The sequence below is a fragment of the Neomonachus schauinslandi genome, chromosome 10, assembly GCF_002201575.2.
Source record: "Neomonachus schauinslandi chromosome 10, ASM220157v2, whole genome shotgun sequence".
In the NCBI taxonomy this organism is placed as follows: Eukaryota; Metazoa; Chordata; class Mammalia; order Carnivora; family Phocidae; genus Neomonachus; species Neomonachus schauinslandi.
The window spans coordinates 135,673,882-135,745,970 of NC_058412.1; positions in this window are offsets into that span (position 1 = coordinate 135,673,882).

Consider the following 72,089-nt stretch of genomic DNA (forward strand, 5'->3'; position numbering starts at 1 on the left):
ATCATGCAGACGCCTTGAAGAAGCCCCACGTCGGGAAAGAACCCCGACCTTCCTTGGCCCTGTTGTTCAAAGACTGTCAAGGGTTGCAGATTGAATCACTCCCGTGGCTCTTGTCCATCGCTGGACAGTCCTGGAACCCACATCAGTCCTCTATTCTTGGCGGGAGCACACAAGGGAGCCAGTTTCCTCTTGCCTTCAGCGTCTCACTCATCATGAGCACATTATAAGTGCTTCTTGGCTCCTTGGAACTCACTTTCTTTATCAATCCTGATGATAAAGAGCATTGCTAAAGGGTAAGACGTTCTGGTTTAATTTTTCATGAGGGCAAACATAAAAAATTCAAGCTAATACAACCCAAAGTGAGCATTCAAGATGCCGACAAGCCCTGACACCTGCCTCTCAAAACAAACTCCGCAGCTTCCCGAGTCTTCCCCCGAAAGCCGCTTCAGCCCTAATTGGAGCCGAGACTGCTCGCCAGCTGACCCCGGGACATCGGGGCGAGGCACCGCCTGAGTGGGGGCTGGTAGGTGCAGGTGTTTGTTTACCAGGAGGTCACGCCGAATAGTTGAAATTTAAATTTTTTATGTCTTTCCTCATGAAAAATTTAAACACTTTGTACTAGGGGTCACATTAAAGAAATTCAGATTAAAGAACAGCCCCGTCCTGTCTTGAGAAACCAGACGTCATTGGCAGATGAGAGGAGACGCCCCACTCCCTTGCACCCTGGGAGGCATCCTGCCCACGGGCTTGACCATCAGCCCCCGACCCTCCCCAACTCTGCGGGCAGGTACGTGTGGGCTGTCCTGCATGCTCCCTGAACAGAGATTCCCAGACGGAGAGATTTCTGATCTCACTCCCAGAAAGCCTCTGTCTGTCTGTGCTCTCTCAACCCCTCAGTAACTGGGCTGGCAGAACCTTGCTCGATGGACAGATGGAGTCTTGCTGGGGACCCTCACCTGGGAGTTGGTGGCCCTTGACATCCCAAGGCCAGTCAACCTGTTGGTTCCACATGAGGAGGTTAACCTGACAACAAACCAGTAGGGTTTTCACGGATGGTATTTGAGATGCATTCTTGGAGACCGGGGAGCAGCCCACGGTACCCCAGGTGAGGAAGCCCAGCACAAGCCTTCAGAATAACACTCATCAGGCTATGGACGGCGGTTGGGAGCCTGGGGCAGGGCTGAAGCCACGGAATTTAAGTACAGCTCATCCCATGGCTGACAGACTCATAGACACTGCATTCTCTGAACAAACACATTCACTGGACAAATAACCTCTGGCCAGTACTTTGGGTCGTGTGCTCTGTGCCAGGCTCTGGGAACACAACCGCAGAAGGACACGGTCATGCTGTCAAGGCTCTGCATCCATCGGGCAAGGATTTGGAACCCTGTGCCCAAAGTGATGGCGGGACTCGTGTAGAACCTCCTGGCTCAGTCGTGGCGGCTCCCGTGAAAGGCAGCTTCCCGGAGGTGACGACTGAGCAGAGGCCTGAGGCCAGATAGGAGACAGCCGAAGAGAGAGCACACGGCAGACAGTTCCAGGCATGGGAAAGTCTGTGCAAACACCAAGATAGAAAGCTGACATGCGTGGTCTGGGACTCCCTGCCCTTGCAGGGACAAGACGCAAGGGAAGTGGATAGCAGGGCAGGGACAGGGTCATGGTGCTGTGTAGGCATGTTAAAGAATCTGGTTCTAGTCTAAGAGGAATACAATAAAATCACCCATTTTAATTGTGCATTTCACTAAGTTCTGACACATGGGCACACCCATGTAACCACCCCTACAAGCAGTACACAAGACATTTCCATTGCCCCCAGAAGTCCCCTTGTGTCCCATCCCTCTGATCTTAGCCCTTTGCCATCCAGGCAACCACTGATCTGCTTCTGTCTCTACAGATCAGATTTGTTTTTTTCTAGAACTTCAAACACGGAATTTATGCACGCTTCTGCAGCAAGCTGCTTTCCCTCAATGTAGTAATTCAGATGCATCACATCATGGTGGCCGTTCATTTCTTTCCATTGCTGAGCAGGATCCACATGAGGTCATGCCATGGCTTTCCATCCGTTCTCTCATTTGTGGACATATGGATTTCTCCTATTTGGGGGCTACAGCAAATAAGGCTGCTAGGCACATGTGTGTACAAGTCTTTGTATGGACACGTGTTTTTATTTCTGTTGGGTGAGGACCCAGGAGTGGAAAGCCTTGATCATTTGGGAGATGCATGTTTAACTTCATGAGAAACTAACATCCTGCCTGGAGGCAGCTACGCTGGGGCATGAGATGACATTTCTGTAGTCTTCCTGGCCACAGTGCATGGAAAGTGTTGGTGGGGAGAGAACACGGAGGCAGACGATGCAGTGGGGAGATTACAACATGCCATCAAGGAGAAATGGTGAGGATCTGGCAAAGGGACGGTGGTGGATGTCAGAGTGGCCCATGGAAGACCTAGGAAGAGCCAGAGTTCCCAGCACGTGGTGACTGACAGAAGGTACAGCTTGGAGGGATGGAATAAGGGTGTTTCTGACTGGTTAGTTCGTGGAGGGTTGGCCATCTACTGATTTGGAGAGGGCAGGATGAATGTGCTTGGAAAGACCATACATTTAGCTTTGGGCATGGTAATGACCACAGGAAGCCCAAGAACAACCACATGTACCCACGGGGACTCTGGACGGGATGGACACATGTCTGGGACACCAGCATTTCACTGGTGCTAAAGCTCCTTGTAGAATAACCGTGTGGGACTCCCAGGAGAGAGAAGAGCAGGATTTAGCAAATCTGCAATGAATTTCCATCTCCAGGGATGTGACGGGAACATGGTTAGAATTCAAGAATGACCCTCAGAAGTAAGTTAATTGGTGTACAATTATCAATTAGAGAAGAGAGACCGCTTGCATGCACTGATGTGTGATGGAATTAATTTAAACACCATACATAACCCAAATGCTGCTCCAATTTTCCTCATTACCAGCTACTGACAGTTGCTGGGGGGTTGACGCTAATGAACTGCTGGCTATGAAGAAGAGTGTGCCCTACCTCTCAGGAACGGAGAATACCACACACACTCCACAGGGTCAGTTTCTGGGAACTAGCTTTGCTTTGTTCTTGGCATTGAGGTTCAACTCCAAGAATGCCCATCTCTTTCTGTGTTACTTACCCAAGTTCCTGAGGGAGGAAGTGATCTGCCCGAGTGCCAACAGTCTCCCCCACCAAACAATGGAGCCACAAGTCCCCCTAAGCCCTGGAGGAAGGGAGTCCCCTGGGTGGGACAATCTCTGTTCAGAGAAAGAAGTAAACAAAATCTATTTATGCTACAATATCTGGGAAAGCACACAGCTGAGATGAAAGAGAAGCAAGACCCACACATGCTTCCAAGTGGGAAACTTCCAGGGCCAAGGATGGGAAACGGAGAGTCCACAGGGACAGGGACTGTATATGTGTCCACGGTGAGAGACAGTGCATGAGAAAGGGAGTGAGGGCCACACAGAGTTAGACGTCACTGTGAACACATCATCAAGTGTTGAAGACACAGCAAGAGTGTGAAGAAGGATACAGCAAATACCTCTGCATAAACACCCAACTCGCACTTAGAACTGCATACAGGGCCTTTGCAGACACCCTCTGTTGCAGTGTTTGCAATAATGTTAAGAAGTTAAGTGATATGGAATAGATGGTATATTTGGAATTTGTCCTCAACTCTTCCTCCTACCACAGGGTTTTTCTTTATAGAGCTCATCTCCCTACTTCTCTAGACCTGGCTGGATCATGGGTGTAAAGCCTAGGCAGTCCCACTGCACTCTGGGTTTGATCTAACTCTTTGTTGTCAATCTCTTGGAATTCTTTTTTTTTTTAATTTTTTTAATTTTTTTTTTTTTTTTTTTTACAGAGAGACAGCGAGAGAGGGAACACAAGCAGGGGGAGTGGGAGAGAGGGAGCAGGGAGCCTGATGTGGGGCTCGACCCCAGGACCCTAGGATCACGACCCGAGCCGATGACAGATGCCCAATGACTGAGTCACCCAGGCGCCCCAATCTCTTGAAATTCTTGATGAGTTTTAGATAAGGGCTCCCATTTTCATCTTGCAGCAAGCTCCATAAATTATGTAGCTTGTCCTTTCGAGACCCATATCTAAATGTCTCCCTCACCAGTGACTGCCAAGGATGCTGTCTGGGATGGGTTGAATTGTGTCCCCTCAAAATCATAATTCTGATGCAGCTCTACATGGATACTGAAGGTGAACCATTAAGTAAATGGATGGTGGATGGTGGGAACCAATTTCCTCATGGTTGGAGCAGAAGGTTACAGAAAAGCAAGGAGAGGTGTGTAGCATGATCCACATGGTGATGGACTCGAGTTGGAGATATCAGTATAAACTCATGTTTAGGATAATATGAATAAAAATGGTTCCATACAGGGGCACCTGGGTGGCTTAGTGGGTCAAGCCACAATAAAATCTTTTAAAAAAATGGTTCATACAAAAATAGTTACAGATATGTGTATATACAGGATTAGCATACACACTTGGTCCACCAAGTGAGAAGGCCCAGAAGCAGTAATACCCAGTAGCAACGAACAAGCCTAGTACTAAGACCTTGTTTCTAATACCATTCTCCAATAAAAAGATTGAAGGGGGGGTGCCTGGGTGGCTCAGTCAGTGAAGCGTCTGCCTTCGGCTCGGGTCATGATCTCAGGGTCCTGGGATCGAGCCCTGTGGGCTCCCTGCTCAGCGGGGAGTCTGCTTCTCCCTCTCCCTCCCTCTCTCAAACAAATAAATAAAATCTTTAAAAAAAATAAAAAGATTTCTTCCTTCCAGAGAGTGCAGAATATACAGAAGGAAAAGCATAACCTTACTACGCAGAAACCCAACGCACACGACCTCAGTCAGTGCTCAAGATCATCACCAACAAGTCACGTTGATAGTGTACCCTTGACAGATTAACACAAGATGTCACGCAATTGCACTTCACCTGTGTGATCTTCCTCCCCAAACCCATGACGCCAGTCTAGTCATGACAAAACGTCGGACAAATCCCAACTGAGGGACAGTCTATAAATAACTGGGCCCATGCTCCCCAAAACTGTCAAGGTCTCCAAAACCAAGGAAAGACCACGGCATTCCTATGGCGAGGAAGAGCCTCAGGAGATAGGACATTTGCTGTGGATTGAATCAGGTTCCTGCCGAGCCGCACGTTGAAGCCCAGCGTCCAGGGTGCCTGGGCTGGAGACCAGGCCTTCTTGGAAGTAATTAAGTTTAAATGAGATTGGAAGTGGTGGGCCCCGACCCCAGACAGCTCGCTCTCTTTCTCTCTCTGACAGGTGAGGATGTAGCGAGAAGGCTGCTGTCTGCAAACCGGGAAGAGAACCTTCACCAGAAACCAACCCTGCTGGACCCCCAACTTTGGACCTCCAGCTCCAGAACCGTGAGCATAAATGTCTATTGCTCAAGGGCCCAACTGGTGGCATTCTGTTATAACATCTCAGGCTGATAAACATAACATCTACAAGTAACATGTCCTGGGAGAGGAAACAGAACATTAAGTAAGAACTAAGGAAATGTGAGAAAGTATGGACTTTAATTAATCATCTGTCAGTATTGATTATTGATTGTGACAAGGGGACTGTGTATCATACAGCATGTTCATGATGCGGGAGCCTGCTTCAAGTGTACGGGAACTCTCTGCACGGTCGTCATAATTTTTCTGTAAATTTAAAACTGTCCTAAGATTAAAATGTTCATTAAAACATAGATCTGTTGCTGAGATAGCAATAAGGACTTGGGAGTCGCATTCTGCCCGTGGGTTTCGATAGAGCTAAAAGAAACCTGAGACGACCCCATGGGGGTGAGTCCGCCCCCGTTTGGCACATGTAGTTACACGCTCTTCTCTAATGAGACAAAGCTAGTGCTGTGAGAGCCCCCATCTCCCTGTGTCCGGGAGCATCTGCAGCAGGACTCACAGGAGCGGCCCCCAGGGAAGGCTTTGTCTTGGGCCGTTCCCCATGGGAGAGGCAGAGAGCTGATGCGGCATTTGCCAGAAATCCCTAGAAGCCTTCATCTTCTCTGTGTGGATGCCAGTCAGAAATAGACGTTTTGGCACTCTGCAGCTTCTCGCTAAGATTTCCAGTTCTCGCCTTCATAACGCTCTCCCCAGCTTTCTACAAGGGTTGTTCTTTATGCCTTGAGGGACCTCTTCAAATGTTAGATTCTCAGGCCACAATTTTCTAGAACGCACAATCTGTTTCATGTGTATCCTTTCTTTTATACTTTATTCCAGGGCTCCTGCCCCAAGCCCTCCTAGATTTCAATAAGAATATGATTTTATCTAATGTGATGCAGGCACTTCGCTCATTAGAGACCTAAGATCAGCAAGGAAACATGCTGCCCTCAAGGACGTCACGGTCAGGCTGGGCAAACACATGGGCACAAAATTAACCGTCATGAAATCAGATACGTGGCAAAGCTGGGATTTCACAAAGTGCTACAGGAATGTGGAAAATGGAGAAATTAGCCTCAAAGAGCGGGAAGCCTCTAATTGTTCTGCTAGGGGAATGTCTCTTGCTGGCTTCATGGAATTCCTCTGAGGCCCTGCCCCTTCCACTGTGAGGGTCAACACAGCCCCCACAGCAACCAGTCAGAGCCACCCTCCCCTGTCAGACACAGTGACTGGTCCAGGGATGGACACATGATAACCAGGGTCGATCCTGTTAACAAGCTCAGGTCTGGTTGGGAGACTGATATGGATCCTGGGAAGGGAAACGTCACCACTTCCAGCACCATCAGTGCTAAGCTGAAAAAAATCCAGAGCAGCCAGGGCCCATCTCTGCTTCCATTTGGAAACAGTCTATTGGAGAATGAAGCCAACAGAGAAGGAAGCAACCAAGACAGGGAGAGACCAATGCCTGACAGTATTGAACTTCTGGATCCAGCCATGCCTGAAGTAGGCTCTGGTTTTAGCATTCACTATCAAATTGATCAATCAATGAACCTCCTTTGCTTAAGCAACGCAATGAAACAAAAGTATGGGCCAGCCCTTCTAGCCTATAGAAAAGACTTCTGGCTGGCCAGTGTTCTCTTAGTTCATTTTACTGTATGAAGTTACTGAATAATTATATAATACATTAATTTAAAGAAACACTCAAGTTCTTGTCACACACACAAAAAAAATCAGAAAATTTTTAAAGCTACTGAGTAAAATATAACCTCCTTAGCCTGATGGGTTTCTAGGAGCTAATCAAACCTGCTTTCACGTGGTTTTCATCCCACAGAAATGGAAATACCCTTTATTTACAGCTGCCCCTGTGTTCAACTACACCACTCCCGTCTACCCCTGCGGAGCACACGCCGCCCCAGCGCCCCAGCAAGGCGCGTCCCGCATCCACAAGTGCTTCTCTCCACGTCTTAGGCACACCCCCGCCCCCCCTTGTGCATAAATGTTCAGGCGGATGCTTTTTTCCTCCCCACTGAAGAGTGACCTTCTCAAGAACAGGATTTCAATGCAATCTTGAATCATTTATCCTCAGAAAATCTGGAATCCTGCTTTCTTTGTCATGAACCTTGATAAATGCCTGGTGGACGGAGGGGCCAGTAAATGAAAGAGCAATTGTTTTTGGTGCAGATTAATGGTATTAATTGGCCTGATAAGATTGAGGATTAGAAACAATTTCTGCTGGCTCCTCCTCTGTCTGCTGTCCAACACCAGAATAACCATACAGAGCAAGAGGGCGTTCTCTGCTTCTTTCTCTCTCTCTCTCTCTCTTTTTTTTTTTTTTTTTTTTTTGAGAATTGAAGTTGTTAAATCTTCAGTGGCAAATTTCAGCTCAGGCTGCCAGGGGAAAGGCAACATAATCTGTCCAGCGTGGTCAAAGACACAGCTGGCTGATCCTGTAGTTTACCCCGAAATCAAACGTCTATGTGATGCTTGGTGATTATTTTGTGATTTGGATCCAAACTTTATTCAGCGATGATGGAGCTTGGTGTGGGTTGGGGGGCCCGGCTGGTGATTGCAAGCCCACGACAAGATCGGGGCCTTTGCCATGAACATTTCCCTGGGGTTTCAAAGGTTACTTTAAAAACTGGCCACTCTGGATGCTCACTTTTGTTGTGATTTTCGCTGTCAGGCTCTGGCCACTCACTGAGTGTCCTGGACCCTTAGTCTCCTCACGTGTGAAGTGCAGCTAGGACAGCAAATGTAACCACCACAGAGCGTTCTCGAGAATGGGAAGAGTTGACTCTCATGAAGACTTAGAACAGTGGCTAACGGTTACTAAGGGCACAGAACCGTCGGCTACGATGATGTCCATGTCGCTGACGCGTGAATGAGGACACTGGGCATCGATCCTAGTGGGCACTCAATACCTATTTGTTGGGGAGAGGACGTTTGCTGAATGGAGGGAGTGAGCTCTGCAGAGCGTGAGGTATGAGCGATGGCCACGCTGGTGGTGGACTGGTGGCACCGAGGGAGGGCACGGAAGGCAGGGGACATGACTCCATGGTCACATTTCTGCCTTTGAAGCGGTCTGACCACAGCTTCCTGGCAGCCCGCCTCCTTCCGAGACTCTGAACCAAGACCAGGCAGACAGTTGGCTGAGTGGAAGAGCCACCAGGGAACCCTTGTGGCCCTCCGTGGGCTCATGCCGCCTTCATCCGTGCCTCTTTGCAGGACATCAGCCAGTGAACCTGCTTTGGGAGATGGCCCCCAACTCTTTAGCTGTGGGCTTGGTGGTTGCTGATTCCGAGCCCCAAAGCAGAGACGGTTTCTTTACGAGGCAGAGTATGGAGCTCCTTGAAGAACAGAGCCAATTGCAGGAGCATAAAGAGGGATCAACTCTGAGGACCTGGCACGCCTCATGAGTCCCAGGTGCCTCCAAACAGCAGAGCAAGGCCTCTGGAAAGCCAAGACCAGCGCCGGGAGGACCTTCCCCATCCCTGCTTCTCTCTGCAGAGAAGCTTCTCTCTTCTCCTGGACATTGGTTCTGGCTACTACCTCATGACGTCCTTCCAGGCTCAAAGACAGCTCCTTATCTCCCACTCCACCCTCCAGCCTCCTGAAGGGCAGGAATGTGATTCGCCAGGTTGAGGTTAGGTAGCTTCACGGATCCAACCCACTGCAGCTTCTGAGGGTCCGTCCCGTGAGCCAGGAAGGAGCAGGGGTCATTTTGCCAAAGAGCAACTCCCCCACAGCGGGTTTCCCCATCAGTAGAGGGCATGGCACTGACAACTGGAGATTGTGTAGGACCTCTGAGCTCTGCTTGTCCCCGAGCTTCAGCTGCGCACGCCCAGCCGCATCTGGGAGTTGTCAGGCAGAGGGACACCCACCCCACCCGAGTCAGGGCAAACAGCTGAAGACAAATGGTTCCCGGGGACGGGAGCACGTTCCGGCGGCAAATTTATGTGACACCTGGAGGAGAAACGGGCGGGCAGAAGGTGAAGCTCCGAGCTCTACTTCTCCCTCCGCTAAGGCTGATCGCAGCAGACAGCCCTGTCTGGGAGAATCTTTCGTTTTGCACCCTCGGACCTGAAACTTTGTTTTGTTCTTGAAAGTCTGGACCCCACTGTCACATCGCAAAACTCTCCCCCTGAAATCTCGAATGTCAACAGGATTTAATTAAAAAAATGGCACCATCTCCCTCCCTTTGGCATTTTCACCCCACTCCAAGGACAGTGCTGGATCTTAAGATTTGGAAGTGGGTTCATACAGATTTGGCCACAGTCTCCTTTTGGGGTCCTGCAGTGTGAGGTAGAGGGTCAGGGTCAAGCCTGAAGCCTTAGAATTACCTAATTTTAATCGACTGAGACTACACACGCATTTTTGGTGCTTCTCCAACATCAGGTAACATGGTATCATGGGAGGGGGTGCCCAGGAAATTAGTGGAATATAAACAATGGGAATTTGTAGCTCTATATGACTCTGGGGTGAGTCGTCATATATTTTGGAAAATAAGCACCACGTCTGTTCTCTCCACCAAGTACCACCTAGACTCCATCCCTGGCTGGCTGAGCTGCCCACACACCTCACGGCGCTGAGCTGAGTCAAAGCTCCATGCGGGAGGGGGTCGCGTGCAGACAGGCTGGTCAGGATGGGCTTTTCTTTTGTAGATTTCTAGGGGTAAAACAAATTGCATTGCCATAGAAACTTCATTTTCTATATATTTTTCAAGAAGTTTCTCGGCAGATTTAGAAACCGTACAAGGATAGGATCAGACACAGTAGCACAATCTAAACCGAGTTAAATAGAGTCTGATTTATAATCCTGATCCCATAGACTAGAGCATGTATTAATAAACCATCTCTGGGGGGAACCTAAGTTAACATTCCAAAACTTATCCCAGGTTGAATCATCCACCATAGATCATTGGACATTAAAATTCCCCACAGCACTTGGAACTGCAAATTTGCTTTGCAGAAAGTCGGATAATATCAAGTCTGCTGGCTCATTTCTCAGTGGGCGAAGCTGCAGACACCACAAGACGCCTCTGGGCTGAGAAAGCAGTGAGACAGGCTGCTGGTCTCCATGCTGGGGTCAGCGTGGGAGGTGGCAGGGGTGCACTCGCCTGTCCCCCCACAGCCACCAGCCACAGTGGCACTAAAGAGTGGTCACCACTTACGAAGCACGACAATTCGCTGGGGCGCGCGGCTTCAAGCAGCCGTCTCCCACGGACCCAGTTGTGATGACCTCGTACACAGCAATTTCTGTAATTGTCCCAAACTCTCACGCCCAGGTATTTAGTCTAGTTTTTATTTGCTCAGTACAATGGGGCGTGAGGAACAATGCTCGATTCCACACAGCCATGCAAGTGGAATATCCACTCCCATACTCTCCATACTGCCCATGCTCCCATGCTCCCCATGCTCCCCATACTACTTTATTTTGTTGTTCGAATTGCTCTAGCTTTGGCCACTAGGTGATCTTTCAGTTGGCTCCTGTATGTCTCTGACATACCCCCATCACTGAAGAGTTATTTCCTGTTTGGTTGATTTTTTTTTTTTTTTTTTTAGTACTTTCTCACTTTCTGGCCTTATAAGAAACTCCAGGCTCATCGTGGATATTTCTGCCCCAGTCCCAGATTCAGTCACTTCTCTCCAAGGAGCCTCGGAGAACGATGGTGGAAATTATTAGAGAATGGTGATCAAATCCAAGCTGTGCTTTCTCTCCGGGGAAACTTTCACTTCCAACCTTCAGCCCACATAACATTTTGGTTAATTCCCACTCCAAGTTTCAGGAGGAGGCAGGCACTTTCGTTAGCCCCAGGCACAGATGAAACCCATCAAGGGGGTCTGGTTGAGACCCAGTGGAGGCAGGAGCAAGATCTAGATTTATGGCACTTGGGAACCCAGACCCCCATCACCCTCACCCATCCCCACCCCGTGATGACTCCAAGTCCTCTCCACAACGTTCCACTTTGTAATTTCTCATGCGGTCCCTCTGGGACGTGGATGTTTGGGCGAGTGTCCAGAGTCCCCGTGGCCGTTGGTGCTGCCAGATGTTTTGGTGTGCACGTTGTCACGAAGGTTGGCGGTCACTGTCCTGCCCGGTTGTCTCGTCACGGTGAATGCACACATACCGTGGCATGCCTTCCACATTCGACATGCCCTGTGAAGACACTGTCACTGACTGAGCTCTCACAGCCGAAAGGGTCCAGTCTGTCTTCCTACACGCCCGTGTCCACACTCACAGCTCCTGGGGGAATGGCTCACACACAAACCTCACTTGGATTCGACCTTTCCCCCCATGTTTGGTTAAATTAATTCCGCTAATCACAGGGGTTGGCGCCTCATACTCCGGGGAGGTTGGATTAGAGTCATTTCCATTAGCCCTAAATGAGGCCCTAAAGAAACATTTAATTCACATCCCCAAACACTGTTATGCTCTGAACTCAGAGGCGTGATTCAAGAGAAAGGTGAGATGCAGTGGTTTAAAAATAAGTCCATTTACTTCCGAGATAAGAGACAGGTCTTAGCCTTTCAATTTCAAGACATTCTAACAACACCTTTGTATTGAAGTCATTGTTTCAACTTAAAAAAAAAAAAATACAGGGTTTAAAAATAATCCCTGAAGCCCTGATATTTATATTTCGGCTCCCACTTTCCCTGACTCCTTACTTGGAAGTGCAGAAATACATCCTCCACTCAGGCAGACTTTCGTGCCTGGGACGCATGGCCTCTTGCTGACTCAGAACTACTTGGTTTGGGTGCTTTGCCATAAACAGACATCACAGGGGGCTGGGCAAGTGCCCCCACCACGCAGAGTTAACGAAAGCCTGAGAGAGAAGCTGCAAATGGCATGCTGCCGGGAAAATAGCTGCAATGTGCTTTGGAATATCTACTTTATTATGAAATGGAGCTTTTCCTCTCTCTTTTGCTTCTGCTGAAATAAGCGTGGCTGAGAGAAGTGAAGAGCAAACAGTAAGTTCACTTCCTGTGATTTTTTTAAAGATTTTATTTATTTGACAGAGAGAGGGAGAAAGAGAACACAAGCAGGGGGAGTGGGAGAGGGAGAGGGAGAAGCAGGCTTCCCGCAGAGGAGGGAGCCCGATGCGGGGCTCGATCCCAGGACCCCGGGGTCATGACCTGAGCCGAAGGCAGATGCTTAACCAACTGAGCCACCCAGGCACCCCACTATTTGAGATTTTTAAGACAACAAAGGGTAGCTCACCATTGTTGTTCTGTTGTTTGCTCATTTTGAAACGAACGTTTAGAATTGAGAAAGGACACTAGCAAGACAAACAGAAAGAAGATGTGACCAAAAATGAAGAAGAAAGAGAGAAAGTACACCAAAACCATTCTGTACGGTTGACTCAAGTTAGTGTGGCACTTGCGTCAGCTTTGAGGTGAGAAGAGTCAACCAGGAGTGAGAAGCCTCAGAAGCTGGAAGACCAACAACACAGAATCAGGCAAACTTCTGGCACATGGTAATAATGAGTTTCTACTTATTAATCGAACTATATCAAAGGGCAGAGAAGGTAGAATTGATCTTTGGCCAACAGAAAAAGCCTAAGCAGGCAGGTCCTTCACCAGTGTCTGAACATTCCGTTCTTCTTAGGCTTGGTTCCTGCCATGTGGATTTCCCAGTGGATGGCTTAACAGGCCCCCTATCAGGAGAACCCCAGAGCTGAGACCTTTCTGCCACAGCTGGGATGCCAGGTTTCCACCAGGAGACTCAAGTCCTGAGCCGGTTGAGGCAGGGATAAGTTTCTGTCCTGCTGGGATAAAAACATCTTCATTGCCCTCACGCAGCCCCAGAGAGAAAGTGAGCACTCTGCATGAGCCATCCGTGGTGCGTGGCCGAGGGCCAGCAACACTTAACCCAACGCTCACTCATTAGCGCAGCTTCCGTGGCCCAGCAGTTCGAGTGCAGCTTAGCTGGATCTTCTGTTCAGGGTCTCGTCTGCCCAAAATCGAGATGTTTTGGGGCTGGGTTCTCACCTGAGGCTCGGGGTCCACCTCTATGCTCAGGTGACGGCTGGTAGAATTCACTCTCTTCCGGCTCTAGACGCCACTGTGGCTTGCTTCTCCGAGGGCAGTGGGAGGGCATCTCTGGCGCTTCGAATCTCTTTGATTTCTTCCATCTCTGACCTCTGGACCCTATTTTTAAAAAGTTCATCTAACTATATCAGACCTCCCCCCAGTTAAGCTGCTTTTTATTAACTCGAAGTCACTCGATTAGGATTGGTGGTCACTTGATTCCATCACCTGCAAAATTCCTTCACCTTTGCCAGGTGACATAACCTAATCATGAGAGTGACATCCCATCCTATTAAACAGGTCCCTCCCCGCTCAGAAGTAGGGGATTTCACAGGGCACATGCACCAGGGGTGGAATCTTTTGAGTCCTCTTATAATTCCCCCACCACGGCCGCCTAAACACCACCAGCATGTAGGATTATTGCTAAAAGCATAAATATTCATTTCCTGAAAGAAATTACCAGCAGCACAGCGATCGTCCAAGGCCCAGGACCGCAGTGATTTGCGCACTGGTTTAGCCAACAGGGCCTTCATCATAACCCTATTTTCCTCCTCGAGAAAACCCCCACTTGCTAATGGGCTGAAGTGCACTTGGGAAGGTGAGGACGGCTCTTTGGGACCAAGAGGAAAAATCATGGTCGTGTTCTTTCCAGGTTCTTTGGCTCCTGGAATTCCCTTTGTATTTTTTGTCGTTCTTTTTTAAACACAGAATATATAGTAGAAGCCCTTGACCGTTTTCAGATGTTCTGGTGCAAGTCTAGAAGGAGGTCTTACTGGGATTCTATTTTCGCCTGTTTGTGCTAGTAAGCAGAGAAAGCAAAGTAAGGGTACCCTGGAGAGGTTTGTGCAGCTGCCCGGCAGTGAAATGGAGAAGACACCTGCAATCCAGCATCGGCCAGAACTTGGAGGCTTCTGAGCCCAGAGCCAGGCAGTGTGGACACTGAAGTTCGTGGCAACCTGGAACTCAATCTACAAGAATCCCATTTAAAGTGTTTCTCCCATGTACCCCACAGGCAGGGAGATTCTGGTAATCGGGGATTGTAGACACTCAAGTGTCAGAATCAGTGGCAGAAACGGCTCTCACTGTGGAAGGTCTCTTATACGTCATCGCTGGAATGTAGAATCTCAGAAGTGGAGTGCCTCCCCTGAAGCCTGGAGAAGAGATGCAGCAGTCTACGTTACTATGTTTAACACTTCACATTTCATGAGCACTAGTCATCCATCTGTAGATAAAGGAGAACATTTCTAGATGTGAAAAGAAAGTCACCTGCACATGTAATGTGCACATGTAACCACACTTAAACACTTGGGGTCTCTGCCATCGAGGCCCTTCCCTGTGTTTACGCCTGCATGTGTGTGTCATCCATGTGCACATGTGTGCACATCTGTGTGTACATGCACGCGTGTGTACCCATGTGCGTGAATGTGTGTGTGCATCTGTGCGTTCATGCATGTGGCTGCACCCATGTGCACGTGCGTGTGTACATCCATGTGTCCACGCATGTGCACACCCATGCACATGCATGTGTGTGCGTGCGTCCATGTGTGCATCCGTCGTGCATGTGTGTGCATCTATGCGTGCATGCGCGTGTATCTGTGATTGCACGTGTGTGCACATCCATGTATGTGCACATGTGTGCATCTATGCGTGCATGCGTGTGTGTGTGCGTGCATAGAAAGAGAGGGCATGTTTTTTACAACAATGAGATAATAAGTTGCACTTTGTTTTGTAATCTGCTTTTACTCCTTCAGGAACTTTTCAGAAACTTCCCCCTGTGTTTCCAGGACAAAACATCGCTGGCGTGTAGCAATCCCTCAGTAATATCCGTGGGATAAGCTTGTCCCTATCAATTAACTACAGCATTGTGTCAGTGACTGCAAAGTGACACATGAAGGTGCCTAATTCAGTATCTCCCCAAATGGGATATTTTAACTGCTGGTAATTTCCCAGGGAATCTTGGTAGTATATGGATAAAGACGTTTTTATTTTAATCATTATATATTTTAATTTGGCTTGAGAAATTATAGAAATAGCATATCAAGCCAATAATTTCATAGAATAATTTTTTAGGATTAGATCTAATCACCATATAAGTTAAAATAAAAAGGTTTAAAGAAAAAAATCCTAAATAAGTAACTTGGGAGGCTTTCAGATTCCACAAAAATGATTGAAACAAAAGAGTGCCTCAAATGACAGAAGTTTAAAATACAGAAACATAACTTCGATAACCATCTCCCTGTCTTGACTCTCAATTGTTTCCTGTGATTTCTGTTCTGAAAACCCTGCAGGAATGCCTTCCTGCCTATCCCTTTATATACCTGCTTGGTTATCTTCCAGGGAAATATTGCTAGAAAGGGAAATGCTGTGTCCAACGGTTGGAATGTTTTAAGAGCTGTGGGTTTATAATGCCCCAAATCCTCCCTGGACCCTGAGCACCTACCCGCGCACCCCCAGCCATGTGCAGGGGGCGGCTTGTGGGTTTGGAAGGTCACCAGAATGTGCAAGTGAGACATTCTCACACTCATGCTCAGGAACGAATGGACCATGCATCGGAGTCTGTGTCCCCGGCCCCAAGCCCCTCCCAGGGCTCCATCTGTCCCCATGTATTTCTCCCTCTCTCTGGCCCCTGCCTTGTGCTGGGACCTCGCGCTCCCTCTCTCCCTCCCTTCCTTTCTACCCCCTCAGAGAATGTGTGTAAATTTTGAATTTAGAAAACAACACAGTGTTTGACGTTTGGATATTTATCATTCAAATTAAAAGAAATGTGAGCTGATATTTATATTACTAATGAGGCATTTCAGACGGTTTACTTTTAGTGTAGAAACTGCCACTAAGCAGTAAGTGGCTCCCTACACCTGGACGCATGGCCCTGGGCGAACATTCTCACCAGGAAACCCCACGGCTTTCCCTCGGCATGTGACGTGCATTCTTCCCACACCTCTGCTCTGCGGCAGGAGACAGCGCTGAGCCGGCATCTCCGCCTGGCCCTGTGTCCCCCGGGGGCCTCCTTGGATACGGAGACAAGTGGGGGAGGGCCTCCACGTCCGGCATGTGCTCATCACCCCCACAAGCCATGTCATCATTTAATACGGAACTCTTTCTAATCAAATCACCTGTATCACTTGTAAAATTTGTTTTAAAACTGCATATACCCACTCTAAATTAAAATCATGATCATTTGTAATAACAAGATAACCATAGAAATAAGAACAACAAAATGTTCGTAGTCGTGTTAGGATGATGATATTGGGATCATTATACTCTTTCTAAAAATTATAATTTTAATATTAATTATATAATATTAGTAAAAAACGGATTTTGCTAAAACTGTGAGTGATAGTGGTAGAACGGTGACTGTTCTCATTATTATGTAACGCTAGCAGCTCTTATGACTAACTCAATTTTCTGAGTTTGGAACCCGATTTATTAATTACTGTGTTTTTCATGTGAATAAAAACAAAATACAAGAACCAAAAAAAAAAAAAGAAGAAGAAGAAATAAAAACAAGGACCACAAAGTGATGTTCTTAGAGTCTCCCTTGATGCTAAAGCCGGTGGAAGACCCCACGCTTGCAGCCTTGGGTCTGCTCCAAGGAGCGTAGCAGGGAGACCATGGGCAGGTGAACCCACGCATCACAGCTCCCAGCCTCCAGCCACCAACCCGCCCCAACCTGGTGGCAGCGCTCGTCTGCTTCTCCCACGAGTCTCTAGGGTCTGTCATCCCCACTCCACTGCAGAGCCCCAGCTCAGGCTTCTCCAGCCCAATTTCTACCCACCATCAACCTCCCCTGACCCCCAGCCTGTTCCACACGTGGCCCAATGCCAGGCTCAGGGCCAATGCCAGTTTAGACACTAAATAAATGAGTAACTGAACACAAATTCGTCAATTTGGGTGTATGGTGACTGTATATAGACCTTGTCAGCAAGGGAAACTAACACTGGGGATCTTTCTGAATCTTCTTCCTAGGGCCGAAGATAAGACCAAGAGAGGGAAACACCCAGGTTCAAGCAAATCGGTACGACTCCCGCGGTAATGCTGATTTGGGCTATACTCAGCATCACACGATGTCCTAGGCAGTCCAAACCCTCCCAGCATTTACTGGGATCCTCTGACACCCACGAGACTCTTATCTCCTCACATGGAGAGCGTGTGGGCTCCCCCAGACAGCGGCTGCTACTTGAACAACGGAATCATCAGACAGAGCGTGGAGTAAGAGACTGGGTATATTTCTGCCCATATATCATGGCTCAAACAAGAGAAAGATAAACTCATTTTTAATCTACCTCAGGGCGTGCAATCAAGTACAGAGGCACCCAGGTTCATCCTTCAGGGCATGATTAAGAAAATCAAATTCTGGCTTATTCATGTCATTTTTCCTTAAAGTTTGCAGGGAAGAAGCACAGTGGCCCCCAGTGACCAAATTATCTGATCTTGTGGCTCTTCGGCTGTATTAAAATGTTCTGTTCCATCAGCTCCTTTAGCTCCAGAGAGCGGTCCATGTAGGAGAGAATCCCCTGGAAACAAAGAAATCCCCTGCAGCCAGTGAGAACATGGGAACGTTTTAAAAAGAAACGATCTATTTATTTTAAACATGGATATGTGTGTGTGTTGTTCCAACATGTGCCGTTTTCCTTCATATGTGAAGCCGTCGTTTCATGGGGAGGGGGTGGCCTGGAAAACCGAAAACAAAACAAAACTGTGGCATCATTTCCACTCTCCTTGCATCTTTGTGGATATAAAATTCTCCTCTTGATCAGGAGAAAAATAGTTAGACAAGGTCTCCGGAGACCTGAGTCCTGGGCCTGGCTCTGTCTTAAATAGCTGTTCAGCCTGAAGCAAGTGGCTTCATTGTTCTGAGTTTTTGTTAAGTACAGAACAATTTTTAATATATGGACCAAAAGAGACTCGATACTGTTTCACTTAGAATGAAAATATGCTTATGGATTTATTATGTTCTCAGATTAACCGCATTCATAATACAAATATTAATAAGAAAATCAGTACTACTCTGTGGACCCCAAAATGTTAACCTTTAGTCCACATTAGGGTAACAGCACAAAGGATTTCTTTTTTTTTAATTTTTTTAATTTTTTTTAATTTTTTAAAGATTTTATTTATTTATTTGAGAGAGAGAGAATGAGAGAGCGAGAACACATGAGAGGGGATAGGGTCAGAGGGCGAAGCAGACTCCCCACCGAGTGGGGAGCCCGATGCAGGACTCAATCCAGGGACCCCAGGATCATGACCTGAGCCGAAGGCAGTCGCTTAACCAACTGAGCCACCCAGGCGCCCAGCACAAAGGATTTCTAATATCTATTCCTGAAAATGGACTTGGGGCCTCAGTGTCGCCTGGAGGCCCAGGGTCCTGATGATCTTAGAGCCCCTCCCGTCTCATCTTACCTGTGTCTGGTTGATCGCATATGCATCTGTGTGCGAATGGGACCATCTGTTTCATTGCGAAGTTTTAGAAATAGTCTTGCTGTCAACAGTGCTTGTCAGCTTCAATTTACCTGCACTTAAATTCGGAATCTGATTCTGGATAATAATGGATCTGAAATTGACAGCAGAGAAGTGAAAGCATTATTAATGTGCAATCTTCACTACACACACACACACACACACACACACACACAGGGCAGATAAAGGATCCAAACCCCCTCCCACTTTCCAAACAGAAGCCACTGTCTTATTCCTCTGTGATCATGAGACTTTTCACTTATTCATGACCAAACATCAGGTAAGGGAGTCTCTCTCCCAAACAATTGCTTGTTTTCAAGAATTGCTAGATCCCGCGATGCACACCACTGGGCGTTCGCTGGCCATGGCAGTGAGCCGAAATGAAAGCAAGAGAAAGGAAGACGCGTGATCTTGCTGGAATATTTATATTGTTAGAGATAACCTCAGGACTCTTGAAAACCCTAGGATGTGACCCACCTTCCGTCCCCTCCACAGAAAAGGAAAGCAATAGGCACCCTTCGGGGAGGGGGCCCCGTGATTAGTGCTCCCTGCATGGATCAATTCTACAAAGGAGCTTTCTTTTCCTACTTCTACTTAAGGCAACACATCCCTCCCCTCCCACCCCCTGCCTCCCTCCCAGCTGAAGCTTTAACATTGAAAATTCTGTTTTGTGTTTGATTCCAGGAGAACAGAGCAAAACCTGCAGGACCTCACTGGCGTTCCCCAGGTTCTTCACAATTTTACAAGATACAAAGGAGTGCATGCAACATCACCATAACTATAATTTCCACTTGTGAGAGGAACAAAAATAAACATACTGCAAAATCACTCTTAAGCTATCTCTGCCCTTTATTTATTTATTTTCTATCTCCTCCTTTTAAAAAAAAATACGTTCACAGAAAAAATATTTACTCAGCTCCCTATCTGCTTGTTAATCTGAAGGGACGTCAGTGTTCTCATGTCCCCTGGAATATCAACCTGCTATTTATTATTTTTAGAGCAAGTCGTGAACATTTCCCATATGTTTCTAGGCATAGTTGCTCCCCAAGGGAAAGTACATGGTAGAAGTGGGTGGTCACTCTAGGTGGCTGATTATGTCCTCCCCAGGCTGTTCTGGCCCAGGAAGCGTGTGGCCGGCAAGACGGGAGGGACTGTAGCTGCGCCCGGTGACCTGAGCCATCCCTCTTTTGGAACCTGAGTGGTGTCACCTGGGCTCATACGGTCAGACAGACAAAGAAGCCTCTTGCGTCCATCCAGCAGCCGTCTCTCGGCCAAGCTCTGACTTCGACTCCAACCGTTTTCTGCTCCTTGTTCTGTTTGCTTGGCGTTTACACCAGGGTGTCTCCTGTGCAGGCACTCTGAGAGAGGCCCTGGAGAGCCAGGGATGGATAACACAGAGACCCTCCGCTCCCGAGACTCAGGATACGGAAGGACACAGGTGGATACGGAAGACACAGGAGTAAACAGACCGAAGCACGGAGCCTTGGGGTTGCAGCCGTGACAACGACCATGATAACAAGCAGCATGCCTGAGCGTCTCTTCCACGCCGCGCCCGGGCCCGAGAGCCTTACCCATGTCAGCCCACCTGGAGCACGACCACCCTAGAGGCGGGACTGTGTCTGCCCCTCATAGAGAAGAGAACAGCGAGGCAGGTGGCTTTAGAGGCTTTTCCAGGGCCACCCAATCACCAGGTACGAAAGCCAATTCTTGAAACCTGATCTGCCGAATTTGAGAGCCCACCTCCTTCCCTCACTCGACCTTCTTCCCTGGATCCTGTGCTGCATCAGGAGGACACTTAGAAACAGGGGTTTTGACCATTCCGTTTATGTTTTCATCTCTGTTAGCTGCGTGGTTTGGGTACATGGCTATAAATGTGCACACACTTCCACATGCCTGTGGTATGATGGCTCCAAAGGGAAGAAGACCCCAAAGGTGTCCCAACACCATGTTCACTAAAGTGCAGAAGACACGGTAAATATTGAGCTACACTTTATATTTTTAGCTTGAGAAATTAACCGTTTCTGGGAACATGCGGAAAGAGTAATTCTGTGGTCTGGACCAACGGCTTTCAATCAATAGGGTCAACTTTGCCCCCAGGAGATATTCGCCAATGTCTGCAGACATTTCTGGTTGCCGTGATGGGTTGAGGGAGAGTCGGACATGTGGTTAAACATCCTACAGTGCCCTGAGAATCTCCCACGCGATAGAGAATTATCCAGCCCAAAGTCAATCGTGTTAAGGTTGAAACACGCTGTAGACCTACATAGACCAGCTAGGAACTTAGCTGTTGGCTTATTTTTGGATGGAGGTCATCAGATATTGCCACAGCATAATGGAATCAAGTTGTAAATATACCCCTGCGCTGTGTGTAAGTCACACTGTCCAGACTTACTTGGTCTTTCCAGGTTTGCATAAGATTTCTTGCTCATCAAACTGAAGATCAGATGAGCAAATAGGCTGCTTATGCCCTCACATTCTAAAGTTGAGATTCGCACCTTCCCATTCCTCCAGTGCCCTTACCAGAGTCCTGCTTCCTTCCCAGCCCTTAAGCCCTGGGTCCCCTGTCCATCGACCCAGAGCTAAACAGGTACATTCTCCAATATGCACAATTAAAGAGATTGATGGCCCATTAATAGAGGCACCTAGTATCAGCTCATCTGAAATTAAGTGGGAGATAGTGTGTTAGGGCTGTGTTTTGTTAAGCAAGCAAAATGTAAAGCCTTCGCATCTTTACTGATTGATTAATGACCTTTTAAAGGACCCTGCTAAATGGAACAATTGAAGAATGTGGGAGCAATTAGGAGGCTTTGCAAGGCAGTTCACTTATCAAAATGACTGGACAAGATTTCAGCTGGATCATGGCCCCTTATACCTTAACTACTGTCAAATGGCAGCCAACAGCCCCAAGAAGACTATTTTAGGCACATCAGCAAAATGTCACCCTGAACTTTTAGCAGCAATTACAGGCATTACAGATATCGGCCACATCGAGGTTTGGACCGCACCTCCCCTCCAGGAGCTTCGATCTGCACACCCCGGCGGCCCGGCAGATCCTTTCCCCGCCACGCATTACAGGCCCTTGCTCTTCCATTAGCTTTTTCCAGATAAAAGTCACTTTCTGGAAAGGGTAAAAGCGAGGCCAGCTCGAGCGATGCGGCCCTTTGTTCCAGTAAGATTTCCTGTGAAACGGCAATTACGAACGTGCACCAGGTAATTCAGGGAAACCAAGCTAAAAACAACCACAGCACTTTGAACAGAAATCTCGTCCCGAGGATTTCCTTTGCCTTTCCTTTTTCCTCCTCCGGCTTTTCCGTTTGATAAAAACATGCCTGTTCCTTCTGAGGCTGCCCAGAACTTTCTGCTGTTGATGGAGAAAGGCCCTTCTCAGCGCAAAACGTCGGGCACGTGTGCTGAGTGGCGTCCGAGCAGCCCAGGGGTCCCGTGCTCAGGCTCTCCATGGACAGAACGATGCTCTCCGTTTCTGGACCAGCCCGGCTCCCTGGCCCACAGCAGGAGATGGGAGATTAAATGCTCCCTCAAATGTATTTGCCATACAGGTCTGTTTTTAAAAGCACCACATGCCAAGGACATCACCAAATTTGATCGCTCCCCTCGGTATGATAAAAGTGAGTGAACTCACTTCTGACGGCTTGTGATGGCAAGATTTTCATTTTTTAAATTCATGGATCGCTTGGGAGGGTTGCGAATCAGGCCGTATTCAGCATTCATCTTCGCTGATGGCCTCTGAGTCTGTCCCAGGCAGACAGGTACCGTAGATGAAGTCCCCCGCTCCTGCCTCCGGCCCAGGGCCATCCTCCACTCCAGATTAAGCAGATGGAATTCTATGTTGGCTCACCAACAGAGGCTTCAAGAGCCAATGCCAATGGGGCTCAGAGCATGCGTGGTTTCTGTAGGCTGTCTGACGCTTCCCCACTCCTCCCTCCAGAGCTTGCTGCTTCTGAGAGCCCTCTCCCCCACATCGTGCGGTTTGCCACGTCCTCTGGATGCCTGGGATCTTTAAAAAGTGAGGAGAAACGCTTCATCATGACATTGGTCTTGGCAACAATTTCACGGATATGATACCAATCATAATTGCTCGTAAGCCACAAAAGCAAAATATAAAGTGTGACTGCATCAAACTAAAAAGCTTCTGCATGGAACAGGAAGTAATCCGCAGAGCGAAGAGGCAGCCTACGGAATGCAAGAACGTATTTGCCAACCATGTCCCAGAAAAGGCCTTTATTTCCAAAATATATAAGGCATTTCTACAACACAATAGCAATACTACTACTACTAATAATAAATCGACTACAGTTTTGAATAGAGATTTTCTCCAAAGAAGGCATCCAACTGGAGACCTAGTGCATGAAAAGATCATCAACGTCACTCATCTTCAGGGAAATGCAAATCAAAACCACAGGGAGGTATGGCCGCATACCTGTTAGGATGGCTACTATCAAAAAAACAAAAGGCAACACATATTGGTGAGGATGTACAGGAGTGGGAACCCTCCTACACTGTTGGTGCGAATGCAAGCTGGTGCAGCCACTCTGGAAAACAGTATGGAGGTTCCTCAAAATTTAAAAATAGGGCTACCCTACGATCCAGCAATCGCACTACTGGGTATTTACCCTAGAGAGGTGAAATCAGGATCTCAAAGAGACATCTGCACTCCCATGTTCATCTCAGCCTTGTTCACGATAGCCAACATGCGGGAACAACCTCAATGCCCATCAGCGGGGAATGGATCAAAACCATGTGCTGTGTACATAGCATAGAATATCATTCAGCCTCGACTGTCCTCTACCAATCTCCCTGCTATTGGTTCCTTTTCAGAATCCTCAGATAGCTGTTATTTTTCTAGAGTTTTAAGTGAAGGCAGTGGGAGACGGGGGCTGTATTGGGTTCACTCTGTGACTCCTTCCTTCCTAACTTGGGTCTTTTAAAATAGAACACAGAGTTATTTTAACACCCCCACGATCGACACCATTAATAGGCCAGTGACCCGCTTCCAGTGTTAAAAGTGATAAAGAAAATTTGATAAATGCTCTTGAGTGAGAGCTGCGTTCTTTTTTAAAATTGAAAACAGTGTAGAAGGGCCATAAGCTGAATCACTCTTTCCTGAGCAAGGCTAACATCCAGATCATGTCTGCTTGGGAAAGCAGAGGAAAATACCCATCCCCACGTTTGTCTTCAGGGCTGATCTTTGGTCCCTAGACATTCCAGCCAGCTAGCAACATAACATGTGTTAAAGAGAGGATACATACTTAATATGTGAGACACAGCTCGTACGCTGCCAAAATGGCACTCAATCTAAAATATGTTTTCAAAGTGACAAAATCGCCCTGAGCACATGTACAAGCTGATAGAAACACATCAGAAAACATAATAAATCTGGAAGGGCAAAGAAGGTTGTTGGGCTCTGGACTAGAAAAATAGATGCTCCCAATCCCCAAATTTAGGATGCTTAATTTTTGGCAACAGATCAATTACTGCTAGATATAGCTGCACACGCACGCATACACGCGCATGCACACACGCACACGCACACTCACGCACATGCATGCACACACACGCACTCACACACACGCACATGCACGCGCACACACACGCACGCACATGCACACACAATCACTCCTAAAATCCATTCAATACAAAACGTTTTAAAATAAAATGTCAATAAAAAGCAGAATTTGGTGGATTGTGCACATAATTATTCCACTCAACAGATAATAAAAAGCAATTCAATTAATTAACAGAGGCGAATAAGCCAATGAACAAAGGGACTTGCCTCGTGGCCTTTGTTTCAAAGCAAAGGTTGGAAGGAGGGGCTGGAAAAACACAACAGTCCTCCACAAATCTAGAACCACAAGACACGAGCTTCTGCTCCTTTGGGTTCTCCATCCATCGCAGGTGCAGGCTCCCTAAGCCCAGGGAAAGCCAGCGACATGGCTGTGCTCTGGAGGCCAAAGGACTAATGAATTTAAATGTCTTCCTGGGACATTAGAACAATACAAACACACACACACACACACACACACACACCCCACACACAGTTTTAAATCATTATTGCACAGCAAACATTAAAAATAAGCTGCCCGTTAGTAAGAAATAAATATCTCATTTTCCTCTTCCTGAGATTTTAAACGTGTATTTCTCAAATTGTTTTATTTTAAATAAGGCACATGATCAAGAATTTTAGATGGGTTTTAAGGAAATAGACCCTAATATCTGAAAGGGACACTTGCCTCCTCTCCTCATCTAGATGTTGGAAAACTTCGGGGGAGAAAAGTACTTTTCTGGGCTAGCTCAGGGGGTCCACTAACAAGCTTGCCCTTGAAAGGTACTAATGAGGGTCAAGGACTGACCTATGAGTTGAAACCCACAGAGTCATGTTAGCTCTATGGTTTCAACTCTCTGACCTTTTAAAGCCTTTTACTTACACTGCTCAAAAGAAGAAAAATGATCCAGTTCTCATTTTTTCTTTATTCAAACAGCTCATTATTTCAGCAATAAAATTTATAAATTGCATATTAGGTGTCTGGCACAGGGATCCCATAACATCAGAGAATTTCTGGGCTCGGGGATCTAATAGGAGAGACAGATATTAAAAAATAATTAGGCAGTACTTAACCTAATTATAGTAGTGAGAGGTCACTAGCAAAAGAATACATCATGGGAAAAGGAGACATAATCAGGAGCTTAACCTAGTTCAGAGGTCATAGGTCAAGGAAGTCTTGCTTGAAGAAGTGAGTGCCTCCCAGGACTAGTGGGGGTGTGGACATTATCCAGCTCCAGGGGTAGAGAGACCATTCCAAGTACAGATTATTGCTCATGGTGGGGAAGGCAGCATGCATGAGCACACAGAGTAAAGCCAAAGGCTAGAAACGCTCGGAGGACCGTATGGGGACTTCAAGGACAGATCCATCAGAAAACTACTTACTTTTCTCATTCATCGATATTAATTAATGTTTTCAAACGTTTCAAATGCTATTTTCCAGCCATTATTCTGGATTCTATCCTATAGCAGTCCACAGGCTGCCATGGTCCCGCTATTAGGAAGTTCACATTCTCATTTCAAGCTTGCCAGTAGGTTCCTTAGCCAAGTGGGATCTTAAAAGTAAGAGAAAACTTCTCAACATATTTGTGTGAAGAGTCTCAGCTCAGTCAGCATGGGTGTGTTGCTGCTCAGACCTTTCCCCATTTCTCACTCCAACCCCCCGGCCGCGTTCATGCAGACTCTGCCTTGTGACTCTGTCCCTTCTCCCTCTTGGTCATACCCGGCTCGGCACTACGTTTGCAGGTCTGTCCATGTAACAAGCTGTGCCTCAAATCTTGAACGAGGTGTAGTCCTCCACAGTGTGCACCTGCCACATCCTACCTTCCATCCCCGTGTCTGGTTATGAGCCATGTGAGGACTTTGCTGGTGCACGTGGCCATGAGTAGGATTGCCAGTTCTAAGCATCTTCACGCCATCGGCTTGACGGAGTCACGGTTGCCTGCTCATTGGGTCTTTGGGTCAGCAGTTCCTAACTGCTGTGTGGTCCCCACATCCTTGCTGGCAGGGATGACTGGGACCAGCAACTCAACATCTCCCTTCCTCATACAGAGCTACCCCACTTTATTTCCCATTTCTCGGATTGCTAAGTGCTTGGGAGACTGGGACTTCTCTTTTGTAAGTCCAAACCTTTGTCCTTTTTTCTAACGGAGTTGCTTTTTAGTTCATGCTGTTTTGCCAGAGTTTCTTTCCGTTCTCCGTCAAAATGTCTCATTACAACATTGCGATATCTGCTGTCACTTTTCTTTCATGTGGGGTCTTTCGTCCACAGACAAGCCCCTTTTTTCTTCTATTTTATGCCATAAACCTCATCTCTTTGTTTGTCTTACAGGTTGCAGTTTTCAATTTGGTTTAAAAAGTGCTTTCTCCCCCTAAAGCCAACATTCTTTCGATAACTTTATAGCTTATTTTTCACACTTTGGACTTTAATCCATCTGGCGTCAACCTTTTAATATGATGTGACATAGGGATCTTTTTTTTTTTTCTTAGTGTTCTTCATAATGTGAGCTACTTTTCTCAACAGCATCTACTAAATAAAGCATTCCCCACTGATTCATGCTGTCATCTTCATTGGGTATTAAGTTTCCGTGCGCACACGGGCCTGTCTCTGAGCTCTAGGCTTGCTTCTGAATATTAAAGACACATTCTGTGAAGCTTCCTTTTCCAGATGTTCGGCTGCTATTCAGAAACCACCTTTGGTGCTGGGACCTCAGGACATGAGGAATGGCCTTTGGTCCCATCCCTTGGACAGTCACTGTGGGAGTGGGCATGGTGGGAGACCTGGAAGTCACTCCCTCCCACCTTGGAGCTCCAGCAATAACTTCACTCCACCCAGAAGTGGCTTCATCGTAGAACTTTATTCCACTAAACTCTAGCTGCATTTGTTCCCAAGTCAACCTTCCTGAAGCTGGATTCCCCAGATGGCCCATGACCCTGCTCAAATATCACCAAAAAGATGGGAAGTATGACCGAGCAAAGTCAGAACAGGAAGAAACTGGAGCCTTAACTAATTATGGTTAAAATATCTTCCTTTTGGAAACTTCACAAAAATGGGTGAAACTTCATTACGGTCGCTTCCAAAGCCCTGGAAAGAACGCAGGCCCCCAGTGTCTGACCACATACCCACCTGTCTCTGACTCACCTCCAAGCTCACTCCCTCCTTGTCCACACCCTATAACGTAAGTCCCCTGAGTACAGATCAGTATGCTCTATCCCATCAGCACCGCCAGCCATGCCCAGCACAGGTGGACAGGAGTCGGTCTTTGTGAAATGAGTGGGAAATACATGTGTATCTGTCACGTGGTGAGTGCTCAATCGATGCTTCTTAATATTATTACTTTTATATCCCCATCATCACTGGTGAGAAGGAGATTTGAAAAGAGAATGGAGAGAGTACCTCTGTCTCTGTAGGCGGCTGCCTCCCTCCCTCCCTCGCCCCCACATACCATGGAAATGATATGTTATTAATAACCACTGTGCATTTTCCACCAAGTAGATTCAGGTGGGCGATGCTAAAAGAAAATCTTGAACTAAAGGCTCCATGGGTGTCAAGCTCCAGTTCCTTAGCAGGCTACTGACTAAATAATATGTTGGCCCTTAGGCAGATATTCAAACTAAAAATCCTTCAGCCGGGCGCCCTTGTGTTTCCAATCTCATCTTACCTCCAAAGAAGGAATGTTACAATTAGCAATTCAGAAACTCCTTTACATCTTAGTAACCATGCATAAAAATTAATTCAAGCAAAACCTAATTTAGAATAATAATAACACAGTTTCCTAATGTTTCCTACATTAATTATGGTTAAGACAGTTACTATAGCAGCACTGTTGGAATTTATTGAAAATAATGTAATTCACTATAGTGCAAGTTCTCTTCTGAGAATGCTACTATTTGTTTAAGCAAGAGAGAAAAAAACAGGAAAGTACCCTCTGTTTCCTTTGAACTAATTTAAGGTTCAATGGCAGACACACACAAAAGTAATAAAGTGTTGTTTGCTCTGAGGGGAGGTGGTGGTGACCTCTGTTTTTCATGATTAGATTAGTTTAAAATCTGCTCTCTCTGCCCCATCTTTTTGCTTATACTCAGGGAATAAATATATATGGGCTTGACAGGGGAAGGGAATACTGTATCTTGTGGGCAAGCTCCTCCCTCCTGGGGACCAGAATGACATCAAGCTCGCTCTGTCCCTCGAGGTTTCCCAAAGAGCAGAAGCCAGATCACAGCAAGCTGCCAATGGGGGGGGGGGGGGGGGGGGGGGAGGTGGTGAAGTCTGGAAAAATGTGAAGGGCAGGGGATCCCGCACAAGCTTCTTCATGCACTCACCTCTAAGCCCTTGCATTGTGGTGCACGTGGCCCCTTTGGACCCGCAGCTCTGATACCCCAGCGCTGTGCAGGGCCGGCCAGGTTGCTGATGCTATGAGTCCCCCATGGCAGAACGCAGCGAGAGAGCAGCAGGACAGACCTGGGTTCAAATCCGTGCTCTGCTGAGGACTCGCTGGCTCACCTCTGGAGATAAGGTGACTTCCCAGCAGCTGTTTCTTCTACTGTGACATGGTGTCTCTGTTCTGGCAGTAGCGACTTTGGGGGCTGGGTCACTCCCTGCCCTGGGGCTGCCCTGTGCATGGTGGGCTGTTAGCAGCATTCCTGGCCTCTAGCCACCAGATACTAGGAGCACCTGTCAAGTCAGGACAACCAGAAATGTCCCCAGCTGTCACCACGTGTCCCCAGGAGGACAGATGCACTCATAGTCTGGAAGCACAGGACTGTGAAACAGAGACGGTCAGAGCAGCTCCCATTACAGAAGGGAAATGAGGGGCACCAGCCCCGGACAGGGCCCCCGTGAGGGCAGGCTGCTCCTGCAGTCCACGTGTGTGTGCTGAGTGCATTTAGGGAAAGCCCTTGGGCGTGGAGGAGCTCCTCTAACATGGTTATGACAATTCCTCCTTGACTGATTAGAGAAACCGAACTTCTCCCCCCCAATACTTAAACACCCAGATGTCTTAGTTAATAAAACGGAGAAGCTTTGTCTCCACACACTCACCACCATTTCCACATAATTGAGAGAACTTTGGTCCAGGCGATACGAGCCGTGTTTCAAGTGAGACGTTCTCCAGGTGAACAGGACAAGTGAGGCTGATTATTCCTGGCAGATGCATCCGGGCCAACCACTCAAAACAACTCTTTCTGTAAGGTATTTTCCCTTTTGCTTTTGTGCTCACTTGGTAGATGGCCCTTTCTCCTTTCCTGAACCTCTTTCTTTTTTCCCTTTTAGGTCACCAGACAATTAAAAAAATTTTTTTTAATTAAAAGAAAAAAAAAACAGTATTTGCATTTTCTAGTTCCCTGGAGACATACTTTAGCCCTGCTGGGAGTGCACATCTCAAATATTGGCTGGTCCCACATACAAACCAAGTTCTATCTCTTCTTGGATTCTCTCACTAAAAATTCTGCCTACACTTCATACGAGGTTGGGGTTCAGACATGATTTTTAAAACCCATTTAAAAACCCACTATATCAGTGATTTTTTTAAACAAACTTAAATGTTCTATTTTGACACGATGGTGGATTCACACCAGGGTATAGCAAATAATACGAGATCCCCTGTGTTCTCTGCCCACTTTCCCTCAATGGTGGCATCTTGTTGAACTGCCGTGAATCTCACACCTGAGATGCTGACGTGTACTAAGGATGCAGAGTGTTTCCATGGCGGCGAGATTCCCTCATGTCGTCCTTGATAGCTGCACCATCTGCCCACCTACCCCTGACCCCTCCTCAGCCCCTGGCAACCACTAACCCTGTCTCCATTTCTGTGACTTTTTGTCATTTCAAGAAGCTTCTATGGTGGAGTAGTGTAGCATGTAACCTCGGGGGGTTCTTACTCAGCACGGTTCTCTGGAGATTCATCTATGTTTTTAAGTTTCAATAGTTCATTATTTTATTTTTATCACCGAATGGTATTCCACAGTCTTGTTAAAAAGAAAACCACAGGCCCCAAATGGAGTCACTTAGTCCAACTCGCCAAACGGGGCCTAATACCTAACCTGACTACAGCTCCAACCTCCCCCCGAAATGCAGGTCTGTCAGGAATTTTCTGGTCCACACCGCTGAGGCCACCTGTCCCAGGCGCTCCTCCTCCAAAGGAAAATGAGGTCACCCACATGGTAAGACCCCCTGCTCTTCTCCCTAAGGGAGGATGACTTTGCCTGAAACAAGGCTTTCCTCCCTTTTGCCAACCGACCCATCCTGTCCCATCCTGTTTCTGCCTGTGAAATCCTTCCGTTTTGTCCAGCTCTGGGGAGCCCCCTCGACTCGCGAGGTGGGATGCTGCCTGATTCATGAATCGCTTAATAAAGCCAATTAGATCTTCAAATTTTCTCAGTTGAATTCTGTTTTTCAACAGTCCAGATGAGCCAAAGTTTGTTTGACCCTCACCCATGAGAGCGCATGTGGGGGGTTTTCCCTCAGTTTTTGGCTATTATGAACCAAGCTGCCATGCACATCCATACACAGGATTTGTGTGAACAGAGGTTTCTATTTCTCTGGGATAAGTGCCCACGAGAGCCATTGCCGGGTAATATGGTAACTGCATGTTTCGTTTTATAAAAACAAAACAAAACAAAAACAAAAACAAACCTGCCCAGCTCTTCCAAGAGCATCTGGCCCATCTTAGATCCCCAGCAGCAACGTTGGGGGGTCCAGCGTCTCTGCACTGCTGTTGCCACTTCTCAGAGCTTAGCGGTTCTAATAGGTGTGTGGTGATGTCTCCTTGTGCTGATCTCATGGTGGCTTCAAAGTGCATTTTCCTAATGGCTTGTGACGGGAAGAACTATGTCCCACGCTGCGTGTTCTCTTGGCTTAGATGTCCCTGCGTGCCTTTCATTTTCTAGTGGGATTATTTACAGCTGAGTTTGGACAGTTCTTTCTATATTCTGGATACTCGTCCTTCGTCAGAGATGTTTTCTGAAAATGGGCGCCCCCACTCAGAACTTTTCATTCTCTTTAAAGGGCCTTTTCAGAGCAAAAGTTGTTTTTTGTTTTTTCTTTTTATTCTTTTTTTGGAGGAAGTCTAGCTGTCTTTAAATGACTTTTGCATTCATGTCAAGAATGAGTTGGGCAAATTCATGACACTATTTCTGAGTTCTCTGTTCTGTTGATCTTTAGCTTTACAATACATCTTGAAATCAGGTAGGCTGACGCCTCCAACTTTTTTTTTTTTTTCAAAATCGTTTTAATTATTTTATTCCCTTTGCCTCTCCATATGCATTTTGGAATAATCTGGTCTATATCTACAAAAATCTTGCTATGATTTAATGGGAATTATGTTAGACCTGCCTATCAGTTAGGGAAGAAGGGACCTTGTCACAAGGCGAGTCTTCCTGTCCATGAACATGGTATGTCTCTCATTTATTTTGATCTTTGATTTATCTCCACAGTGTCTATACTTTCCAGCAGACAAGTCTTATTCATACATTGTTGCATTCCTACGTATGTGTTTTAGCAGTTGCAAGTAGTATTGTAGTTTAATTTTGATGTCCACATGTGTGTCATTAGCATTGTGTTCTGTATTATGTATAGAAATAAAATTGATTTTTGGATGTTTATCACATATGCTGCAACCTCAACAAGCTCACTTATTAGTTTTAGGAGATGTTTTGTAGATTCCTTTGGGATTTGCTAAGTGAACGATCATGTCCTCTGCAAAGAGAGCAAGTGGAGGGGTTCCTGGGTGGCTCAGATGGTTAAGCATCTGCCTTTGGCTCAGGTCATGATCCTGGGGTCTTGGGATCAAGCCCCACGTTGGGCTCCCTGTTCAGTGGAAAGTGTGCTTCTCCCTCTCCCTTTGCCTCTCCCCCTGCTTGTGTGCTCTCTGTCTCTCTCAAATGAATAAATAAAAAAAATATTTAAAAAAGAGAGGCAGTTTAATTTTTTTGTTTCTTATCTGTATGTATTTTATTTTATTGCATTATTGCATTGGGTGCTACTGCTAGCAATATGTTGAATGAAAGTGGTGAGAGCAGATATGTTTCCCTCACTCTAAATATTAGGTAAAAAACATTCAGTCTTTCACCATCAAGTACAAGGTTTGCCATAGGGTTTTGTTTTGTTTTGTTTTTTTCTGTACATTATTTTTTTCATGTTGAAAAATCCCCCTCTACCCCTGTTTTCAGGGGTTTCTTATTTTTCTCCCCATGATTAGGTGTTGAGCTTTGCCAAATGCTTTTTCTTTTGAATTGTTATCATTGTGTGGTTTTCTCCCGAAGGCTGTCAATGAGGCGGGTCACATTGAATGATTTTCAGACTGTGAACCAGTCTTGGGGTGCATTACAGCCTATGGGCCTCTCTGCACCTTTGCTGGCATTCATGAGGAACTGCTAAAGGTTTTCTGTGGTCTGCAGAAGAGCCCTTGCTTCCTAAGTGTTCTGTCCTCTGCTTTCCTGCTCCTCTGGTCAGAGAGAGCAGACATTGATGGGAGTGGTTTCATTTGCACTTGTTAGTGCTTCCAGGATGCTGGCTTCTCAAGCACTCAGTCTGGGATACATGAGGCCCAGAAAAGACCCAGAGAATCATTTCTGACCCTGCTGTTCCTGGAGGTGGCTTGGTGGTCTGCCTCAGCTCTCCATCTTGCAGAGCTTTCTTGTGTTTGAGACACGTATATATCAGGGTTTTTACTAATTGGAGCAGGAGGAATGGGGGCAGAATACAACTACTCCATTCCCCAGAAGCAGAAGTGTGATGATACCACATCACATTCAGTGAGAAAATGCAGCCAGATATACCCAACCCGAAGACTAGCTGTGCCGTGAGCTGCCAGACACCTAACTTGCTCTCAACCTCAGTTCCCACATCTGTAAAGGGGACACTCCTAGAGCTTCCACGGGGACAAGCACCAGGTACCAAGACTCAGGTCCATCCTGTTGGCCGTGATCCACCATGACCAACGTCCTCTCAAAACTAGGGCGCATCTCCTCTCTGCAGAGCATGTTGTTTCCCAAAGCACTGCCCAGCAGGAACGTAATAAGTACGGGAGTGAGGGGTGCTGTCCACCAGGAGGCCCACATTGCTCTCAGTATAAGCACAATTGGGTCAGCAGACTCAGGGACACAGCAGGATAGCAGAAGTACAGGAACTCGGCATGGAGGGAGGCACCCCAGGCCTGCTGCATGGGGCTCTGCAGTTGGACAAGCCCCCCCACAGGGTCTGCACGTGCACACTGGAAGCTGAAGTGTGTTGGGTGTAGAATTTGTAAGAGACTTTGGAGATGAGCAGGATGGGAGCTTCTGGGTCTTCATGGCAGCCTCAGTCCTCCCTCAAAGCAGAGAGCCACTGGCCAGTGCAACTTGGTCTCTGGCCACTGGGGAGATAGGACAGCAAAGGCAGGGGCCAAGGCAAACAGCCAGGAGAAGAGGTAGGAGAGGTTCATGTCAAGACTCAGAGGTGGAGGGGGCGCCTGGGGGGCTCAGTCAGTTGAGCATCTGCCTTCCGCTCAGGTCATGGTCCCAGGGTCCTGGGATCGAGTCCTGCGTTGGGCTCTCTGCTCCGCAGGGAGTCTGCTTCTCCCTCTCCCTGTACCCCTCCCCCTGCTTGTGCTCTCTCTCTTACTCGCTCACTCTCTCTCTCAAATAAATAAATAAGAACTTAAAAAAAAAAAAAAAGACTCCGAGTCGGGGAAAGGAGGGCAAAGGCCCAAGCGCCTCGCTGGAGCAGGTGTGGGACGGGCCCCTCCCGCCCCGCCCCACAGGCTGTGTCTCCTCTGCCCTCCCCCTGGACTCCCCGTTCCTTGGACTCAAGGACACATTTGAATTCACTCTCTTTTCTACCCACTGCCTACTGTGGGTTTGTTTGGCAATTAGTTCAGATTCATTTTCCATGGTGGGAGCTCATGAGTGACCTTTAGGCTCACCCCACATTTGCTTGTGGCTTGGATGTGAACGCGAAGTGAGTGAGTATGCACAAGGAGCTGCCCCACTGGGGAAGCAGGAGCCTCCCTCTGGACAACACAGTTGTGGGGGGTCACGTCATTTGCAAACCCCAAAGAATGCAGGTGGATCACCCATCAGTCTGGCTCACCTTGAAAACAGAGATGGGAAAACAATCAAGGAGGGAGACAATCCTCCCTGGCGAAGCATCTCACATAGCGAAACAGAGTCCCCTGCCCTCTGCCCGGCTCCGGAGCACGGAGGCCCGCAGCCTCGCTCAGAGAGCCACGCTGGCTCCGGGAGGGAGGCACTCCCGCTCTTTGTACAGAGAAGAAGGCTGAGGCCACCCAATGGAGAGGAAGTACTCCTTCCTTCTTCATGGGAGGAGGTGTGAGGCTCACAGACTGGAGAACAGCAACCTCTGCGTGGCTGCAGTCAGAGCATCCCGGAACCGGGCTGATCTCCCGGGGATGCGGACAGCAGTGGCCGGGGGGAACCGCGTCCGAAGCGAACTTGCACCCTCTGGCCCGGCTTGAAACCGGCCACCTGTGCAAAGAGCAGAATGGAGCGACCGGGACACATGCCAGCTTACTTGTGCAAAGCAGCTTTCCTTTTTTGTCAGGAACGTGAAGACCCTGTCTACAAAATAGGAAAATAAGACATGAAAGCAAGAGCATGGGTCGAAGACAGGTCTTGTAACTAAATAATTTAGTGTTTAAACCCAGGAATTCCCCCCAGAATTTTTCCTTCCAGTTATTCCCTGGGCATCGTCTCTAACGAGTTTGTTAGACCAAAGGCACCAGCAACTGATAGTTACCACCTGTGGTGTGGGACCCAGGGCCTTGTTCCTTTGATGTCCTTGAGCTTCACAGAATCAGGTGTCCAGGGGGTGTCCTCTGGTTTGCAAATTCAGCTCACCCAGTGAAGCTGCATTAGACTTCAACCATTTGGAAGTTGGAACTGCAAGTGAAATTGTCGATTCATTATTCATAAGACAGAAAGTTAATATTCAGAGAACATAAATCAGCACAGAGTGCAGTGACGAAGGGGGATTCCCTGAGTCAGTCTGTCCCACGGCCGCAGTCTGTGGTGGCCCTTTCAAGCCTCCAGGTTCTAAAAGAAACAAAGAAGAGAGGAAAGAAGACATTTGAACTGGACAGGAAATCTAGGAGGAACAAGAGGGAACACACCCCCTCCTTGGCCCGTGTCCTGCCTTCGTTTTCCCAGTTGCCTCCAATTTGTAGTCTGTGTGTGTTTCTGAATTCATGGGTAAACACAACTATGGCACACACGCTTCCCATTATTGTCCGCATTCGATTCATGAGAAGAAACACCTCCTGTGACGGGCCTCTGTTCAGCGCTCCTCTGTGTCCTTCCCTCTGGCAGTCACATCGGGAACCATTCTTCACGACGCCGGGTTTGTGAACAGGAGAGCAGTTTATCCAGCATCTCTGGAAATGGCTTCCCTGCTCCCTGTGACTCGGCAATCTCTCCACCTCCTACCTCTCCACAAGATCGCTGTGTAGTCAGAGCGTTAAAAAGAGATGACAAGAGCATTCTAGAATTTTCTGTGGCAAAAAAAAAAGGATATTTAGCCAAGAGAAAGGAAAACCTATAGGACTATCCCCAAGCCAGAAGGAAGACTGACAGCCCCAAATGATAGAGCCCGACATGCAGGAGAGGTAAGCCCACTCCTCGACAGCCCTGGTAAGCCAGCCTTGGTCCCCCACGCTCTGAAGTGCTGGGATTGGCACAGGGATTTCGATCTGAAAGCAAAGCTTTCACGTGAGCTCTCCCTCCAGGACACCGCACACATGATTAGAAGCTCCAGCTTCTGCGGATGCTCTGGCGGTGCTGGGAATAGCTCTCTGCACCTCAGCCTTATCTGAGTTATGGCCAAATAAAATAAACACAAACCCCCTCAAGAAGCCCAACGCACACCTCACACCCACTAGGGATGGCCACTTTCCAGAAATAGAAAACAAGTTTTAATGAGGATGGGGAGAAATTAGAATCCTGTGTGCTGTTGGTGGGAAGGCCAACTGGGCCACCATTGTGGAAAACAGGATGGATGTTCCTCAAAAAATTAAAAAGAGAGCTACCCTACGATTCAGTGATTCCATTTCTAGGTATATAACCCAAAAAAGAGAAAGCAGGCTTTCAAAGAGATACCTGCACACTCATGTTCACAGAAACATTATTGTATCAGCCAAGAGGTTGAAGCAATCCAAACGTCCGTAGACAGATGAATGGATAAAGAAAACGTGGTCTATCCATACAATGGAATATTACACAACCTTTAAAAAGAAGGAAATCCTGACACTCACTAAATCATGGATGAGCCTCAAGGACCTTATACTCAGTAAAATAAGCCAGACACGAAAAGACAAACACTGTCTTATTCTACTTATATGAAGTATCTAAAGTAGGCAAAAATTATAGGGACAAAAAGAAGAATGGTGGGTGTCAAGGGCTAGGGGCAAGGTGGCAGATTAGTGTTTAATGGGGACAGAGTTTCAGTGTTGCAAGATGGAAAGTTCTACAGATCTATTGCACAATAATGGGAAGCTAGTTAACACCACTGAGCTATATACTTGAACATGGTTAAGATGGCAAATTTATTCAGCCATCAAAAAGAATGAAATCTTGCCATTTACAATGATGTGAATGGAACTAGAGGGTATTACGCTATAAGCAAAATAATTCAATGAGAGAAAGACAAATACCATATGATTTCACTCCGATGTGGAATTTAAGAAACAAAACAGATGAACAGACGGGAAGGGAAGGAAAAATAAAATAAGACAAAAAGAGAGAGGGAGGCAAATCATAAGAGACTCTTAACTCTAGGGAACAAATTGAGGGTTGCTGGAGGGGAGGTGGGTGGGGGGTGGGACCCCTGGGGGATGGGCATTAAGGAGGGCACGTGATGGAATGAGCACTGGGTGTTACATGCAACTGATGAATCACTAAATTCTACCTCTGAAACTAAAAAAAAAAAAAGATGGTAAATTTAATGTTATGTGTTTTTAAACACAATTAAAAAAAAAAAGTATGCTGCCAGTTTTACCACAAGGTCTTTGGCAAGGCTCAGATACACCCAGGTCCTAGTTCTGCCTCCTAATTGTATAAATGTATGTAAATATGGGTAAGTCACCCTTTATAAACCCACTGGTTTTAGTTCGCCTAGGGTCCTGCCCCTCTTCCTCTGATAAAAACACATGCTTCTGGTTAGGGGACTACTGTCCCAATTCCACATGGTCCTACTTGGCTAACGATCAAGATTCTGAGCCACCGCCTCCAGGCTTAAGGCCAAGTGCATGTTCCAGGCTGGTGGTGGGACAGACACTTGGATTCAGGAGCAGGCATGTCAAATCATCACCTTCCCCAACAGTACACTGGAATCTGGGAAGAGAAGTCCTGTCCCCTTCTCTGGAATCCGAGCAGATTGGACAGTGTGAGCATGGAGCTCTCTGCAGTATGAAGTCAACAAAGGTGGACTGAGTCAAGGACAATGGGAGACACAGCTCAGGTGATGGACACGCCCCAAGGACCTAAACCAGCCCTGCTCTCCTTGCATTTTTGTTCTTGTCGATGCTGTTGTTTCATTTTTAATTTGTGAATGATTCTATCCTTTGTAATCAAGAGATTCCTCCCTAATAAGATAAGGCTTTGGTGAGAATTCAATGGGAAAATGCAGGAGAAACTCTCAGCACTGCTTGGATATTCTTGTTTTTGCTTTGTCATTCGAGCTCAATTGTGTGAGAAAAAGAGGTTACCTGGGAAATGAGAAACAGGGAAGAGGAGAAGGTGGTTTTGTACTGCAGAATTAAATAACCAGGGAGAGAGAGGAACTATTAAAATCCCGGCTATGGTAGAAAAGAGGTTCTCAAGTCTGGGCAAGGGGCAGGCAAGCGGGACCCATGCTTCCAGCTGGGTCGGGCTCCGTTCTGGTAGGTGCACCTGTGGGCTGCAAAGACAGAAAAGCAGTCCTGACCTTCACCCTGATCACTGTTAATGTTTGCCTGAGCAGGGAAAAGCAGCCCTCCCTGAAACACCCACCACTTCCGTCCATCTGATGCCTCTTCTCCCTGGCACACCGGCCCTCCACAGGCTCCACGGCCCCTAGGGATGGTCTGCAGCTACCGCCAATCAGAATAGGGAAAGTGGTAAGGAGCCCTTCTCCTGCGTTTATCGGAAATTGTCTTTCTCCTGACACAGGTTTTATATTTACACTGTACGGATATGCATCCTTATGGACTATATAGGATTGTTCAGCATGCCTCTAAATTGTGTACAGATGATTGCACACCTCCTATTCTGCTGTTGCTTGCGTTCGTCACTCATCATGATCTGTGTTGCTCTATGTGGATTAAGTCTCTGTTCATTTTAATTTCTCCTTAGTATTTCATTACATGAGCACACACTGCAATGTAGTCTCCATCCTCTGGCTGAGGGACTTTCCCTTCCCGATACTTTGTGATCACAAACAATGCACAATAAACACTCTGTTACTGTCTACCTTGTGGATGTGGGCCGTTCCTGTTGGGTGGGGAGTCCAGGAGCAGAGCTGCTAAGGGACAGGTGTGTGGGAGCTTGCCTTCGGTGGACGCGACAACCAGCCGTCCAAGCTGTGGGCACGCGCTTTGACTCCACGCCGGAGCAGAGGGGTGTCCTTGCCCTTTAATCTCACCAGTATCTGGCATCATCAGACCCAGTAACTTTCTGTATCAATCTGGAGAATATGAAATGTGATCTATTTATTATTTTAAATAAACAATTAAATTGATTGCTAGGGAGTCTGAGCATCTTTTTACACTTCTATTGGCCTTTTTTTGGGAATTCATAGCTTTGATCTACTTCATATCAGGGTGTTTTATATATTCTGGGTATTAACCATTTTTTAGTATGTTCATTGAAATGACCTTTCAGTTTTGGCTTGCCTATTATTTTCCTTATTATTGTTATTATTATTTTGCTCTTTTTGCACACAAGTTTTATTTTATTTTATTTTTTTAAAGATTTTATTTTTTTTATTTATTCATGAGAGACAGAGAGAGAGACAGAGGCAGAGGGAGAAGCAGGCTCCCCGCAGAGCAGGGAGCCCGATGCGGGACTCGATCCCAGGACCCTGGGATCATGACCTGAGCCGAAGGCAGATGCTTAACCGACTGAGCCACCCAGGCGTCCCGCACAAGTTTTATTTTAATTTATCCAACTTTTAGCTACAGAATCTGATTTTTTTCATATTGTTTAAGGATAGGTCAAAAAGCTACTTCGCTATATTTTCCTCTAATACTTAGGGCTTCTTCCCCAGAGTTAGGTCTTCAGTCGCCTGAAGCTGATTTTTGCGAGGGACATGAGGCCAGGAGCTGCTGACTCAGCCTCTGCCCCAGCACACACGACCAGCTGCCCCGACCCCTGCTGGGCGGTCTCCTTCCCGGTGACCTGTTGTCACCACTTCTGCCGTTTCGCACATTCTGTAAATAAAAGTGTCAGTTTCCAGACGATTGATTTATGTTTTTAATCCAGCTCAGGCCTGATTGGAAGGACTTTGTTTTCTTAAGCAGGAGATGAAATGGGAGGCATTTGCTGATGATCCCAGATGGGGGCCTAAGTTGAAGAGGCAGGAAGGAAGCACGTAGTTATGGAAACGTCATTTTTAAGTAACGAAGAGGGTAGAGGTGCCCACGTGGGGGTTTACGTAGCTAGACATCGCGTGGCAGGCCAGCAGTGGGGATAAATCACTTCTCCTCTGCCCATTTCCACTTTTCCCTTGGAGGACCAGCAAGGTCATCGACTCTGAGCCCAGGGGCGCGTTGGAAGTTGGAAGACAGAATGGTCAGGAGGGGCGCGTTACTCTGGGTTGTTGCTGAGGGTTCACCTGAGAGTTGTAAGCCTTCCATTTCCGTACCTGCTGGCTTTTACTTCCAGGTCACGCACCCGTGACCCTTTGTCCAGCCCCATTCATGGGGTCCCTTGAGATTCACTATCTCACCATCTGTTTTACTTTCTCTCAAAAAAGAGGCAGGGTTTGTGAATGGTGATGGCTTTCTGACATCTCAGCCCGTAGCTGCCCTTTTCTCAGAAATACAAAAAATAAATACAGATCTTCCTGGACGCGCGATGGGGTTACATCCCGATAAACCCATCCTAAATTGAAAATATTGTAAGTCAAAAATGCACTAGTGCACCTCACCTACCACACATCACCGGCTAGCCCGGCCAGCCGTGGACGCGCTGGGAACACTCCTGTGAACCTACAGCAGCGCATCATCTCACACAAAGCCTCTCTGCTAAGAGTATTGACTGTCTCACTGTCTCAGGTAATTATTGAACACTGTCCTGAAAGTGAGAGACAGAATGGCTGTTTGGGTGCAGGGCTGTGGTCCGAGTACCCACTGTCTTCGCTCGTGGTGGCGTGGCAGGCAGGGAGCGATTGTGGCCCAGCATCACGAGAGAGGATCAGACCACACATCACTAACCCGGGAAGAGATCCAAATTCCAAATTCAAAGTACAGTGTCTACTGAATGAATAATGCTTTTGTACCATCATAAAGTCAAAAGATCGTAAGTCAAACCCTCATAAGTCAAGGACCGTTTGTTTCGACCCAATCCCTGGGCCCCTTCGGGGATCACATGGTCTGCTTTCTCTTACCAGAACAGGAAAAACAAGCCAAACTCTGCTCGTGTCCAGCAAATCAGAAATCCTGATGGGTCACTAGGGGCTCCTATCTCTGTATTTATAAAGCAAGGACAGTGTTCCTGGTCCCACCTTCCCTCGTGGCTGTCTCTGGGCCGTGCCTGTGGGGTCCTGCGTTGGGTGAACAGAAGACCCTGCGTCTCTCCTAGAACTAAGAGCCACCCTGGCTCAGAATCGCACTTTGGTGGACAGCCAGCCAGCAAGTAGGGGGGGGATACCGAGTGCGGTTGCCCACGGATACCAAAGAAGGGCTTACAGATCTCTGGTTGGTCTTTGTCTCTGAATGTCCCTTTCATTCGCATCAAAGGAGCCAACATATGGCTTAGCCCAGAATGCTATTGTGCTTAACTGGGGTTTGTCCTAAGAGAACCAAATAATTCTAATGACCCTGTGGATTTCAACCCAGTGATGTTCAGTGCTGGGTGAAACCCAGAGAGGGTGAGTTCTGCTCCTTCTCTAGGTGCCACTTCCATAGCCCTGTCCCTTCCGTGGAGCCTAAAGCAGAGTCATTGGCGACTTCATTGGTGGGCACATGTCGGCCTCAAATACCCCTTGGCTCTCACAGTAAGAGTTGGCACTGACTATACCCAAAAGTTGTGGCTCGCGGTAACCAGGACTCTTGTGGGATCAAGGGCTGCCTGTTTCACGTTTCCAGCAAATGCTCTGTTAAAGGTGACACGTTTGTTATCACACTTTTATGTACATGCTAAAGAAATATTTTGCTACTCTTTGGTTTACAGAATAACTGCCTTTCAAATGTTGCTGAGGAGGTGAATAATCTGAGATTTATTTTGAGCATGATATGCAATAATTTTAAGTTGTGTGCCAAATCGTCTCTTCCTATTGACAAACTATAATCAGCCTTCAAAATAAATAAGGGCACACACCTGGACAGTGAAGTGAGATGCAAAGCCTTAATTTCCCACAGCTAGTGAGGAATGGAATCTTGCTTAGATATGAATAGGGAAACAGCAGGGCCATTAAATCTATATATTTAGCTCAGAGGAACATGGAAAAAATTGCCACACAAGATAACCGCCCTTCTCACTTCCCACCTGCATTTGTGAGTCCCTTTTCCATTAATGGGGAAGAAAAAACATTAACAAATATGTTTCTGCAAGCTGTACACAAAGTTCTGAAGTCTTCAAAATTCACTTATAGCGCACACTATCAGAGAAATGTGAGCGTGGAAAGTAATGGAATGACATCGTGCTATCAGATGGAAATGCGGCAGTAGATGGGGGCAGGAGGGGAGTGTGCGGCCCAGGGAGCAGGCATCCTGGGGGAGGGGAATCTCCTGGGGAAAGCTGTTGCTGGGCTCCACCCAGCCGGGAGTTAAGCTGAAGGCAGGACCTATGAGGAACGCCTGGCTGCTAATTTCCATCTTTCCCTCTTCCTTTGGATCACTCCGATTAAGACAAAATCCTCTCTAAGAAAGCTTGTCCCCCAGGACCTGCCATTCCCCCAGAGGAATTAATCAGGGCTTGCAAACTCTTTGCAAACAATCATCATTCAAAAAGACTAATGGTCAATCAGGGAGCCCTGCAGTCAGAACATCCTCTCCCTTCTATCCCTCTGTGGTGCTGGTCGGGAAAGTGGGGATGTTGTGTAACCTTGTTGGAAAATTCAAGACCGTATTCACTTAGTACATCACCTTGGGGTTGAATTAAGAAATGCACAAAGAAATTCCCTCACCGGGTTTCTGGCACAGCTGTCACGCCCAGTGTGACCCCCCCCCCCCCCCCCCGCCCCGCAACCACCTCTCCGTGTGCAAGGGCCCATCCTGGATTTGGAAGGATTTATCTCCCCGGGAAACACTGCCTTTTATTCCAAAGCAAGCCCTCAAAACGAGATACATCATTGTCACGCTCGCCAAAGTGACCGTCCCTGTCCCCTTCATGCATTTATTCCTTAACATACACAAGTTTTGTCTCCGATAAAGGAAAGGTCACTAGCACATAAACAGTTTATGTACAGCGAGTAATGGAATGAGAGATAAGGCCAAGAGGGAGATGGGCTTTTTGCTGCCACTTCCTGCAAGGTAACGAGACACATTAAAAATGCATTTAGCCCTGATAGGTTGAATTCATTTTCACTGGCATAAATAGAACAGATGAGCTATTCACATGTCTGAAGACCACCATATAGTGAAATATTGATCATCTTCTAATGGCTCCAGCAGGAGGGACCCATCATTTGTTTTCTCAGAGCAGTGGTGTTTGGTGGCACCAATAATGAATTATACATTACAGGCTCATATTCTGGACCCGGTTGTATTTACCTATCCAGGCCAAAGTCTTCTTTATCGAAGTTTAGAGGGGGAAAGAATATAGCTTTAAATTCATCATCTTTAGTAAACTCTGCACCAATGATGTGTATATTCTTTGGGTACTGGTGATTAGAACCCATGTTTGAGTCTTCTAGGATTACCAATCATAAATAATGTTTATTTGTGGTAATTTTTGTTTTTTAAAAGCAGGGATATATGGAAGTGGGCCACTCTTATTGTTTACCTTTGAAGTAGACTGTGGAGTGTTCAGCCCAGCCTCGGCTGCTGCGGGACTGGGTGGGGGGGTCCCCCGCCTAGCGGAAATTCAGCGAGCGCCCCTTCCTGGGCAGACGCACACCTATTGGTGTGGATTTCACTTCCTGGAGTTCCTTCAGAAACCCAAATTCAGAAGATTTTTCTTTTACTTCAAACCAGAGAAAATGCATCTTCAGATGAAGGATGATCCCAATCACCAAAATGTGACGTGCGGATGTGTCTGGACTTTGTGGTCTTCCACTCCAGAGAACTCTGAAGCTCTTTCTTGGACGCTCCAGATTTTCAGTGCACATAAAAGCGACCCCCCAGGGAAGGGGTCGAAGCCTCAGCCGAGGCACCACGATCTCTGCCCCTCTGCTGACTCCTCTCCACAGCCACGTCTCCCCTAATTCTTTGGGTGCCACTCCGAGGCTCCCCCCCACTGCCGTGGTCCTGTTTCCCTCAACCGTGTGATTTTTACCCTCTCGAACGTTCCCTCCTTTCCTGTCCCCTGTTGCTGCTGTGGGGCCGGCACCCCCGGACAACTGCCTCCCAAATCTCCACACTTGAACAGCGTCAATCTGATGACGGCATCGTCCTAAAGCTCCCCTCAGTGACTTCCAGAGTTGAAAGTCCTCCCCATGGCACACAGTCTGCCTGTCCGCCGGTCTGTCCAGGCTCATGGGACACTTCTTCCGGTTCCTCCAATAAGCATGAATGCATCCCTCCCACCACACCTGTTCCCCTGAGGCTCCCATCGTTCCTGCTAAACCTTGGGATCCCAGCATCACCCTCACCTCCTTGAGGAGGGAGGCGAGTCTTCTCCAGAGCACTTACCATGCCCTGACCTACGCTCTAGAGGGCCCGAACCCCCAATGGTATTTCCATACACCTGTGCCCTGGCAGCTCCATACTGAGGGACAGTGTCCGCCCGTTCAAAGCTGAGCTGTCCCCACACCCAGTGAAGCACCAGGTATATGCTCAGGGCACTGCTGCCAAGTGTAATAAACATGCTAACTTTACACTGACCTCTGCCTGTCCCGTCCTCAAAAGAATCTAAATGAGCATAGACACCTTATTAGACGTCTGCTAAAATTCCATTTTTGGCCCAAATACATGTCCAAAATAATCTAAAATCTACCAGGAATGATTTCTCTCCCAAGAGCTATATAAACAAGTCATCAGTTGAAGAAAGAGTGGGCACATAGTAAAGAGAAGAATAAACGATGTTTTCTTACCCAGAGATATTTAAAGAAACGTGCTAATTTACAAACAAGACGCGCCCGGGGGTAGTTGAACTGCCGCTAAGACCCCTCCCATCTGCTCTCAACCATTACGTTAGCATCCCTCCGAAGTCTTCCTGTGAAACCGTTCTAAGCATTTTTCATTCAACTTGCTGACACCTTTCAAGTCTTCAGCCTGAAAATGCTCCCAAGCTCCTCCTTCACACAGGAGTGCAGATTTTGACTCATGATTTTATAGCTCATTGTTTACCTGCGTGCTTTCTGTTTTGATAGCAAGTGCAAGAGAGATTCTATCGTCTCTGTTCCAGCATCTATGGCTTGCCCCATCATCCGATGCTTAGGGGCCAATGCTAAGAGTCAACAGGGAACATTCCAGGCAAATGGTTTGATGTGTAAGGCAGTGAAGACTTTTGGAGGAACAGAAACACACAAAGGGAAGATACCACAGAGATTCCCCTGGGAGATGCACCCAGAGATGCAGACAAGGACCACAGCCCCAAGGGCCCTGGGGCCATAGAAACACTGTGGGTCTTATCCTGATGTCAGCGGGGCCCATGAAGAGTGTGAGCAAAAAGAGTAACACGATCATATATGTATTTCAAAAAGATGATTACGGTTGGGGCGCCTGGGTGACTCAGTCGGTTAGGCATCCAACGCTTAACCTGATTCAGGTCTCCATCTCACTGTTATGAGTTCAAACCCCCTCTTGGGCCCATGCTGGGCATGGAGCCTACTTAAGAAGAAAAAAAAGATGATTGGGGTCAAAATATGCAGAAAGGACTTTGAGAAATAAGGATAAATGTATGAAAACCAGTGCAGTAACCCTTGCATTCAGTCATAAAATGTTAGGATGTTAGTCTCTCTCTCTCTCAAATGAATAAGTAAAAAATCTTTAAAAAATTTTAAATTTAAAAGGGGCACCTGGATGGCTCAGTTGGTTAAGCGTCTGCAGTTTGGATCATGATCCCGGGGCCTTGGGGTCAAGCCCTGCATTGGACTCCTTGCTCAGAGGGGAGCCTGTTTCTCCCTCTGCCTGCCACTCCCCCTGCACATGCTCTCTCCCAAATAAATAAATAAATAAATAATCTTTAAAAACAAATTTTAAAAAATGTTAGGATGTTAGGATGCCGGATGGGAGCGGTATGGAGATGGAGATGTAGGGAAATGGCCCAAGCACAGGGGACAGGGAGAGTAAAATCATCATCACCATCATCACCCGTAGCTAATACTTCCAGAGCACTCACTCAGAGCCAGGCACTATTTATATCAAGACCATTTCCAGATTTCCGGCTTCTGCGTAAGTGCGTAGCAATGCTGGGACTGTGCGGGGAGGGAAAAATCTGGGGCTGTAGGCTATAGGCTTGGCTGGGGAACACTAAGTTTGAGACACGTTGAGCCTTGTCAACAAGTGAACATTCTAGTAAAGATTTCAGAGTTGTTGGTATACAGAGGGAGGTTGAACCCATGAAAGCGGGTGACGTGGAGGTGATGAGCCAGGAACATCAGGGATGCACCCCGGGTCCTGGCGAGGAGCCACGTGGCATCAAAGGAGGTGGCACGGTGGCCTTGGATGTGCAGGAAGTGGGAGTCAAACCACCCTTGGCTCAAACCCCAGCCCTCCTTCTAATTTTGTTATGTGACATCAGAGAGGTTACCTTCCCTTTTCTGAAACAAAGACATTTTTATCTGTGAAATGGGAGCGATATTATCATGAGCGTTACCATCTATGGAGCACAGGGTCTCCCAGGACTCTCTACACAGAGCTATTTCAATCCCTCACTACTCTGAGCGTAAGTATTCCTGTCCCCAATACACAGATGAGGAAATCAAGGCTCGAGATTGGACTGGAGCCAAAACTTAATCTGAGCCTCTTGCTACTTGAAGTCCCCGCTCTTAGCTTCCACGCTGTCTCAGTGACTTAACCAAAGGAAAGTAGGATCCAACAACTCTCGCAGAACAATGTAATACCCAGTTGCCTTAGCTAAAACATTGGTTTTGTAGGGTTGCTGAGAGGTTTAGAAACACAATGTTGAGCAGAGTGGCTAGCATACTGTAAGTGTCCAATAACTGAAGGTCATCACCATTGCCAAAAGACGAACCATGAGAGACAATGGACTCCGAAAAACAAACTGAGGGTTCTAGAGGGGAGGGGGGTGGGAGGATGGGTTAGCCTGGTGGTGGGTATTGAGGAGGGCACATTCTGCATGGAGCACTGGGTGTTATGCACAAACAATGAATCATGGAACACTACATCAAAAACTAATGATGTAATGTATGGTGACTAACATAACATAATAAAATTAAATTAAATTTAAATAAAATGAAATGAAATAAACACAAGCTCGGTAAAATGCAGTGATTTCATTGAGAAGGTAGGGTCAGGACAGGAATTCATCATTTCCTAATACGGGCAGGAAAAGCCAAGACGGAATAAGCTTTTCTTGGAGCTGGGTCTTTCCGAGCGTAGGAACTGAGAAGTGAGAAGTGAGGCCACCATCCCATTCTTGCGGTCTCAGCCCAGTCCAGACGCCCAGAAAGGGAGCATGAGCCGGGGTGACCGCGGAGACCAGCCCGCATGGGCTAGACTCGCTGGGTGTCCACACTGAGAAGGTTCTGCAGATGGTCATGAATGTGGACATTCAGGACTTCATAGAAGAAGGACATTCCGGGCCTAGAAAAGATGCCGGCAAAAACAAAACAGATAAAATCAACCCATGCCCTGGGGAGGGATGGCTTATTACTCAGAAGTGCAAGTTTGGTGTTTTCTTCTATTTGTGGAACCAAACCCAGCTGGGTTTTCCATAATGAGCAGGGCAGACTCGGTGTCTAGCCGCATGATGCTCAGGCAGAATAGAAGTGACCCAATTCCTCCTGCAGGGCACTTGAATCCCTGTGGGTGGGGATGCTGTGGTCAGGTGTCCGCAGCTCTCGATGCAGAAACAGCTGGGTCTGCTTGTTGGCCCGCAGGGAGCATGTTCTCTGGGCTCAGCTAGCCTGGCCTCCATGCCAGATTGGGTGGAAGAGAGTTTTAGCTCTTCTTTCTTTTCTCCTGGATGGGATGGTGACATCAGAAGCCACATGTGGGTCAGAAAGCCCAGGCTTTTTCCCTAACGATGATTCATTAAATTAAAAGTAAGAAGTCAAATTACCTACTGAGAAGCTCCCAAGTTAGTAATTACAACGTATTTTTTTTTTTACCGTTTTACTTGGGCAATGTGAGAGACGAAAGTTGGTGAAAGACTGTTTGATATTTTAATAGAAGGACTGAACACACATCTCAATACGCCATGTCATTTTTATCTTGCTTGTGTAAACTCTAAGTGCACAACCATTAATAAAACATGTAACGAATGAATGGCTCATAAAGAATAGAGTTTGTTTGTTGTAAGGCTAGAGGCGAATTCCCACTTTCACTTAAACCAGCTCCCTGAAAGAATCTCCCATCTCCTCTCTTTTATAGTTTTCCTCTGGTGGGGGAGGGGCGTGCAGATGGAAAGTGCGTCCCATCCCGTTCTCGGACTGATGGTTGAGAATTAGTTCTCCGAGGGAGGAAGATTCATGATGGCTCCTCTGGGAGGGGCCCTGTCCTTGCCCACTGCCGGTCCTTCCCTTGTCAACCTGGCAGTGGTACCTGTCCCCTAAGTGGGCTTTCCAGAACATTCCCAAGCAAAAGGGCAAACTTCAACCAGAGTCCCAGCAGATGGCACTGTTCCCTCTGGCTCGCACCAGCCCAGAAGAGGGGCCTGGGTGGGAGGGCAGCTGACTCCCGCGGGTCCACCTGGGGCGTAGTGGCCCTGGGCTCAGCCAGCAGAGGAAGGAGGTATGCATACCGCAGCAGGGTAAAGAGCTCGGGGATATGGTATGCTCGCTGGCCTGACTCTAGCAGGCTCAACAACTCTGTGGGTCTCGATTATATTGCCAATAAAGATGAGAAATTTTGCCCAAGGGCAAAAAGAAATTTCAGCAAAGGCTTCATTTGCATCCACAATTTTCTGGAAGATCATCCAGATGAAGTGAGAGAGTTTAAGTTAAGTCTTCTTACTTCCCAGGAAAACTCGGATGGTGGCCCCCTGATCTAACACGTCACCGCTCTTGCCACTGTTATGACTGTGGTTATTATATTCCTTCACGCAAATGCTACTTGGCTTGCTACAGGGGCCAGACTCTGGAACAGGCACGGGAAATCACAGATATTTATGACACGATCTCTAACTTCAGGAAATATACAAACGATTTTTCTTTTTTGGAAAAATAAAAGTAAATATAACAAAAACATCAAAATGGCACAAAGAGGGTATGAATAAATACCAAACGAAGGATGCAGGCAATATTCCTCCAGAGCTGAGGGGCAGAGATGCTGGTGAGTCAGAACAACTAAATCAGAAAAAAAAGGGGGGGAAGAATTGACCTCACGAGTAGAGAGGAGTAAGAAGGGTCTGTGTGGCTGGGGACATAGATGGGAGAAGATGAAGCGTGAGTACTAAGCAAAGGAGTGAGGCTGGAACAGCAGCTCGGACCCTCCAAGGGGGCTCTAAGCTACCCCGAGGCTATGAGCTCTTCTCTGTGCTCACCAGTGAACACCAACTTCTGCACAATTTCACACCAGTCCTGCTGGAGAGGGAGAGGCAGGGACAGAGGGTCCTGGTCCACCAGCAGGAAGGGGACTCTCCCCTGGTGGGCCCACAGTGGGGGCAGAGTTGAGTGTGCAGCTTGGGAGCTTGCTCACTGCCTGTGTCTCTCTTGCTGAACCAGCTTCAACCTCACCCTCACGGGTTCGGTGGCGAGAGGACAGACGCCCAGACGGGCGGCAGGGATGGGAGACAGGAACTATGGCTCAGGGAGACGCTGCCGCCGCCGGGGCAGGGGAAGGGGCTGTCGTCTTGCCGGGCAGGCTGGCCACAGGTGGGAGCAGCGGACTCGGCAAAGAAAAGACATCGAAGAAGTACAAAGTACAACACCTGGTCACCAATAGGTTCAGAGTCAAAGACACAAAGGTAAGAGATGACTCAGCAGTTCCCCCTGGCTCCTCACAGCGGGGTCGGCTTGTGAAGACCTACGCACTGCTCCGCTCTCCTTACCAAGCGCTGACCCCGAACAGCAGAGGACGGGCTAAGATAATGCGTATGGGGACACTGCTTGCCGGGGTGGCATCAGAGCTCCGTCTGCAAGCTGTCCCCAAGGTCATGCCCCTCCCGTTCTCCCCTGCCACCGCTGCCCTACAGATTCTCACTTAGTGAAACATTTTCCTTAGATCAACCTTACACTGACTATTTTTAAAATATGTCATATTTAAACAGATTTTTAAAAAACGGCCTTGTCTTGGGGCGCCTGGGTGGCTCAGTTGCTTAAGCGTCAGCCTCCCGCTCAGGTCACGATCCCAGGGTCCTGGGATGGAGCCCCATGTCGGGCTCCCTGCTCCGCGGGGGGCCTGCTTCTCCCTCTTCCTCTGCTCCCACCACCCGCTCATGCTTTCTCTGTCTCTCTCTCTCTCTAATAAATAAATAAAATATTTTTAAAAATAAAAACAAAATAGCCTTTTTTTGATAAATGATATACATAAAATAGTGAATTTGGTAATAAAAGGTAAAACTTTTTTCTAATACACATCATAATTGATACATAACTCTTCATTAAAAACTTACTTTCTCACATGCCACTTCCCCCCCCCAAAAAAAAAAACCCAAAAAATAAAAATCAAAATGGGTGGACGGCTAGTAATCGGCATCCCAGACCAGGGAGACAACAGAGCACAAGACAGGAGGCCAAGGTTCACCTTGTGTTTCATGTCTATAGGGATGAACAGTGGGGATGTTTACATTGTAGCAGCAGAAATAAACCTCACCTTGTGGTTTTACCGCTTCTGGAGATAAAGCTGTTTACTGCTGGGGTTCAGAGGCACCACACGCTGAACTGTTACAGCTTGCTTTTCACGCTGACCCCCTCATTCCCAGGCGCCTCCAAACTCCCGGAGTCCCGACCCCAGCTGCCTCCCCCAGACACCCCTGAACCGGAATGTGCCTTGCTGGCTGTGGTCTGCGCTCGGGTCGGGAGCCCCCGGGTCCAGAGCGCCTCGCGGGGCATCATCTGCCGGAGGAGAAACACCTTGCCTGCGTCTTTGCCTGCAAGATCATCCCAACCGAGCCTGCACCCATTCTTTCTTGTTAGCCTTAGAGCAAGTGCCTGTCCTCAAACTAGCAGTATTTTTAAAATAACATTTGCAGAAAAAAATAAATAAATAAAAATAAAATAACATTTGCAGATAGAATCTTCAGACTATAGAAAAACAGGATCAAAGAAGCCTTCATGTCACATTTGAGAGACCTGACCCCAGGGTGGGGCCATGCGGCTCACGGTGCAGGGAAAACATTTAATCCCAACCTCTGTGTTGAGGTCGTTTTAATTATAAAGAACTGAATGTAGAAGCCACTGTATAAAAATAGCTTACATTAAAAAATAAAATAAAATGGCAACTCCCCAGTGCTAGTAAGGTTGCAATGAAATGAGTTTACTACTTCATGGTGAACACGGAATAAGCCCTTTGAAAAGAAATGGGCTCTCCAACCCAACAACTCTCAGGATTATCAGAACCTTTGATGCAGAAATTCGCCTTCTCAAAAATTACACACAATAAATAATTCAACAGCACAAAAAATATAGATTTACACAAAATTATTAATGGCAGCAGTGCTTTTAAAAGTAAAAATTATAAATAACTGGAATTTTTAGGGGACTACCTTCAGAAGCTATACCCATTTCAAAATGAGAAAATGTACTCTGTCCATTAACATGACCATTATAAAAACTATAAAAAAGCAGAAATGCAAGACGGCATGCCTATACTGACTTTAGCTCTGAAACGCATACATTCGCCAACTGCCATAGAGCCGTATTGAAAACAAAGTATCCAAGAGCAGAGACTCTATTGATGAATTGCGGTCTATCCGCCGGATGCCGCCCCCCCCCCCCCCCCCCCCCGCCCCGGCAACCTGTAAGAATAAAAGAACAATGTTGGTTGCAGAACAGGTTTAGCACTTACCACTAATGAACTAAAACAGGCGGCTGTAAAATAGTGTGTACACCCATCTTGTAAGAAAAACGCACACGCACACAGAAGTGTATGCTTGACTCCCAGAGATGAGCCTGGTTAACATGTTGGGTGCTTCTCTTTTTTTCTCCTCTGTGTGTGTTCTTTTCTGTGCTTAATTATCTCTGAATCAAGCCCATGATTATAAAAATATTAAAAAAAATAAACTGCCGTGAGAAAATTTTGATAGCTATTTATCTTTTAAAATATGCATGTGTGTAAATCCCAAGATTGGAAATGAAAATATTTGTGCTAATTTAATTTTTTAAAAATCGGGAATAGTGGATTTAATATTGCTTTTTTAACTTGTATTTTTAATTAAAAGTAAGAAATGGATTATACACATTGTCTTCCCTCTTAAAAAAATAGAAAGCCTTTCTAGGAGTTCAGATTATGCATAAACAGTGTATGTGCGTACATGTGAAGTGCAGATAATTTTATTTGAATTAATGTGGTTAGGAAGCTTCCTTCACAAATAGCTATCACACCATAGTGGAAACATTTGGAGCATAAACGGCATAAATAAGCAAAATGAAAAAAATATTATCGTACTGTTTACCAACAGATCTATAATTACAAAATAAATTAACCATGAAATGAAACACTTTGGGTTTTCTGCAATATTGTTATGAGAGATTGGGTATGTGTGTGTGTGTGTGTTTTCAAATGTATTCTGGTAGAGCTTAAAAGTGAAATATTGCAAAGAGCGTTATGATTTTTTTTTTACCATAGCAGCAGATATCAGTGCTGTTCAGAGATGCACATTTTCATTGGCAGAGTAAAGGCGGCAGGCCGGGTGGTCACTCTGAAGAAGCTGGGAGGGAACGAGAGGAAGCATTTCCGGAAATGCAGAGTCCCCAGCTGTTGCAGGTGACAGATCAAGGTTTGAAGAGCATCACCTTCTTAGTCTCCTGTGAAGCCAGAACCCGAAACCTCAGCTCGGGTCCATGGAAACAAGAAGGCTAACCTGCTTCCTTTCAAACCAAATTCTAGCATCCAGCCAAGGAGAGTGGGAAAGGAGTCTTTGGGTGAGTTTACATGGTGCAGCAAAGATGCTCCCCATGGTCCCCTATGTGCTCCCCGTCTGCACCCAGACGGGAAACTCAGAGTGGAAACATGCAGAACCTGCTTCTTTGCTCCTAAGAAGAAAGTACACGAAGACAAAATTTCATGGGGAAAGAAAATCCAGCCTCCTCTTTGAAAACTCTCAGTGCCTGCCACAGAATTTGTCATTTAAATCTGTTCAGGGTTGGCCTTTTTCTCCTCTTCTCCTACATAGATTTCAGCTTTTATTTGGTGTCAAGCTTTTGGCATTACTACACACATGATTTTGATTGTAAGCAGAATGTGCATGAAACCCCCTTGAACCCACTGTTAGGAAGAAAATCAATCCACGGATGATACTCTTACTTATTAAGGAGGCAAGAATGTGTGCCTGGAGCTCAGTTCCAAGGAAGCCCCGGCTTTACAGAAAGGTGTTGAAGGGGTTCACAGTAAACACGTGGAGGCTGCGGGGAGCATCCTCACCACCATCATCGCAGATCCTGAAGTGCTCCTCTGAGGGGCGCTGAGCTAAGTGCTCCTCCTAGATCACCTGATTTAATTCTCCGGAAAGCTCGAAGAGAGGTCCTACCCGGCTTTCGCCCTCTTAGCTGCCTCTATAAGGAATAGTTGTGAGTAGGTTAACTGGAAATGTCAATAAAATGAGAACTCATTAAAAATTACACAATCTAAAAATATTTATTTTAACTTGAAACATGCAAATGCACATTGTTTTAGCCAATCTTTTGAAACTAAGACCGAAGTCTTTTCTTTAAGTACAGTTCCCCTGAAGCACCACTCAAGGGCTTCTCTTCCATAAACTTCTAACCACCACTGTGATGCACGGTTCCTGCTGCACGATGCAGTTTCCTCTGGCAGAGTGATAACTTAAAATCACATGCAAATCAGTGAGAGTGCACGTCCTTCTTTTTAACCCACGTCCCCAGATCTTTGACAGCTTTTGCTTCCATGCCTGATTAGACAGCATTTTCTCTTTGGCAATTCACTTTCTAAAACATTCAACTTAGTTTTCATAAAAACAACCGTCTCCTTGCATTCTCGTGTCATTGGCTTGCACAGTATGTAGTCAAATCACGTAATTGTGACAAGAGGCACAATCGCATAAATTGATTTGGGAACACACTCAAGTGAGTTTGTGAGGCAGACACGTTTGCTGGAGGAAGCAGAAGCGCCAGGATAATGACTGGAGTGTGGACTGCCAGCTGTGGGCATCCAGGTGGGGCTCTGTCCCTGTGTTTACCAGGAGAGGGACAGTGGAGTCACCTGGCAAATCAGGTCATGGAGAGCAGATTCACTGCTGAGCCTCCACGGACACCCTGCACCCCCCAGGTGGGAAACCAAAGAACCCAAACCTCCTGCACCCTCTGCACGGGGCTGGCTGACACTGGCCATCGGGCAGCTTGCATTTTTCGGTTCCCTGAATCAACCCTCCGACCGCACAGTCAGGGCTCGAGGCCCCCCTGCCCTGGGTACCACCGAGCCCAGGGCAGCTTTGGGGGCAGAAAGAGATTGAATGACAAGTTGCCCTGTGGCCATTTTTTGCCTCAGTCTGAACCTTTTCTATTGTGTTCCCCCAAATTCATATGTTGAAGCCCTGACCCTCGGTCCTCAGAATGTGACTGTATTTGGAGACAAGGTCATTAAAGAGGTGATGACGTTAAAATGCAATGGGCCCTAAGTGGGTCTGACTGCCATCCTTATAAGAAGAGGAGCTTAGGACACAGACCACAAGGTGGGAAAGTTGTGCAGGACACTGTGGGAAGGCAGTCATCTGCGAGCCAAGGAGAGAGGCTCTAGAAGAAACTAGACCTGCCAACACCTTGATCTGGGACATTTAGCCTCCAGGACTGTGAGAAGTAAATTTCTGTCACTGAAGACCCCAGACTGTGATATCTTGATATGGCAGCCTTACCAAACAAATACACCCCATTAACCTGCCTTCAAACCAACCTTCAGGGGCTCTCACTTCGATTCCAGAGCCCCACCTCCCAGGTGAACAGACATGAGAAATGGGGTTGCTGAGAGGGGGTTCCTCACTCCCTCCTGAGTGGAAATCACCTGGGGTGGTGGTTCAAAAATGCAGATTCCTGGGAGCCAGTCTGACTTCCTGAACCTGATCTCTGGAAAGGTGCTCAGGACTGCTCATTGTTGGAAGCTGGCTGTGTGATCGCTGGGGGCGTCTAAGTCTGAGAACCCAGTCCACACCCCTGATACCCACTCTTTCCACCTCCAGCTGGATCATGGACATCACTTACGGAGTCAGCCTCAGCTACATGGGGATGCCATTTCTGTGACTTATAGGCCAGGTGACCTCAGCAAGCTTTGTGACCTTTCTCTGTCTCAGTTTTTTAATTAAGAAAAAAAAAAAGATAGTATCAACCCAATGTGAAGACTGAAAATAGACTCCGTGAAAAGCACTAGCAGAATGCCTGGCATTCAATAAGCACCTGATAAATAAACAGATTTATATATTTATGATTAGAATACATGTTATAAAAACACAGTGATTGCCAGAGTTGATACATAAAGCATAAGGCCAATAAAGTACAATTCAAATAGCTTAGGAATAAATGCTAGTATACATAAAATACCTTATTTGATAGTAGAAACTGCTAATCTGTACAGAAAAGCCTGGTTTGGAACAAAAGACTAATTGTAGGGGGCAGTATGCAGCCCATCCTAGTTTTCACCAAAGATGTTCCAGGTGGAGTTAAAAGTAAAGGCAGAAAATGGTTACACAACTGTAGAAGTTAGGAGGTGTGCACGTCTCTTTGGGCCAGGCAGAATGCTCAGAGCAGACCAATGCTGTCACTGGCACTATAAATGCTATAAATGCTGCACAGAAGTCTTTAAACAGGAGGAAGGAGGCAGGCAGGGAGGGAGGCAGAGAGGGAGGGGGGGAAAGGAAACTTTGACAACAACAGAAAACAACTAGAACTCAAAACACCAGGCCAGCTGGACGTGCCTGTGGGGAGCCCCGCACTGGCCTCCGCTACCTCCTAGAGTCTTTGCTAGTGGCAGGCACTGCAGGGCGGGGAATCACAGAGACTGAGACTGGAGAAACTCTGCATGCAAGTTGCCTTCAAGATGTTTATCAATTCCCTCTGGAAGCGGGAGCTGACACACTTAGAAGCCAGTTGGAAAGCAGCAGCTCAGAGGCTAACAAGCCAGACAGAGTTTCTGAGAATCCCACAGCTCTGGGAAGAAGAGGTGGAAATGCAGGGCCCACCATGGTTTGGAGATCCAGCTAAACTGTGCCAAGCACATACGAAGACATATATGTGATATGCCTGTATGGTTATGATACGATGTATGCATATATGCACACACATACATAGACAGGCAGACCAAAGCCACAGATTCCTGTCTGGGGAGAATACAATGATCCACTTATAGTTTTGGACTCTGTATTATTTACATAGATGGCAAAAGGAAGATTAGCCAGTGGTTCCAGCCTCTGTGGTCTCCATCCCTCACATGAATCTGGATGTCAGTGGAGGCGAGGGGCCAGAAGATCCCGGTTAGAGTGTGGGATAGCCCAATGTTGATGAAGATGGAGCTATAAATCAATAACAAGGAGATAACTAGAAAATGACCAGATATTTGGTGAAATGAAAACAATTTAAAATACTGTCAGTAAGTCATGTGTTCACGGAGATATCACAATACAAATTATAAAATATTTTGACCTGGATAGTGATGAAAATATGCACACCAGATCTGAAAAGCAACTAAGGCCATGCATAGAGGAAAATTTATAATGTTAGATGTATGTATTAGAAAAGGAGAGATCTGAAAATTAAGGATTTAAGTTGGTCTCTGAAGAAGCTAGAAAAAAACACCATCTTAACATAAGATAGAGAAAGAAAAAGTGAAAATAAGAGTTACTACCATAGAGAAAATCTTGATAAAGCCAAAAGTTGATTAATTAAAAAGAATAAAACTATCACTAATAAAACAGATATATCATTACTCAGACAGTTCAAGAAAAAATAAGGTACTCAGAACTGAAAAGAGGGGCTTTATCAGAGCATCTATAGACACTAATGAAGATGGCAAGATTGTTAGAACAACTTCTTGATAATAAATTTAAAAATGTATGTGAAAAAATCCTCAGAGACGACAACTTAACTAAAATTGACACAAGAAGACATAGAAAATCTGAATAATCCTTCACATAGTAAATAAATACAATCTATAATTTAAAACCTTCTGTAAAAGAAAACTCTAGAACCGAATGTCTTCACCAGTCTTTTCTATCACATCAGTCATAATAAATTCTTGATAATTCATTATGGGCTGGCACAAACTTCATACAAAACTTGACGAGCACATTGCAACAAAAGAAAATCACAGACAAGTTAATTTCATGAACTTAAAGGCAACATTATTAACAAATCATTAGCTAATGGAATCCAGGATTTATGTCAGGAATGAAAAAGATTGGTTTCACATTCAAAAATCAATTACTACCAGCAAAATTTGGGGGAGGGGAAAACTATGTTATCTCGACAGACGTCAAAAAAGTATTCAAAAACTATCACCATCCACTCATGATGAATATTTCTGTAAACTAGAAAGAGGCAAACTTCCTTAATCTGATAAAAAGTATCTTTTTAAAAAACTATGTTAAAATCATATTTGGTGGTGAAATACCAAAATCAGAAACAAGGTAACAATACTCATTAATGTGATTATTACTCACATTGCACTGAAGCTACAGTGGTGGGATAAAATGAGAGCATAAATTGGCACAGCGGCTTTGAAACCTTGGAGTACCTACTAAAGCTAAACACGGGCATATTGGTGTAACCAACATACCTATGTGTTTGTATAAAGCGTATGCACAAGAACATTGAAGTCAGTACTATTTATTACAGTAAAAAACTGAGAACCATCTAAATAATTGTTATCAGTGGAGAAGTTCACACTGTGCAGGATATTCATGTGGCTGAACAGTACAGAGCAGAGTCAATAAGCTTCTTCTATAAATGGCCAAATTTTAGGTTTTGTGAGCGAGTAGGCAAAACCAAGGGTAACACAGCTACTAAATTAATCACTTAATACTATAAAAGCATTCTTAGTCTGTGGGCCACGCAGAAACAGGTGGTGCGCCAGATTTGGCCCCTGGGCCATAGTTTGCCAAACCCTGCTGCAGAGTAATAAGAAATAGCACTGTTACGCACAGCAGTGTGGGTAAATTTCACAGCACATGGTTTTTAGTGAGAGATGCCAGGTGCAAGAGATTATGTATATGACTCCATTATGAGACTTTGAAAGCAGGCAGCACAAATCTTTGGTGGGAGTCGGAGGAGAGGATACTTGGAGGGGTGATCAGTGAGCGGGGACACAAGACAGCCTCCTGAGGTGACTGTAATATCTTATACTCTGATGGGAGCGGTGGTTACACAGGTGTATTCATTTGTACAAATTCATCAGATGCTAAAAACAAAGGTTGTACATTTCACTGCATGCGTATTCAACTTCAATTGAACGGTTCACTGCAGAAATTACAGGTAAACATTTGTTCATTTGTATATTAAGAACAGGCTTCATAAGCATAGAAGAAAAGAAGGAAAGTACAGAGTAAGAGACCCCTCCCCCGTGTTCTGTTACCAGGAGACCGCCATGGAGACACAGTCGAAGGTGCTCACCAGGCTTTATGTAACAGGTAACTATTTCCACATCGAATAACATAGAAAAAACGGGGAGTAACTTAGATGTCCCCAAACTTGAGTATTATTAAATAAGTAGTGGTATGTGCATATGATATTATACTTGTGTTAGAAACAATGCTACGAAGAAGGTTCAACCATGTGGGAGAATTCTTACGTTGGAAAATACCACAATGTCAGCTGTGGTTATCTCCAAGTGAGAGAGGGTCACAGGTAATCCGTCTTTGTTTTTCCTCTTTTAAACTCTTCTGTGTTTCTTCTTTCCTAATTGTTACAATGATATGGCATCGATAGTCTGAAAAAAGAAAAATATTTGTAAAGAGACTAGATTAGGGCAAACTTTAAAAATTATTATTATGACTTATAGGCTTTGCTTGGGAAATACTGTTTCATACCCTGAAAGAAAAATGCAACCATTCCAACCTCTTTTTAGAGAAATGAATTTTTAAAAACAAATTTTAAACAGCCTCGCGTATAGAACACTTCTTCTCACTATCCCACGACTGGACAACAAACGTGGATCTGCAGACTATCAGTATAGGTGTGTGTGGTTTTGCTGATAAGATAGTTTTGCTGATAAAGATTTTTATACTGGACATTCTTTCAGTGAATACACCAGTGCCTATGCCGTGCCTGTCACTTAAGGAGGCAGGTATAGGGGTTGAATAAAAGCAGCTAGTCATGCCCTAGAGGATCATCAGACCACTGGGGAATATAAACACCATCAGATAATCACATGAATAAAAATAAAACTCCTACTCTGATACATGCAAATGAGAAGAGACCAGGTCTTGGAGAACAAATGACAGGCTTCCAGCCATTTACCTAGATCCACGAAACTATCTGTGAAGTGCCGAATACACCTGCCGCCTTGCAGGTGAATCTAACACGTGTGTTGTACACCTGGCCAATTCCCATATTTCTAGCCGCACTGGGTTGGGGACTGGATAGAAGCTATTGGAAGCTATTGGACTCCACACCAGTGCTCTGCACCTGCCAGGGGCTCATGAGGGATGGATTATTTTCCTTTATTATTGGAAAATGAGGGCCCAGGGCCAGAACTCAAGAGTTATGGTCTCCTTCTGCCTGGGGGTTGGGGGGCAAGACTAGAGCACTGGGCAGAAGAAGCCGGTGGGATTTAAAGCCCCATGCCAGAGAGCAGCAGGCCAACTGATGGTATTGATCCTGACTCCAGGTCCAGTAAGTAAACAGATATATACACTCGATTTCGTTAATTCATTGGTTCAAGTAGGCCAGGCGTAATGCCGTGATGCGGTGTGCATCCTTATGGATCTCGTGGTATAGAGAGAAAGAACTTCAAAAGTCAAGTATGGTGGAAGTGATATGTAGGTAAGGGTCTGTGCCTGAGGGGTAGGGACGGCTGCTCCTCTGTGGGTGGCAGAGTCCGGTCAGAGAGGATGGGCTGTGGGCCTTGAGGAGTAAATGAGGGCAGCGTGGAGAAGTCAGTCAGCACCCACCACCATACTGGATGTAAGCCATGGATCCACAAAGCCAGGCTTGACCACAGTCCTCTGGGTTTGGGGAAAGGACAGTTGATTGTGTTCTCTTGCACGAGCTCTATGGCATAGCTTCCAAGAGAATGAACTCTGGTTAGCAAGGCCAGCTTCAGACACCAAGGGAAGTGGTGAGGAAGTCTGCAGTATGCCCATCACGGACAGGCATGCGGAGAGAAGTGGGCATTAACTCACTGTTTTCTTAGAGGCTTGTTCTGGTCCCAGTCTCCGGTATGGCCACTCATTCCCAGGTGGAGGTGTCCTGAGATTCTCAGCCTCCCTGGGCACCCCTTCTTGAGTGTCTCCCCCACGACAAGCTGACTCCCACCGCCCTCCTTCGGCGGGGCCAGAGCCCTCTCTTTGACAATGTCCTCTTCTGTGACTTCAGCCTCCACAGGTGTGCCCTGTGTCTCAAATCACCTGTGACTGTCACCCCATGTGGCAGGGCAAGAGAAGACACCAGAACAGCTTGTCTCCATTACTATAGTGACTCTGGGCCTCTGCGTGCATCGGAAAGGGAGCCGCCACAGGCCACGTTCCCAGGAATCATCCCCTTCGGTAACACAGAACAGAAAGTGCCAAAATTGGAGGTAAATTATTCAGTTTCTTCTCTTGGCCTCTGAGAGGGATCCTATGCTGCGTGGGAGCTCCCTGCATTTGTCCTGAATCACTCACCCGAGGCTGCCCCCTCAGGCTGACTGACAAGAGTCTCACAGAGCCCTGATCTGCGGCAGCGGGCGCACCAAGCCCGGTGTCGACAAGCAAACTTTGATTCCGCTTTAGCTAATGTATTTGGAGCCTCCTCCAAGTGTCAGGCCAGGTGAGCCCTGCCCAGCAGGCCAGTGAAACCGCCCCTGATCCCACGGAGCAGGAGGGGTGCCCAGGACAAATGGAAAGGTTGCACGCTTGCATGAGCCTTGCCGGGATGTCTGCTAAGGAGTCAGATGGGGGAGACCCTCAAATGTGGACTCAGGACCCCATGAGTGTCACCTAAAATGGGGGCATCCAATCCTCCCAAGAGGCCAAATGCGGTGTTAACCACAATGAGGTGATTTGGCCCTGGTTCAAGGGCCACGGGGATATAGACCCTCTCCAGAAGAGCCTCCCCTGGGGAGAAGGGCAGGGCACATGGGGGTGGGACTTGTCACCCAGGGGGCGCATCCCATCCACCTGAGAGTGGACACAGATCCGGGACGGAGGCATGTGAAAGGCACAGTCCCCAAGCAAGGGCTGGGGCAGGGGAAAGGAGGTGAGAGGACATCAGCAAGGACCCAGTTACTGAGGTAAGAACCCTTTTCTTAGGGAGCCATCCTATCCTTCGTTTGTGGGGCCCCGTAGGGTGATAGGGATGAGGGAATGAGATGCGATTATCGTGCTGATGTGTCTGTGAGTGCGTCCCAACATCAGCTGGGGTCTTCTTCCCCCTTACAATCTGGTTAAGATCGGCTCACACCCACATCCACACCAGCGGACCCCAGGGTCCCGCTGTGGTGTCTTCAGGTCCCTGGGGGAGGAAGGGTCATGGCACAGAGCTCCCGCAGCACTGTGGCCCCGGCCATCCGTTCCCAGCCCCGCGGGGGCGGCCTTCCCTGGCCCACTCAGACGGGTTCTGGCTCGGTGCACATGCACATGGCATTTGTGAGGGCAGCCCCTTGCCAGCGAGTGGTCAGGGGGTGCAGATTACACGCAGAAAAGTACATAAAAATGGATTATTTTGAATATTAAACTTAGCTATTCTTAAGAGGCCCTCGATCCTTACTCCCCCGTCTCCTCCATGTACTCCTTTTCCTCTCGGCTCCCCTGACCCCCTCCAACCTCTTTCGCTGCTGATGCAGACAGAAGCTTCTGCCGACTGCAGTTAGCGTCCAGCTACAAGTCTGAGTACTCACGTTTCACTGGGATACTGGCAAACGGCCTTGGAAGGTGTTGGACCCTGCCCTACATCTCCGCTTCCCCGCTCCCCCCGGGGACACCACAGCAGGCTCTGTCCGACCTCAGACCGCCCCCCATGCCTTCCCAGAGAGAGCAGTCCCGCCGCCCAGGACGGCCCCCGGGCCCCTGCAGGGCCGCGCTGCTGGTGATGCCTCGGAGGGGAGGGTGTCTGCATCATCCCGAGCCCAGCACTCCTGGGGCACCGGCGGCCACGGAGACCGGGGGGGGCCGAGGGAGAAGCCGCGAGCCCGGTGGCCACACCGCAAGGCTGTGTGCTGAGCTTGGGACGTGGCAGGGCTCCGAGCCGCTCGGCTCACCGACCGCGGACAAGGCGTGGCGGGCTCAGGGGCCGCCCGAGCTCTCAGAGGCTCTTAACTGGACGGTCTCCAGCCCGGCCCGTCTGCCCTGAGCCTCTCCGCATCCCATGCCAACGCTCACCATGTGCCACCTCCTGCGCCCCCCTCACCCCGGGCCTCAGGCAGGCAGCTCAGCCTGAGAACAGGAAGTCGTGTCCATGAAGCCTGAAACTTCCCCGAGAGCAACAGCACCCAACACAGGCCATCTCCTGTTTCCTGAAGACTTCAGTGCTCCCTCCACTGAAGACTTGGATGCACAGTCCTCTGTCACTGACCTGGATGCCTCCTGGGATCCACAGATGCCCACGTCTGGAGAACAGGTGTGCAGACCCGTCCGCGTTAGGGTTTTGAAACTGCTGCTGAGATCCTCACTTTGGTGAGTCTCTGATATAAAAACCACGGATTGGACAGTAAGTGGACATAGACTCAGGTCCCTTGAAGGAGGCCGTCAGGTCCCGGGCCCCACATTCCTTTGGCAGGTGCATGGGCAGGCAGGAGGGAACGCAGCTCCAGGAAGGCTGGGCTGGCTCATGAGGAGCCCAGCTGGCCGGGCCCTGCTCCTGGGGCCTGGGTTCTCCTCCTCTGATCTCTGTATAAAACACAAAACTCCCCGTGGTTAACCTGCAGCCCCTCGCCGCCAATCCTGCTTTGTGTTTCGCCCACTCCAGCCCGCGGTCAGGGGCTCATTTTCTCTAGAGGGGTCGCTATGGAAACCTCAGGAAAAAGTAACTCGGAAGGATTTTCACAGCATGGAGAGTCACTTAATTTTTTCCCCCTCAACGGGGCTCTCGCATGTTCAGAATAACCCTTGGGTAAAAGCCCGGATTTGTTTCCTTAAGAATAGGTTCCAGGGACAAATGTGAATGAGAAGGCTGATAGAGAGGGTGACAAGGCCTTCAGGTGGCTCCACCTGCCTAAAGGTGTACCCTTTGGTCTGTCAGAGGACCTAGGGTTCCCGCATAGCTTTGCCGTCCTGACCGCTGGCTCCAGATGAAAAGCAAACACCCCCGAGTTTATTGCCATGTTAACGGAAAACGGGGTTCTTCCAGGACAGGTAAGCATGTCAGGAGTAGGTGTAGAGGACAGGCGTGTCCGAGATGGAGGGCAACCAGCCTGGGGACTAGCATCTCGAACACACTGGATACTCGGTGGAAGAGAACTCTCTGGAAAACCAGTATGGCGAATGTCCATGAGAGTCTGCTCCCTACGTGTCCAGCACGGTGCTGAGGCTTGGCATTTACTAACTTAACCTGATTCACATGCTTGAATATGCCAGTCCTGTTATCATCTGCATTGTTTAGACAAGGAAACTGAGGCTTAGGGAGACTGCTGACCTTGGCCACTGCCATAAGCCCGGGAGTCTGAGCCCAGAGCACCAGGCGTCGAAGCCCAGGGCTGTAGGCAGTGGGCTCTTGAAAGTAAGCAGAGCATACACAGTAGGGAGGACTTTAGATACATTTTGTATCAACCTCGAGTTTATTCAAACTAACTGCGAGTTACAGGTCGTATCCGGAAGATCCAAAGTGAAATGTCCCCTGCCATTGATGAACCAGGTGTCCTAATGTTTGGTCTTAAAAATACGGTCAACATAAAACTGTGCCTTAGATGGGCCATTCCATAATCCAAGACGCTCTGTGCTAACAGCGGGGACGAGCAGGGCTCTGTGGAATTTAAAGTCTCAGAGACTCCTTTTCAGAAATGTTAGCCTATGTGCCTGCCACTCCACTGTGATTGCTTCATTCTTCTGAGCCTCGAAGACATTCTGGTCTTAAAGTCTTCCCCATAAAATTACAAATGTCCCTGGTGCGCCTGGGTGGCTCAGTCGTTAAACGTCTGCCTTCGGCTCAGGTCATGATCCCAGGGTCCTGGGATCCAGCCCTGCATCAGGCTCCCTGCTCGGGGGGAAGCCTGCTTCTCCCTCTCCCACTCCCACTGCTTGTATTCCCTCTCTTGCTGTGTCTCTGTCAAATAAATAAATAAAATCTTAAAAAAAAAATTACAAATGTCCCATGGAAGGATCCCAGTTTAGGCCCTGTTGGTTAATAAGATCAGTTAAACCTCTTAGGGAGAGTGACAAAGCCAGGTACTCAAATGCCACTGGTGTGCCCTTGGGGGATAATGCAGGTGTCCATGAGGTGGGCTTCCCACCCAGACCTTGTCACCCTCTCTGTCATTTCTCATTCACGTTTGTCTCTGGAACCTATTCTTCCTAAGAAAGCAAATCTGGGCTTTTACCCAAGGGCTATTATGAACCTACATGAGCCCCACTGAGGGGGGAAAAGAGTCTCAGCACCATTTGACTACCTTCTTTCTTAGGGTATGTATTAATTTCCAGTGGCTGCTGAAACTAATTACCACAAACATCGTCGATTAAACAACACAAGTTTGTCATCAGACAGTTCTAGAGCTCAGAAGTCTGAAATGGGTATCTCTGGGCTAAAATCAAGGTGTTGGCAGGATTGTGGGATCAACCTGGTTTCCTTGCTTTTGTGGCTTCTAGAGGTGCCCTCACGCTCCCTGGCTCACAGCCCCTCCTCCAGGTTCAAAGCCAAGGTGGTTCAACCCCTTCCTACATTGCATCACTTTGACCTCTTCCTCTGTCTCCCTCTTTTAAGGACCCTTGTGTGACACTGGACCTGCCTGGATGATCCAGGATAATCTCCTACCTCAAGGTCTTTAACTTAATCCCACCTGCAGAGTCCTTATTATACTTGTAGGATAAGATACTCACAGGTTCTGGGGATGAGAGTGTGCACATCATTGGGACACCATCATCCTTCTACCGTGGAATATTTTATAGTTGTGTGTGTGTGTGTGGGGGGGGGTGATAGTGAGGCAGAGATGACATTCTTTACCTTATCATTATTTATTATTAGAATTTATATAATCTTGGATTTGGTTTATCTCCTGCTGGCAGACATTAAGAAAAATTCTTACGTCCTGAATCACACCTCTGGGCCAACAATTTGGGAGACATTGGCCCACTTCCTATTAGTTTGATGCTGATTCCTCTCCATAGCGAAGACCTGTGAGATCAATAGATGACATGAGCTGTGAATCAGGTGTGAAGTCTGCATCTGCAGACTTAAATTTCCAATTAGTTTTACCTAAACACCACTATTGCTCATCACGGAGTGGGTAAACTGGAAGCGGAGAGGTGAGAACCTTACCCACACCTGCTTTAGGACATGCACACGAGATGTCCCATGAGCCACTGTGTTATGAGCATACCGTCTGAGGCCAGAGCGCCTCCTTGGTTCTGAGACAAGCGCTGTGGACTCCTGTCCCTGGGGGCCCTTTGGAGAATACAGCCAGGCCCCTAGAGGCCATGCAGGTTCTCCTGAAAACCATCCTGACATTTAGCAGGAACTAACAAGGATAGAACACAGAATTGGTCCAGAGACGAAAGGAGGGAAGCAGAAGGATGGAGAGGAGGAGGGGGAAGGAAGCGCACTCTTCACTGATGACACCAAGACTGCACGCTGACAAATCAACTCGGGGCGCAGCCAGCCCCCGAGAGCTTCCCAAGCTGAGCCCTTTATCCAGGAGGCAGACGGCAGTGTCCCGGAGACCCTCTGTTCCCTTTGACTGCTGATGTATTAACACAATTCTTTCAAGCTCTTTGCTTTCGGAGGACCCACACTCTAGGCATAGCCTTTACCTTGTTGTGTAAGGTGCTTAGAACAACTGCATCTGCTCCAGCTAGCCAGCCACCGCTTATTCACTCAACAAACACGGAATAACTTCTAGTGTGGAAATAAGTTTCCACAACAGTCTCTGCTCTGCAGGCACGTACAACAATTTCACTCCCGATCTCACCAAACGTCTCTTCTTTTAATATTTCTATGACACTTACTGTGATTTAAGGAGCTTCTTTTGTGTTCATTTTCCATAATTGTTTTGAGTGTTTTATCTCTTATGCTTAAGCATATTCTTTTTTTTTTAAGATTTTATTTATTTATTTGAGAGAGAGAGAAGGAGAGACAGAGAGCACGAGAGGGAAGAGGGTCAGAGGGAGAAGCAGACCCCCAGCCGAGCAGGGAGCCCGATGTGGGACTCGATCCCGGGACTCCAGGATCATGACCTGAGCTGAAGGTAGTCGCTTAACCAACTGAGCCACCCAGGCACCCAAGCATATTCTTAAATGTTTCTAGTTAGAATGATTGTTTAGATCGTTGTGGACTGAGACAAACAGTAATAAAATGATTTCTTGCCCTTGTTCTTTTTCAAACTTTTTTTTCTTTGTAAGAATACATTGTTATAGTTTCACAGGGATTAAGTAAAGACCATCTTTTATGTTGTTAGAAAACTCACATTTAAATAATCAAAATGGAGTTTGTCAACATCTCCAAGCCCTTGAGGACCTATAGAAATTCAGATGTTTAATTCCAAGGCTATGAAAGAAAAGAGGAAGGTCTCACTTCCTTCAGGACGATCATGCAAAACATTTTACTAGGTCTCAGATTCCCGTAAGTCCCTCAGTGAAATCCTGCTAAAGATGTTGCAAATTCAATACAAATTCCAATCACCCAATATCATTTGCATAATCTCATTAAAATAGGCATTTAAAATAATGCTTTAACAATAGGAATTCTGATATGCAATTAGCGTCCAGCTGGTCCAGTTTGACCTTCACCGCCGCCGGACGTCAGGGGCCCGGGCTCTGGTGTGGGCGCCGCAGATGTGGTGAGCCTCGTGGCGCAGATGCTGCCATCACTGACGTGTCCGCAGGGACGTCGGCGCTGCAGATGGAAGCTGAGAGACCCACCTTCTCCAGCTAACTTCCAGCAGTGGGTCTGCGCACAAAAAGATGCAGCAGCTCCGATCCCCACAATCACTTCTCTCAAACAGACACTGTTCTCCACTTTCATCTTATGCACATTATTTCTGAAAGCCAGTCTCCAAATTCCAGGAATACATTTAAAAAGCTGGTTTCAATATTTCAACAATGAAATTGAGTAACATGGTGGGGACTGGCCTGGAGCAAGGACCTGCCTGCTGACCCGCATCCTGGGAGAAAAGGGACTCCTCCACGGGGCAGGGCTTTGGACCTTGGAACCCCCTGCACCCCATCGGGAATGGCCTCCGCTGGTCCCGCACCTGCACTTGCTACGGACTCCCTGCTGGGGCCCAGCTGGAAGGCAGCCTCGTGGCTCAATTCCGTGCTCCTCAGCGCACGCCTCACCCTTCCAGCCAGGGCCCCGTGAGCAGCTGCACACACCCCCCGGTCCGTGTCTGCGGAAGCCTCGTGCCTTTGTTCTCTCACAGTGGGCCCCCATCCCAGTCCCAGGGGGTCTGACATCTCTGCAGAAAGTGACGTAACAGAGCCAGTTACCTCAAGGACATACCCGTGCAGCCTGACGTCAGCTCAGAGTCTCGTCAGTGTTCCCAGGGGCTCACGCGAATTCTTCCCTATCTCCAGAAGCCACGGCCAGCCTGAGCATCCTCTGGGTAGGAAGACAGAAAGACTCAAGAGAAGAGACAAGCTTTCCGCTGCCCAGGAGAAGGTGGAGGATTGTCTGGCGAGCCTGACTGAGCCAAAGGTGCTGGCAGTTTGCGTGTGAAGGGACAGGGCAGCCAAGTAGGAGAGCCACGTGCAGTGGGCCACGGGGACACTGGGAGCCATGGTGGGGGAGCCCCACCTGACGTGGGAGGTGGCGCAGTGCCCAAGAAGCCACATGGAATCCACTGGGGGACATTCCGTAGTCCCCAGGGAAGAGAGATTAACCCTGAGGTGAGGAAGAGAGAAGAACCCGAGGTGGTGGCAGGAACTTCGAACGTGACTGGTTGTAAACCTGAATTAACCGACACATTACATTATTGGACAGAACCCACTCACAAGTGACTCCATTAATTTTCTGTTATTAGGAAAATGTGGGCTTATGATAGATTCAAATTGAGTCATGGAAAATGTAATAAAGTTACCCTTTTGCACACCCACATTCTATAAAGTTTTTGACTCTGAGTAAAATTCATATCCACAACACACCTAGACTGGCATATTTTCAAAGCCCTTGGCCTGAGGTTTTTGAAAATTCAAGGGTTTACAGAGGAGCGAGGAATTCCCCCTGGGGAACTGACACATTTTCGGGATAAGAATCAAAGTGATTCTTCTTTTAGACTGGGTCTCTGGTGAACCAGGTGCAAGCACCTGCTCCGAGGGAGCGTCGAAGGAGCTGGATCTCCTTTTCCTAGGAGTCGCACCAAAGCTGACAAATGCTCTTTTCAAATGATCGATTCCCCAACATGTGAGAATCTGAGTTAAATCCGAGCCTCAGAGCACATGTTCAGAGCGCGAGATAAAGAGCTTACATTCAGACCCCGCCTGGCCTTCTGCCTGGGCTTGGGAGGGTCTGGTCTCCAGTCTGGAGCTGGCTTTGTGGACACAAGGAGCAGAGGATGGTCTTTCTGGCAGTTCACACAGTGGCGATGGGCCCTGGATCCGTGAAGATAAATGATGTTTACAAGCTATTTTAGCCTCCAAGTGCTTTCCAATATGGCAACCCACCCACTGGAGAACAACCCACTTCACCCACGCTTCCTCTGGTGAGGAACGCGTTCGCACACCCATGGTGTGGCTTCCCAGGGCTGCATGGGTTTGAAGCAGGGGCTTCAACGTGGGGGAGCCAGGCTCGAGTGTATCTCAGTGAGAGGACCCAACTCAGAATGAAAGGCGGGGAAGGCTCTGTGACCCAAACATGTCACAATCATACTTCTCCGATAGTGGTTCCCCAAGGCAGGCTGGTGTCACTGCGGAGCTCGGGCCCTCTGACCCAGGGCCTGTGAGGACCGGACCTTGCCTTACCTGGTGCAGGTAGGGGCCTAGTGACGACACGCAGGATGGACGGCGTACGCGTGCATGCCGGAGCGCACCCTCCTTCCACATGCCATCCTTAGCCCCTCTCAAGGTAGCCCCACCGTTGTTAAGCAGCTTGATAATTAGAAAATCCTTCTCTAGATTGAACAAAAATAAAAACCCACAAGGGACAAAGGATGGACCAATTGTTCCAACTGAACAGAAACTAAGAATTAAGTACTAGTGATAATGCTGGAAATGGTAAGAAATAGGCAAGATGCACATATGGCTTTTGTTTCTAAGGAAGGTATGCCCAAGGTCCCTGCACCCTTTCTAGGTGAAGCTGTATTTGCATGCAGGAAAACGCATAACATATATAAGGTCCTTGCTTTTGTTGGGGAATCTTTCTAATTCAGTTGGAGGTCATATTTATTGAAGGAGAGGACCGCCTCTGCATTTGGGGCTAATAGGCTTTGCCTCCGGGAAGACATTGGCAGGGTAAGGTCTAATGTGGTGGCTCTTAGACCTGGCAGCACATTAAAATCACCTGGCAACTAGTTTGGTTCGCATGCTGAGGACTCATCCCAGAACGACTAAACTAACACCTCTGCAGGCAAGGTCTGGGCATCTGCGTGCTTGTAAGTTTCTCAGGTGACCACAGGCTAGACAGGGCTGAGAGCCATTGTCCTAATAGAAGGGAACACGGGAGAAGTTGTGAGTTAATTTTATCTCCAGCACTGCCCTGGGAAATTATGGAGGAGATGAAGGGCTGGGAATGCATTCAAGCTGGAGGACAAGGGCCTCGCCTCCTCTGTGGATAACCCCTCACACGGGTGAGTCACGGCTGCTCGGGCTCAGGACCACTCATACAATCAGAGTTTCCAACATCAGACAGAGGGCTGGGGCGACATGCACAGAATCTAAATATTATCATATGTTCATTTAGAAGGGGATCACATAGAGTATGATGTCTTTATGGATCTTCAATTCTCAATGCCCTGAAATTTTTATGTCGTGTTAAAAATAACTGGAGAGTGGTCTACTGAACAGAGTAGGGGTCATCCCTGGTTTTGAGTATATTCCAAAACACACCTGAAAATCAAAATGTTCACAAATGTGCTCACTAGGACCCTGTTTCACCTGTTCCTCCTCCTGAATTCTCTCTCAGCAGATGGTACCATGCTGATCTTCACAGAGAAGCCAGGAACCTGCTCCCCGCCCCTCCCAATGGCTGGGCACCACTTCCCCACCGCCCCCCCCCCAACTAGCCTATGTCCTTTCCCCGGATCCGCCCTCCCTTCTGCATCCCCCCACCATATTCTACTTCCTGTGTGCCCCCTTACCCCTCATCCTGCCCCCAAGGCCATGTGTCACATTAGCAAAAAATACACCACCTCTGTCACTGCCAGCAGCAAATGCTTCCAAACTTTCTAGGTAATGAAAATCTGCTGGGTGCCCATTGACAGTTCCGATCCTTTGGTCTCAACACAGACCTAGTGAATCAGAATCTCCAGGGAGGGTGTCTGGAAATCCGATTTTTTTTTTTTTTTACCCTGCCCCAGGTAATTTGATAACCATAGCCTTTGAGGAACTGTGCCCTGAATGACAGTGGGCTGGAGAAGGTGACCCACGGAAGCATGGAGTCCCCAGTCCCATGTCTGCTTCTCTGCATCATCTCTCTCTCCTCCCTGGATTCCCACACATGACAGGTGTTTGGATGGGTACTGGTTCCATGAGTTAATTAATGAATCACAACTTATGGTCCACCAGCATGGATCTATTTTTATTTCTCCACATACATCACTCTGTGGCTTTGAATCTTCGCCCTCATGACTTGTTCTCTGTATCCCATGCATCCCTAGTAACCGTACTTGGATAAGTCCTCCTCTGTGCCCTCCTGCTACGGAGCTGCCTCGTGCTTCCTGGTTATGTGACCACTCATGTGGCATTTGGAGTGAAAATGAGCTTCCTCCCAACAGGAGCCCTCTCCCCACCGGCCCTTTCTCAGCAGCTATCATGGCGCCCGCCCACAGCAGCTGACCAGTAAACAGTAAACACATGCCTGGATGGGAGGGTATCCAGTGATGCCCAGCCAGTTCACCCCTACGCCCACACTTTCCAGAGGAGACTGTCGCCCAAGCTGGTTAACCAGGACTCGCAGGTGGGACATCGCAGAGGAAAAGAATAACAAGCATTCAAAAAAAAAAAAAAAAAAAAGTGGGGTCTTTTGTGGTTTCAAAAGGCCCCCAGAATTCTTAGCAGAAAAACAATGAAGTGTAAATAACTCATAATAAAATGGCAGAGCCTGTGCTTGGGTCCAGGTGTCAGGAATGAATGTCAGCAAAGGGACAGAAGGCGTTGCTCCTGTTGAGAGGGAGGGATGGTGCCAGCAAGCCTCGAGCGCCCTGACCCTGCGCTTACTAATGTGGTCGTATCGCCTCGGCCAGAAGCTGGTCCTCTGGAGCCACGAGGCCTGCGTCGCCCCGCAGACAGCCCGCGGGCTTGCCCACTGGCAACTCATCATGCAAGAGGGGAGCCTGTGAGAAAAGAAAAGGGGACCGGGGGTTTTCAAACTGTCTCCATAGTAATAACAGCAAAAGCAGCTTGTAATTATAAGGCTTTACAGTGTTAAAGCATGACAGGAAAAGCTGGTTAGGACACATACATACACGTGTGTATGTATATAGATGTATATATGTACGTGTGTGTATGTGAGATATATTACTTGCTGAGTTTAGATATAATACATATTAATATAATCGATAAATAATAGAGTATATTGATACAGTTATCAAATAATTATGTATCTATAA